Below are 57,325 nucleotides of genomic sequence, written 5' to 3'. Positions count from 1 at the left end.
ACACCGTAAATGCTGCTCGTGCCCCTAGTTCCACCACTTTCTGCAACTGTAGAGGGTCAAGGAGAGATGTTTTTGGGAGTAAAGAAATTGCAGCACATGATTGCCTTCATTAATCAAGGCATTTGGTTTATGTGTTCGAAAGTTATATTACAGCATATTAACTCCCATTAGGCTGCAGTTTGGAACATATTCTGGTCATCTCGCTATAAGAATGATATAGCTATGGATGCTGCCTGGAGTAGAGGTTATGCACTATGAGAAGTTGTACAAGCTCGCATTGTTTACCTTGGGCCAATGGAGCCTCTGGGTAGATCATAAGAGACAGAGATGCAGGACTCAGTTATTATCTTCCCTCACCAACACTCTCCCACTCTGTCCTGACAGCACTGATCATAGATCTCTAATACCAGAGAGCATGCATTTAAGATAAGAGTAGAGGAAAGTGCAATGGAGGTGCGCGGGGGAATTGTTTTTACACAGAGAGGTGGGTGCCTGTATTACACTAATGTGGTGCTGGTGTAAACAGATATGACCAAGGCATTTCAGAGGCTCTTATATATAATAAAAATAAGAACATAAGAAATAGGAGCAAGAGTAGGCCATCCGAACCACCAAGCCTGCCCCGCCATTTAATAAGATTATGGCTGATCTGTCCGTAAACTCACCTCTATCTACCTGCCTTTTCCCCATAACCCTTAATACCCCTACTATGTAAAAATCTATCGAACCGTATCTTAAATATACGCACACGAATGTGGGAGGGGTAGAAGATGGCGACGCGACGCAGCGCGCACGGCCACTCGGAAATGATATCGTATTTGTGAAGTCGGATGCCGTGCACAATCCTGATTTGATGGGGACAGCCGTGAGAAGCAGGGAGCAACATCTGGAGAAACTTCCGAAATGCCCGCTTCGTTGCCGCTGCTACTGTGCAAGCGAGAATCTCCGGTGGGGAAGGCCCCAAATCCTCGGCTTTGCCTATTGCCTGCTGCCGGGGCCGGGGCCGGGGTCGAGGCCTCGGCAGAGATAGTGCTCGGTGCTCGGTGTCGGAGGGCTGATCGGAGGCTCGAAGTTTTCGGACGGACTCAAGATTCGACTGTGGTCGGGGTGCTTTCAGGGTGCTGCATCGTCAAGTTTGCGGCGCTGGAAACTCATGGCAGGAAGAGAGTTTTTCTTCCTACTACCGTCTGCGTGAGATAATGGGACTTTCGAGAGACTTTGAGATTTTTTTTACCGTACCTGTGGTCTGTTCTTCTATCAAATTACGGTATGTTTTGCACTGTTGTAACTATATTTTATAATTCTCTGGTTTTTACCAGTTTTTTAGTTTTGGTTTGTTTTGTGTTTCTGTGATATCATTCTGGAGGAACAAATTGTATCATTTCTTAATTCATGTATTACTAAGTGTCAATAAAAGAGGACTGCGCGTCCTCATGATCTAATCTAATGTGCAAACAATGGAAGAATATGAGCTATGTGCAAACATAATTAATAATTAGTTCGGCAAAAATTCGCTGGCCAAAGGCTTTGTTCCTATATTATGCTACACTATGCTCTATGAGAGGCTGAATACGATATTATTTTTCCCCTGGAAGGTTGGCGGCTAAAGTTAATTGAAACATATAAAATCATCGGGGTAGTACATAAGACGGACGATCACAGTTTTCTTTTCGCCAGGTACCAGAGCATGAAACCAAAGGGTGTAGATTAGGGTGAGCAGGGGGGAAAATGGTGATAAGGTATGTTTTTACGCTGATGGCTGTAGATATATGGAACCGAGAGTCGCATGGAAATGAAGAAGGGAAAATTTAAATATTTGAAAAGCATTCCGTTGAGTAAATAGGTAGAAGGGATAAGGGATATATGCCAAACGCGGGAAAATGGGACTAGCTAATATCGGCATTTTGTTTTGCACAAATTATCAAAGACAGCACTGATCTGATGTCGGTATTAAGATAGAATTGGATATTTTGTACCAAAAGACACTTTATTTGTTAAACTGGTAGTATCAAAGGAGGACCGTGCTCTGAGAGTCATAAAGAATTACAGCACAGAAACGGGGTCAAGCCTCTCTGGTCCATGCTGAAACCATTTAAACTGCCCATTGCCATCGATCTGTACCGGCACCATAGCCCCCGATACTCCTATCATCCATGTATCTGTCCAAACGTCTCTTAAACGTTGAAATCGATCTCAAATGCACTGCTTATGCTCGTAGTTCATTCCACATCCTCATGACCCTCTGCGTGAAGACGGTTCCTCTTTCATGGTCTGGTGCGTAAAGTCCGCATTCCGATACATGGTCCGGTCCGTGGACTCAGGACTCCGGGTCTTCCATCTGTCCCTCGTTTGACTGAGTTAATCATAGGCACCTGATTACCATCTTGGGGCTTGGAATATAAGTGGCCTTGGGGACAAGTGTGAGCTGCTGTTTTGTCTCGTCAGTCCCCCTTGGAGCAACCTGCTGATGGAAGGCTAGTGAAACCATTTGTGATCTCTAGGCCTGGTTGGAGGACCTCCGCTACATGGAGCCTCGTTGCCACTCGTCGGAGCAGTCATCGCGGTTTGCATTTGGCCGTTTCTGTAGCCACCCAAGGTTGCTTGCTGCCCCGGGACTCAGAGCCACCCCGGAATGAGCTCCTTTCCTGTTCGTGCCTCCGTTGGGTAAGCAGGCCGTTTGCCGTTACCCTGCAGTTGGGTCCGTCCCTCCCTGTCCTTGCCTCCGTGGGGTGGAGTTCCGCGACCTGCCCAGGAGTTCCGCGTCCCTCCTAGGAGTTCCCCCAAGAACCCAAGCTTCGAAGATCCCAAACCAAGCTCCAAGAACACAAGCCTGAAGTCCCCAGCCTGCAGCCAAGCTCAAGGCCCAAGGCCCCAGCCTGCAGCCAAGCTCAAGACCCAAGGCACCAGCCTCAAGCCCCAAGTGCAAAGACTCCAGCCTGTCTCCAAGCTCAGGCCTCTAGACCCCAGCCACATCCTGTCCTGAAGCCATGTCATGTCCTTGCCTGGTTCCCGGGTCCGAGCCCAAGGCAAGATCCAGGTTCTGGGTCCTTGTCCAGTCTCGGGCTCGGAGTCGAAGCCTTGTCTCCTAGTCCATGGATTCTAGTCCTGGTCCCGCTTTCCCTAGCCCAAGCCTGCCTTCTTGTCCCTGCACCCTGCCTTTATCCATTCTGAGAGGTATCCCTCTACAACCATTCTCTGACATCTAACTTCTCCCGGAAAATCACTGTCTATTCCAATTTACTACCTCATTCTGAATGCCTAGCGACAGAACCTTCTTGACCAGCCTCCCATCTGGACCATTGTCAAATCGCTTACTGAAGTCCATATAGACAACATCCACTGCCCTGGAACCATCCACGTTCCTGGTAGCTTCTCCAAATATTATATATGATTGGTTAGACATGACCTACTACACTTGAAGCCATGCTGACTATCCTTAAACAGTCCATGTTTATTCACATACTTGTGCACCTCGTACCTTGGAATACCTTTAAATAGCTTTCCCACAACTGATGTCAGAGTCAAGAGCCTATAATTTCTTCTTTTATCTTTAGAGCATTTTTTAAACGGCAGAACAACATTGGCTATCCTCCATTCCGCTGGAACCTCCCCTGTCGCTAAGGTTACTTAAATATCTCGGCTAGGGTGCGGCAATTTCTACACTTGCCTCCTGTAGGGAATGAGGAAACACCTTGTCAGGCCCTGAGGATTTATCCACCCTGGTTTGCTTCAGAGTGGCAAGCACCCCTTCGTCTGTAGTCTGTCCAGGATCCATGAAGTTGATGCCGCTTTGCCTCACCTCTGTAGACTCCGTGTTCTTCAGCTGAGTAAATACAGATGCAATGAAGTTATTTACCAACTCCACCATCTATTTTGGCTCCACAAATGGATTGCCATTCTGGGCAGAGGACCCATTTTCCCCTTTACAGTCATTTTGCTCTTAACGTATCTATAGATTCCCTTGATATTCTACTTTACCTCTTTGGCCAGAACAACTTCCATGCCTTCTTTTAGCTTTCCTGATTTCTTATATTGCCAGTACTCCATAAGCATTTCATTTACACCTGCTTACTAATACCTGCTATGCACCTATTTTATTCTCTTAAATATGGCCTCAATACCCCTTGAAATCCAAGGTTCCCTACACTGGTTATCTTTACCTTTTCTTCTGGCAAGCACATACAACTTTTGTACTATCACAATTTGGTTTTTGAATACCTCCCACTTTGGAAGTACGCCTTTGCCAGAAAGCAGCGTGTCCCAATCAACACTTCCCATATCCTTCTGATACCATCAAAATTGACCTTTCATCTCAGCCAGGGAACCAGACCGATCATTGAGCATATTCACTTTTATATTATTGGCATTGTCGTCACTGGATGCAAAGTGTTCCCCTGCACAATCTTTTGTCACCTGCGCTGTCAACCTGATGGCATGAACATCAATTCTCAAACTTCTAATAATGCATCCCACCACCCCCCGTCACTTTTTCCCATCCTCCTTTTCATCCCTCACCTCATCTCCTTGCCCACCCATCGCCTCTCTCTGGTGGTCCTTCCACCCCACCTTTTTCCTTTCTTCCATCTCCTGCTGTCTCTTTTAACAATCAACTTGCCAACTCTTTACTTCATCTCTCCCCCTCCAAATTTCATCTATCACCTGGGCTTCCTCTCTCCCCTCCCCCTCGCCCCCCACCCACCTGTCAAATCACTTCTCAGCTTTTTTTTCTCAGTCCTGCCAAAGGGTTTCAGCCTGAAACGTCGAATGTACTTTTTTTTCCCCAAAGATGCTGCCTGGCCTGCTGAGTTCCTGCAGAATTTTGTGTGTGATACCATAATAACCTGATGTTTCTCGCAGAACTCTGCGATCTCTTAATAATTTTTTCCTCTAATTTTGTCGGGCTGTTGGATGGTCTGTAACATAGCCCTGCTAACGTGGATATACCTTTTTTTATTTCTCAGTTCCTCTCTATTGAGTTCTCCAGTCTGTCCCGATGGAGCACTGTCGTGGCATTTTCCCTGACTAGTACTGCCACGCCTCCCGCCTCCCCTTTTAATCACTCTAACTCTGTCACGCTTAAAACAACCGAACGCCGGAATACTGAGCTACCAGTCCTGCCCTTCCCGCAACGAAGTCTTACTAATGGCTACAACGTCATGACTCCAGGTGTTTCCCTGGGCTCATCCCCCTTTTCTACGATATTCCTTGGCATTGAAGTATCCCCAGCTTACCCCTCTAGTTCAGGAGCAAAGCGGCCCTTTTGTACAGATCCCATCTTCCAGGGATGAGAGCCCAATGATCCAAAATTCTTATGTCCGCCTCCTTCTCCAACTGCTTAGTCACGTATTAAACTGTATATTTCTTAGTTCCTTACTATTAGAAGTTCCGCTTACATCAATGCTGCGGAGCTGGAGTTTGGTTGAGAGTTTCCAGTTCCTTGGTGTGAGCAGCATGAATAGTTTATCTGGGTCCAACCATGTATACGTTATGTTTCAATATATCGTAGCAGTCCCTCTATTTCGTCAGGAGAACGAGAGAATTCAGCGTATCGCCGGTCATCCTTGCCAATATTCATTAATGCATCATAGCAAGCTTCCCATCTAGATAGACTACATTTAGTATAAACTGTTCAGCACCGCATCGCAAGAAATTGCAAAGAAATGTGAACACCAGTCGGCACTGCACGGAAACCAACCTCCCCTCCACTGGCTCCCTCCACACTTCTTACTGAATTATTAAAATGAAAGATCAGATAGAAGATTGGAAAAAGGCCTGAAAGCACGTAACATCAGGCTTAAGGACAGTTTCTTTCTCTCTTTTATTCGCTTGCACAACGGAATGCTTGTACAATTACATGAACTGACTTCAGAAACTTATCTCATCATGGCTTTGTACTTTGTCTCTCTGTCTGCACCGTAAGTGTGACATGATATTCGGCATCCTGTTATTGTTTTTATTTGTTTGTACTACATCGATGTATGGATGAGGTGAAGTGCATGTCAAATACTTCAACAGTAACTTATTCCATGTAGTTATCGAGTAAGTCCCAGCACGGACACTTTAGCAGAATGTGTCCATGCCAGCCCAACTACATCCAATTTCCGCTCTTCGGCCCATATCACTCTCATGCCCCGTCCCTTTAGTTATCTGCGGGAGTGCTTCATAAAAGCTACTATTGTACAAACCTTAACCGTTTCCTATCTCCCCTCAGTGCACATGCTCATGACCATCTGCGTCCAAAAGAATGCTCCGGGTACCCCTCTCAGCCTAAACCGATGTTCAGTGGCCACTTAATTCGGTACCACCTGTATCTACTGAAGTGGGCGAGTGCAGGTTCCTGACCTTCTGCTGTTGCAGCCCATCCTCTTCAAGGTTCGACGTGTCATGTTTCAGAGATGTTCTTCTGCACTCCACACTTATAACGCGTGGTTAATTCCTTTCTTGTTACTTGAACCTGTTTGGTCATTCTCACCTGACCTCGTCGGAGTAGTCTGAGGCAGAGTAGTAAGTCTTTTGCTCAACAGGGCTTCGGAGAGAAAAGGCGAATGAAAGCTGAGTTCATTCCTTATTTCCATCTTAAATCTTGAGCGTATAGGGGGTATTCCACAGAGCCAGTGTTCTGCTCTGGGTGTCAAATGCGGAATTTCCAGGAGACTGCCAGCCTCCCCGATGGCCACATCTCCACCAGGTGCATTGGGCTGCGACATCTTAGCGACCGTTTTAGGAAAGTAGAGCTGCAGTTGAATGACCTTCGATCTGTAAGAAAAAGTGGAGCTGTGATTGACAGGAGCTACAAGGACCCCAAGGCTAGAGGAGTCAGATAAATAGGTGACTGTCAAGAGATGCAAGGGAGAACGACAGATAATGGAGAGCACACCTGTGGCCATCCCCCTCAAAAATAAGTACAACATACTGTTGCGTTGAAGGAACGACCTACCTGGGGGTAGCAACAGCGGCTGTGCTTCTGGCACTGAGTCTGGCCCAATAGTTCAATGGTAGGGAACTGAAGCGGATAGCAGCAGTTTTAAGGGACTTTATAGCCGAGGGTGCTCATAGACGATTCTGTGAACGCGAAAAGGCAACACAGATGGTAGTTTTCCTCCCCCGTGTCAGGGTCCGCGATGTTTCTGAACCCCTCCACAATATACTGAAAAGGGATGGTGATCAGCCAGAAGACGTGGTGCACATTGGTACCAATGACATAGGTAGAGAAGCGAGGAAGTCCTGAAAAACGAATGCAGGAAGTTCGGAAGGAAGCTGAGAAGCAGGACCTCAAGGGTAGTAATCTCGGGATTGCTGCCTGTGCCATGCCACTGTGAAGACAGGAATGTAATGAGGTGGCAGATAAATGTGCGGCTGAAGAAATGGAGCAGCGGGCAGGGATTCGGATTTCTGGAGAATTGGGACCTCTTCTGGAACAGACGGTACCTGTACAAAAGGGACAGGTTGCACCTGAATACCAGGGGAATCAATATTCTTGCGGGCACGTTTACAAGATCTGTTGGAGTGGTTTAAAATAATATGGCAGTGGGGTCGAAAGAAGTATAATAGAGCAAGGATGAGTCAACAGGTTTACAAGTAGATAATGGACGTAATATGAATGAAAGGAAGGAAAGACAATTATTCTGTACAAATGTAGACAAAGCAAAAGTTAAATTTTACAACAGAGGCAAAATTCAGAAGGGCAAAGAATGCAGGACTGAAGGCATTGTATTTAAATGCGCGTAGCATTCCGACTGAGGTGGACGAACTTTTGGTGCAATTTATGATTGGTCGGTATGACATTGTGGGAATCACAAAATCGTGGCTAAAAGAAGGCCATCATTAAGAGTTCAACATCAAAGGATATACTTTGTATCGAAAGGACAGGTAGGAAAGTATAGGCGGTGGTGTGGCTCTGCTGGTAAGAGATGAAATTACATCTTCAGGAAGAGGTGACATGTGGTCAGAGAATATTGAATCTTTGCGGCTGGATTTAAGAAACAGCAAGGGTAAAAACATAAACACGATGAAATCTGCAGATGCTGGAATTTCAAGCAACACACATAAAAGTTGCTGATGAACGCAGCAGGCCGGGCAGCATCTCTGATCTCAGGACTGACGAAGGGTCTCGGGCCGAAACCTCAACTGTACCTCTCCTAGAGATGCTGCCTGGCCTGCTGCGTTCGCCAGCAACTTTTATGTGCGTTGGATAAAAAACATGATGAGTTTCATAAATAGGCTTCCAAATAGTAGCCAAGTTGCGAGGTTGAGATGGCAAAGGGAGATGAAAGAGGCATATAATAAGGGTAAACACATAATTGTAATACGCGATTTCATTATGCAAGGACATTCGGAAAAGCAGATTGGTGTTGGATCGCAAGAGATGGAATTAGTTGAATGCTTACGAGATGGCTTTTTAAACCAGCTTGTGCTTGAGCCTACTGGAGGAAAGGGAATCTCAGATTCGGTGTTGTGTAATAACCCACGTCTTATTCGGGAGCTTATTGTAAAGGAATCCTTCGGAGGATTGAATTCATACTGCAATTTGAGAGGGAGGGTATAAATCTCTGTATCGCAATGGAACAAAGGAAATTACAGAGGCATGAGAGAGGAGCTTGCCCAGCTGGATTGGAGGGGGATGGTGATGAGGATGACGGCAGAGTAAACATGGCTGAAGTTTCTGGGAATTGTTCACAAGGTGCAGGATAGATATATCCCACAGAAGAAGTTGTTCTCAAATTACAGAGATAGACGACCGCGGCTGACAAGAAGAGTTAAGCACTGCAGAAAGGCCAAGGAAAAGGCATGAAAGGTAGCAAAAGTGAGTGCGAAGTTGGATAATTGGGAAGTTTTAAAATTCCCACAACAGACAATTTTAAAAGCTATAAAAAGGGTAAAGATAGAATATGTGGCAAACTAGCCAATAATATAAAGCAAGATAGCAGATGTTTTTTTTCAGTTATATAAAGAGTAAAGGGAGGTGAGGGATGATTTTGGACCATTGGAAAATGATGCTGGTGAGGTAGTAATGGGGGACAAAGGCATGGCAGATGAACTTAACAGGTATTTGGCATGTGTCTTCACTGTGGAAGACACTAGCAGTGTGCCAGATGTCCTTGAGCGTCATGGAGCATGGTTAAGTGCCATTGTTTGTTACAATGGGGTGTTCGGGAGCGGACCCAAGTGCAGGACACAGACACGGAGGTAACATTAACAGAAGTTTATTTTATAAGTAGTTGCCAGGAAGGCCGGAGAGCGAGAATTAAATGCTTACCTGGATGTAAACGTTGGACAACAAACCGGAGGAACCTGGACTTGGTCACGGAGCATGGACTAGGACGCGCAACCTGGACTTGGACTCTGACGCAGAACCTGGACTTGGACACGGAAGGGAAACCTAGACTTGGACTCAGACGGGGAGCCTGGACTTGGGCTCATACGAGGAACCTGGACTTGGACTCAGACGCGGAACCTGGACTTGGGCTTGGACGTGGGACATAGACTTGGACCCGGACACAGAACTTGGACTTGGACTTTGACACGGAACTCGGACTTGGACTTGGACACGGATGCGGAACCTGAACTTGGACTCGGACTCGGACGCGGAGCCTGGATTCGGACTTGACTTGGTCATGGAGCCTGGACACGAACTTGGACACAGGACACCAAAAGCAAGCAAAGACAGACAATTAGTATCTTGTCTCGGAGTAGCGGCAAACGGCCTGCAATACTCAGCTGGACACGAGACGACAAAACCAAACAACGACAGACAATTCGTATCTTGACACTGAGTAGCACATGAAGCGGCAAACGGCCGGCAATCACTTAGCTGAACACGAAGAGACAGAATTCCTGAAGCAACCCTAGGCACCGAAGCCACTTAGAATCCACCATTCTCGGCGGCCCGGATCACGCATTGCCTCACTGGCTGAGGAGTCCATTCTCGGCGGCCCCGGAACGTGCATTGCCGCACAGGCTCCGGCGTGACGGTCCAGCACCGAGTAGATGTAAGCCGTTTCGGATGAGGATCAGGTGCCCTAATGAAGGAGCCCCGTAGAACATGGCGAAAAGGAAATTAAGTGAAATGAGGAGTCAACGGATCGGGAAATGATATCGCTATTACAAAGGAAAAAGTGCTATGCAATCTCCTATATCTTAAGGTGGATAAGTTACCTGGACCAGATGGACTATCAATAGTTATTCTGTGGAATGCTCTACCGCAGACTGCAGTGGAGGCCAGGTCCGTGCGTATATATTTAAGAAGGAAACTGATCGTTTACTGATCGATCAGGACATCAAAGGATATGGCGAGAAGGTAGTTTTATGACATCCGGGATCGGTAATAATGGATGGCGGAGCAGACGTGATGGGCTGAGTGGTCCAATTCTACTACTATGTCTTATGGTTTTATTGCCTCTCTCATGAACACGGCGTATTTGTTCAGAGAATTTTCGTTTACTGGCGTTATTTTCTTCCCTTGTGTCTTTCGCACCATTCTCTGTAAACTCAAGAGACCTAGGGAATCAGCAGATTCTGTGATACTCATACCATCCGGTCTGGCACGAACAATCATTCTACGATAATAGTCAGTTAGGTCACATTACTTCCTCATTCTGTTGTCAGGTCTGAGCAACAACTCAAAATCTTCACCACCTCTGCATTCTCTTTTGCATTGAGTTGCTGCCACTTGACTCGATAGTTAGATAGTCGCATTGACGAGTAGGTGAACAGGTGTACTTAATAAAGAGGTCTCTTCAAGTTGCTCTTCTCCGCTCTTACCTGATCATTCCGCACAAACGCTACACTGTTTGTGCAGCCTGATGCCTGGGTCGGATCTGGATTTATATAGTGAGCTTCCGTAACCAGTACATGCGGTCTTGTGCATTATAAACATCCCAGGGCGCCGAACATATAGCGGATTGAAAAGGAAGCAAATCCGCATCCCAGTTGCTAGATAACTGCCACTCCCGAGAACAGCAAAGACTCCTCCAGTGGCCTGCGTGATAGAGTTCTACCCATCCAGAGCACACAGATGTTCCCCAGGCAAGTCACAACTTGACACCATCTGAAATACAAAGAGTGTTAAACGGGGCACAAAAGAACCTGCAGATGCTGGAAACCGGAGCTGAGGATGAGCCAGCAGGTTTACAAGTAGATAATTGATGCAAGGTGCATTGAGACTTTTTACCGTGCCCATGGTCTGTTCTTTATCAAATTATGGTATTGCTTTGCACTGTTGTAACTATATGTTATAATTATGTGGTTTTTGTCAGTTTTTCAATCGGTTTGCCAAGTGATTCGGTGATATCATTCTGGAGAAACATTGTATCATTTCTTAATGCATGCATTACTAAATGATAGTAAAAGAGGACTGCGTGTCCTCATAATCCAATCTAATAAGGAACAAGCCGATGGTTGGGTACAAATGCAGACAGAACAAACAGTTAAATTATACCACTGATGCAAAATTCAAACGGACAAAGAATTTAGGATTGAAGGTGTGGCATTTAAATGCACGTAGCATTCTGAATAAAGTGGACGAACTCGTGGCGCAATTAGAGATTGGTCGGTATGACGTTGTGAGCATCACTCAGTCGTGGCTCATGAAGGCCATAGTTGGGAGATTAATATCAAAGGATATACTTTGTATCGGACGGACAGGCAGGAAGGTATGGGCAGTGGAGTGGCTCTATTGGTAAGGCATGAAATTACATCTTTAATAAAGAGCTGACATAGGGTCAGAAAATGCTAACTCTATGTGGGTGGAGTTAAGAAGCTGCAAGGGCAAAAAGACCATTATGACACAATTGTAATGGGGGACTTCATTATGCAAGGGGATTGAGAAAATCAATTTGGTGTCAGCTTGCATGAGAAGGAATTTGCTGAAAGCCTGCGAGATGGTTTTTTGGAGCAGCTTGTGCTTGAGCCTACTGGGGAAAGGCTATCTTCGATTTCGTGTTGTGTAATAACCCAGATTTTATTGGGGAGATTAATGGAAAGCAGGCCTTAGCAAACAGTGATCATAATATGCTTGAATTCATACTGCAACTTGAGAAGGAGAAGCATGAGTCACATGTATCAGTATCGCAATCAAATTGATACAAGAATCTCTCTTTGTAATAATGATCAGTGAGTTACTTGTATTTACTGACAAGTAACTTTTATCGTTTCAACTAAAACGCACGTAGGTTCACAAGCTAATCATCTGTGTGCACCCTACTGATGCTCCGTGAACAGTCAATGAAGAAAAAAGGTATTACCATGGCCAGGCCTTCCTCGTGGTTCTGGTCTCCACGTGTCCGTGGGGTCTTCTTTATCTCTGGCTGCTGGAGAACTGTCGCCGCTGCGTATTTGGAGCTCCTGACTCGTATAGTGTTCCTCATCAATTGAACTGGTGGACCTCCATCCCATTGGTTCAAGGTCACCTGACCTACCTGGGTCACGTTCTTACTGGCCATTGAACAGGGCCACAACCAACATTGTTTCGGGTTCTGCACACCCTAGCCTTCTGAATTTGTGTTTTTCAACTCTGACCGATCGAAACCAGTTAAATGAGGCAACGCAGACAGAGTATAACGAGAATGCAGATTGCTTCCTTGGTACGTCTGGCATTTTACATAATAAGTAGCTGCTCCTCGGAGAATGGTCTCAGATTTAGCAGGTCAATGCCTGAAGCTTCTTGTGTTCAAATTCAAATGCTCTGACTGGATTATCCAAGAGCAAGAATCAGTTCAGAGTCAAAGGCAACTAGTTTGACTGTTTCCCCAGTCGTTGATTCATCATATCAAATCAGTTGCATACTGTAGTTTCTTCTGGACGACAGAATAAAGGGAATTACAGAGACATGTGGTGGATTGCAGAAGTATACTGACGGGGATGATGACAGAACTCAGATAGCTGACGTTTCTTGGAACAGTTCACTAGGCAGCAGGATAGATGTGGCGCACAGAAGCAGTTGTTCTCAAATGGCAGGGGTAGGTAACCGTCGCTGACAAGCGAAGTTCAGGACTGCTTGAAAGCCAACGAAAGGGAAAAAGTGAGTGGGAAGATGGATAATTGGGAAGCTATTAAAATCCAACAAAGGGCAACTGAAAAGCTATAAGAAGGGAAAAGATTAAGTGTGAGGGCAATCCACCTAATGATATAAAGCTGGATACTGAAAGTGTTTTCCGTTATATAAAGAGCAAAAGGGGTTGAGGGTTGATTTTGGACCACTTCTTTGGGACACACCTCTGTTTTCGTGAATGTTTTGATAAGAAACAGAATTTCAGGATGTATATTGTATACATGTCTCTGACATTAAATTTACCTATTTAATCTACTTATTTGAACAACAAATGGCAGAGGAGCCCAATGGATACTTAGCATCTGTCTTCACTGTAGAAGACACTAGCAGTGTGCCAGAGGTCCATGAGTGTCACGGCAAAGGGTGAGCGCCATTTTTACTACAAAAGAAAGCGTGTCAGGCAAATTCAAAGGTCTTAAGGTGGATAGGTCGCCTGGACCAGAAGGACTACACCTCGGAGTCCTTGGAGAGATTGTTGAAGAGATAACAGAAGTATTAATCGGCATAATTCAAGAATCACTTGATTCTGGCATGGTCCCTGACAACTGGAAGATTACAAATGTTACGTCACTCTTTCCGAAGGGAGGAAAGCAAAAGAATGGAAATTATAGGCCAGTTCGTCTCACTTCAGTGTTTGGGAAAGTGTGGAAGTTTATTATTAAGGGTGAGGTTTGCAGTGCTTGAAGATTAATGATAAGAATATCCCAGATCATGGTTTCTGTGAAGGGAATTCTTGCCTGACAAATCTGTTAGAATTCTTCAAGGAAGAAACGAGCAGAGTGGACAAAGGAGAAGCAGTGCATGCCATTTACTTGGATCTTCAGAAGGCATTTGATAAGGTGCCACACATGAGGCTACTTAACAAGATAAAATCCTATGGCGTTACAGGCAAGATACTGGCATGGATAGAGGAATGGCTGTAAGGTAGCAGATAGAGAGTGGATATAAAAGGCGCCTTTTCTGGTTGGCTAGTGACTATTGGTCTTCCTCAGGGGTCAGTATTAGGATACCTGTTTTTCACATTGTTTGTCAATGAATTGTCGGCTTTATGGCAAAGTTTGCGCATGATGCAAAGAGGCTTAGGCTGAGACCGAGGAACCAAACGCTATTTATCCGGGTGAAACACAGAAACAGACTGGAAAGATCGGATACGTGCGGATTCGAAGAGGCGGGGCCCGAGCCTGAGCAGTTATCGAACCGGCAGGGTCCGAGTCCGAGAGCGCGGAAAGGCCCGAGGTATGGTAAATTTAAACTCCGGGCCACAATGAAAAGGTCACTGTTCTGGGACCGGATTTGTAAAACTGGCCACTGTTCAGTCCGCTGCTTCGGGAGGTTTCCTCGTCTCTCTGCTGAACTGAGCCTGCGACTAACAGGCTCCTAGATCGGCTATACTGATAACTGGCTTCGTGGTTTTGGAATCACTTTCCTGAATTTCATTTCTGAGTGTTATTTGCTTACTTTTATTGTTTTCTGCACATTGGGTATCTGACGGTCTTTTTTATGGGTTCCATTGGGATTCCTTGTATTGAGGCTGCCTGTAAGAAGAATTTCATGGGATGTATCTAGTAGGTTAGACCACACTTGGAGTATTGTGTCCAGTTGTGGTCGCCTCACAATAGGAAGGATGTGGAAGCATTGGAAAGGGTACAGAGGACATTTACCAGGATGCTGCCAGGTTTAGAAAGTATGCATTGTGATCAGAGATTAAGGAAGCTAGGGCTTTATTCTTTGGAGAGAAGGAGGATGAGAGGAGACATGATAGAGGTGTACAAGATAATAACAGGAATAGATAGAGTGGATAGTCAGGGCCTCTTCCCCAGGGCACTACTGCTCAATACAGGAGGACATGGCTTTAAGGTAAGGGGTGGGAAGTTCAAGGGGGATATTAGAGCAAGGTTTTTTACTCAGAGAGTGGTTGGTGCGCGGAATGCACTGCCTGAGTCAGTGGTGGAGGCAGATACACTAGTGAAATTTAAGAGACTACTAGACAGGTATATGGAGGAATTTAAGGTGGGGTGTTATATGGGAAGCAGGGTTTGAGGGTAGGCACAACATTGTGGGTCGAAGGGCCTGTACTGTGCTGTACTATTCTATGTTCTATGTATGAATACTTTGATAATAAATATGCTTTCAAAATTGAACTTTGGAATAATCGGTCCTGGCCGAGACGTATAAATGAAAACCTCCACTCAAAAACAACGCCGACTTACGATGGCACAATAGCGCATACGGTCGAGCTTTTGCAGCACATTTCTTGTTGGACGTCACTTTAAGATGATGAATGTGGAGGGTTTCTTTAGACAGAGGGAGTTCTTGTCACAGACGGCAGTGGAGGCCAAGTTATAGGTTCTTCATTGCTCCATAAGACCCTATGGCATAGTAGCAGAATCAGGCTATTCAGACCATTCAGTCTGCTCCGCCATTCCATCATGGCTGATCCCAGATCCCAATTAACCCCATACACCTGTCTTCTGGTCATTACCTTTGATACCCTGACCGATCAGGAAACAATCAACTTCTGCCTTAAATATACGCACGGACTTGGCCTCCACCGTAGTCTGTGGCAGAGCATTCCGCAGATTAAGTACTCTCTAGCTAAAGAAATTCCTTCTTACCTCTCTTCTAAAGAGTCACACCTCAATTTTGAGGCTCTGACCTCTAGTTCTGGATACCCTGTAGACAGAAAACATCCTCTCCACGTCCACCCTATCTAGTTCTGTCAACATTCTGGGGTTTCAATAAGATGCCCACGCATTATTTTAAATTCCAGTAATAAAGGCCCAAAACTGACAAAGATACGGGGCCCAAAAAATGTTGACAATACACCAAGTGCGGTCTGACTAGTGTCTTATAAAGGCTCAGAGTTATCTCCTTGCTCTTATATTCTATTCCTATTGTAATGAATGCCAACATTGAATTTGTCTTCTTTACCACAGATTTAAACTGTAAATTAACCTTCTTGGGACCTTACACGAGGACTCTTAAGTCCTTCTGTGCCTGTAATGTATGAACCGTTTCCCCCAATTCGGTAATACTCCGCACTATTATTCATTTTACCAAGCTGCATTATCATATACTTTCCAGCACTATATTCCGTCTGCCACTTTTTCCCTTTCTTCCAATTTATCTAAATCCTGAAGCAATCGTATTGCTTCCTGAGCACTACTTACCCCTCCACCTGTCTTCCTATCATCTGCAGACTTTGCCACAAAGCTATCTATTCCATTATCTTTACTTTACTTTACTTTCTTTACTTTATTGTCGCCAAACAATTGGTTTTAGAGCGTACGATCATCACAGCGATATTTGATTCTGCGCTTCTCGCTCCCTGGAGTACAAATCGATAGTAAATATTAAAAATTTAAATTATAAATCATAAATAGAAAATAGAAAAAGGAAAGTAAGGTAGTGCGAAAGAAACCCAGAGGCAGGTCCGGATATTTGGAGGTTACAGCCCAGATCCGGGTCAGGATCCGTTCTGCAGTCTTATCACAGTTGGGAAGAAGCTGTTCCCAAATCTGGCAGTACGAGTCTTCAAGCTCCTGAGCCTTCTCCCGGAGGGAAGAGGGACGAAAAGTGTGTTGGCTTGGTGGGTCGCGTCCTTGATTATCCTGGCAGCACTGCTCCGACAGTGTGCAGTGTAAAGTGATCATTGACAAACAATGTGAATAGCAGCGGTCCCAATACTAACCCCTGAGGAACACCACTAGAAAAGGCAGACAACCAGAAAAGGTCCCTTTTATTCTCTGCTTCCTGCCTGTCACCCATTCCGCTCTCCATGCCAGCATCTTTCCTGTAATGCCATAGGAGTTCATCTTGTTATCTAGTCAAGGCTTAAAGGTTCTAGGGATAAGACTGGACAATAGGGTTGAGAGGAATATAAAGTATCGCATTGCGGAGCAGACTCGATGTGCTGAATGGCTTATTTCATCTCCCGTGTCCAATGGTCCCCGTGAGTATTCCAGCTTTCTGCCACACCCCAAAGGCGTGCGGGTTGATGGTTTAACTATTCGGTGCAAATTATTCTTCCGGTAGGTAAGAGGTTAAATCGAGAGAGAGCTTATTGGATTGGGGTGTGCGAATGGGGGGGAGGGGGGGATGACACCGAGCACTTATGAGTATGAGCAGGGACAAGTGCGAGAAAAAGCGAAGAAGGAAGAACGGATAGCGGAAATGTGTAAAATGGACGAGTAACAGGGGGCAGAAAGGCCGGGAACGGGGCAGGGAGAAGGGGAGACAGGAAAGAGAGCCTGGAGATGGTGCAGAGCCATGTGACAAGATGAGGATGTAGGGGAGAAAAGGGACAAAAGGAATAGAGTGAATGGGGACGAGATCAAAGGGATTGTAGACAGAGCGGTGAGAGATAGGAGGCGTTGTAAGAGACAGGCGGAAAGACGGAAGTCGCGTTTAAAAAGCCAATATATTATCCAACCTGTATGTAGCAATTGGTCTTATTTTTTTATTTATTTGCTTACTTGCTTATGCATTTATTTACTTATTGAGATACCTCACGGAAAAGGCAGTACAGTAATACTTGGGAGAATTCCAGTGCTACTCAGCAAGAAGCCGGCAACTACTTCAATATTTTGCATACAGTCAGTCCTACACAGCAGAACTATTGGCAGAAGCCCAGGCAATTGCGGAAACTTGATAGCAGGGAGAGTCGGGAGGGGAATCGGATTGAGAAGGGTAATAAATAAGCCAGTAATGAGCGCCGGACCTGACTCGACAGGCTGAATGCCCTAATTCTGTTCCAATGTCTTATGGAGTGACGCTAAGAGGGAGTCGCTGACGGAGAAGTCAAAATACACGCGAATAACTCCGTGTGCCTTCATGAATTGTACAAGGCACGTTCAGGTCATGTGTGCACATTTATGAAAAAATTCCAATGATAGGTCTATTCCAATGTTCTCGTCGGCACTTCATGCAGCAGTAATTTTTTCAATTTTCTTTCTCCGAAACTTCATAAGACCATAAAACACAGGAGCAGAAATCGGCCAATCGAGTTTACTGAATCATTCCAGAATGGCTATCGTATTTTCTTTTTCAACCTCATTCCCCTCCCTTCTCCTTATAACCGTTACTGCCCCAACTAAAAGCCTGTCAACGTCCGCCTTATATATACCCTCTAAGTCCCTGTAGCAATGAATTTCAGGGGTTCATACAGTACAGAAACAAATCCTTCATCCAAATGCACCTGTGCTAAATATCAGTCGATTGGATTCAAATCGAGTCACTCATATACGCTACATAATTTTATTCCTCCGGATTTCAGTCAACCGTGCGCGTCCCCGGAGTCTGCACCTTGCCCTCACACAGCACTCTCGTCTTTGGGATTAGGGGTAAAACCGCCACAGCCATGTGAAGTCTACGCAGTAAAACGGAAAACGTTCAAAACCACACACAGCTTGGAAACAGGCAGCAGCCTGTCACATGTCCTTGCAGATCAGTTGCCTTCCTTACTTGGTAGCATCTTCCCATTCGTTAGCATTTTATCCATATCCTTCTCGAAACATGAGCAACTACAAATGTCCTTAAAACGAACCAATTCTACCCGGCAGACAACACCCCCCCGTCACGTCTTCCATCTTCTTTGTTCACTTCTATCACTTACTCTGGCGGCCATCTGCCGATACACAACTCCCTCTGTGTGGGGAAAAAAAACTTCCCCTTGTGTTCTTTAAATCTTTCAACCCTCTGCGTAACAGAGTCTCCCTCACCATGGGTAAATGATTGTGACAATACACCTTTTCCATGCCCTTCATGATTCTATAAGCCTCAACCTCCTTCACACAGTCAGAATTGACGCTGCCGAGCCATCTTAGATAGGTCCACGTTATTTATGATACTCATGATTTTAAAAATCTCCATAAGGTCGTCCCACACCGTCTTTCGCTCCAGAAAGGAAGTCCCAACCTTTCCAGTCTCCTCATAAGTCAATCCTCCAGTCGCAGTAACGTCTACGTGAATCTTTAATTCACCCTTCCAAGCTTAATCACGTTCTTCCTGCAAGTCGGCGAACATATCATCACCCACCACCCCTGATGTTGTCTCACCAATGCCCCCTGCAGCTGCAACATGTTGTCACAGCTCGTATGCTCAATGAAACGCCTAATGCAGAAAAACAGGCCATATCTATGTGTGATTCCACTGGGCATTTATACCAAGAATCCGTACCTGCAGCACCAGGAGTCGGGACTGGTTGCTGAAGTTATCAGGCAGCTATCGATTCGCTACGCGACTATGAGAGTATTTGGTTTGAGAATTGCCCCACTATCCACAAGGCAATTTAGTTCAATCAGGCTGTAACTGCAACGACGATGATAAGTCAGATTAAAAACACTCTATCAAATAGTAGTGATTACTACGATTGTTTTAATTATTTCAAATTGTAATACGTGTTTTGATATATTTCCAGGTCATTCTTTTCTTCAGATTACAGACGTCAGAAGTTCGGTTGTCTTGACAGATGGCAAAACTCGGTGAGTCGCGCTACGCCAAGGATTTCGTGGGTGGAGCTTTTTCTGGCATGTGTTAGTGGTCACGCAAGTTCCAGGAAAATGGTCAACGACCTGGTCCGAAAGGATATGATCACCGCTTCATTCTGAAAGGAATTGTATGATATTGGAGTATGTAAGTAGCGTCCGCAGGTCGTATGATGCACCAACAAATCCAAGATAAGCGAATTGACAAAAGCTTACGATATTCATGTATCCTTTCTGAAAACTATAATTTAGCTTTGGAGTTATTAACTACGTTTTAATGTTCCACTAAATTTTTACAAATACATTCTGTGTGTGTGTGTGTGTGTGTGTGTGTGTGTGTGTGTGTGTGTGTGTGTGTGTGTGTGTGTGTTTCTGTCTCTGTGCATGCCTGCATGAGTTTCAAGTTGCGTGTTTTATTTATATTTGTGAGTATGCCTGTATGTCTGCATATATAATTGTTTGATTCTGTGCATATGCGTGAATGTGTGTGTGTGTGTGTGTGTGTGTGTGTGTGTGTGTGTGTGTGTGTGTGTCTGTGTGTGTGAGAGAGAGAGGGAGAGAGGGAGAGAGAGAGAGCGCTGGGAAAGAATGTTGCAATTCACTGACACAACAATTTTATGTGTAATACCTTTACCTTAGAACCATGTTTTACTTTATTAATACAGTTATGTTGTTGTGTATTTTGTTTACTGCAGATATTCTCAAAATGCAATGTGTACCTTTCATTGCATTATTCAATCATAATTGAGTTGATTGATAAGTTAGGCTTGTTGAAATGGCGACCAGCATTTGTCTTGTTAACATTTGGCAAATAAGATACCCTGGAACATTCTAGAGGGATCGGGGCATTTTTGGATAGACCTGGAGGAAGAAAACCAGAGACGAAAGAGTGGAGATGGAGGAAAAAACGTAAGTGAAGAGCCGGGTGAAACGCTCGCACAATCCATTTGAAAGGATAGATACTGCTGTCGGAAAATCGTCATGCAGATAATGGTCTCACGTTTAATGTACAAATAACTTTTAGTTAGCGCGCGATCCAGGAGAATGCTCGTCTCTTTACCCTTGGACTTGGGGGGAATATTTACTTTTTCTCTTGGACTGTGCTTTCAGACAGAATTGTTCGGTACCATGAGTAAATAAAGTGAAGTAAACCGGATTGAGAATAAAACAATGAGCTCTAACAATTAGTACACACAGTGTGTAATGGGCCCTTTTCTTTCTCCTGTTTATTATAGTTTAAATATTTTGTCGATACACTTTGAGTTTAAGTTTATACTGTTGTGAGCTAAATTCTTTCATGGCAAAATGTAATTTTACATGGGTATGTCAGTGTTCATGCAAGTAACAATCCTACTTTCACTTAAAGGAACCGATTCAACCTTATCGTATCAGGGAACCGTTAAGTAAATTTACACCCATCGGGAGGCAGCTTCACTTAAGCCTGGTAGTACCTACAGTCAGGCTTTAGTATCTTCTGACTGTTGAGTGAGAGCAAAAAAAGTTGACTGCAGTTTTTGATTTCAGTTGAAAATATAGAGACAGCTGGCCTGTCTAATCTAATTTACTAACTCATCGTGAAAGCCGTGCAGGGGAACCTTCTTGATCAACTACCCATGCGGGACTTTGTCAAATGCCTTGCTAAAGACCATGTAAACAACACGCACTGCCTTACCTTCATCAATTTTCCTGGAAACGTACTTGGAAAATTCTATAGGATTTGTTGGACATGACCTACCACGCACAAAGCCATGTTAACTACCCTAATCAGTACATGTCTCTTCATATACTAAGATAGCCGGTCCCTTCGAATATACTTCAACAGTTTTCCTTTTCCTGATGTCAGGCTCACCGGCCTGTAATTTCCTGGGTAGTTTTCAGATCATTTTTTAAACCGGGGAACAAAGCTGGTTATCCGCCAATCATCTGGTACCTCGTTGTCGCTAAGAATAGTCTAAATATCTCTGCAGGGGCCCCGATATTTATGCCCTCGCCTCCTGCAGCGTCCAAGGGAACACCTTGCCGACTCTGTGGATTTATCCACCCTGATTTACCTCAGGGAGGTAAACACCTCTTCCTCTGTAACCTGTATAGGGTCCGTGAAGGCCATGCCCCATAACCTCACCTCTATAGTAGACTCTGTGTCCGTCTCCTGAGTAAAGGCAGATGTAAACAAGTCACTTAAGATCTCCCCATCTCTTTTTGGTTTTCTGCTCTTCCAGAGGACCAGTTTTGCCCCTTACAATCCTTTAACTCTGAACATATGCCTAAATTCCCTCATGATTGACCTTCTTCTTGTTTGCTACGGCAACCTTATGGCTTCTTGCAGCCTGCCTGATTTATTTCCTGTGTCCCCCTCCATTTCTTATCCAACATAAGTACCCCCTTTGTCTCAAGCACCGACATAATCACCTCCTTGTCTATAGCTGCTATACACTTCCATTTTTTATTTAACCAAGTTCTCAGTATCACTTCCATGCACCTGTTATATTTACTTTTTTCTGATAAGCACACACAAGCTTTCTACTTCAAATTTTCACTTTTTAAGGCCTCCCACCAAGTGCACGTTTGCAGCTATCAGCCTCTCGCAATCCACAATTGCAGATCGCTTCTAATACCATCAGACGTGGACTTTCCCCAGTTTAGAATCTCAATCCTCAGACCAGTCTATATTTCTGCATGTTTGTTTTCAAACTGGTGGCATTGTGATCACTAGGTGCAAAGTGTTCCGCTGCACAAACTTCTGTCAGCTGCCCTATCTCATTCCCTAATAGCAGATCAAGCATCATTCATTCTCTCGTTGGGACTGTGCGAACTGGTTAATGAAATTTTCCTGAACACATTTGACAAAGGCTGTCCCATCCAGTCCCAGTCAATTTGTGGAAAGTTAATCGAATCACAAACCAGAGAAAATCTGCAGACGCTAGATATCCAAGCATCGACATAAAATCCACACTTTCCACATAAAATGCTGGAGAAACTCAGCAGGCCAGGCAGCATCTATAGAAAAAAACTGCAGTCGGCGTTCCGAGCCGTATCCTGCCGAAGGGTCCATTGATGCTGCCTGGCTTGCTAAGTTTCTCGAGCATTTTATGTGAAAAGTTAGCATCATCTGCTATAACAACCTTATGTTTCTTGCAACATTCTGCGATCCCTCTACATGTTTGTTCGCCTATATCCCCCAGAAGGTTCGGTGGTCTGTAATACAGTCCTATTAACCTGGTCATACCATTCTAGTTACTCAGTTCCTCCCATAACGCTTCATTAGACGGGTTCTCCAATCTGTCCCGTCTGCGCACTGCCATGACATATTCCCTGTAGCACTATGTTCAACATTTTGAATCCTGACTTTGGATGTAGTCTTAACAAAATCAGTCTGCATAACCTCTCTATCTCCTGTTCTAATACTGTAGTTCCCATCTCCCTGTAACTGTAGTTGAAATCCCTCCCCTATTCCCCGCCCGTGCAGCACCAGCAAATCTTCATGCAAGATGTCAGACCCCTTCCAGTTCATGTCTCATTTGTACAGGACCCACCTTCCCTGAAAGAGAGCCCAGTTATTCAAAACTCGTCTGCCCACTCTCCCTACACCCATTCCTTAGCCACGTGTTAAACTATATAATTATCCTGTTTCTGGCCTTTCTTGCAGGTGGCACGAGTAGCAATCCTGAGATCACAACCTTGGAGGTCTATAACTTAACAACTGCCTTCCTGAACGCACTTTGCAGACGTTCGTCACTATTCCTACCTATGTCATTGGATCACGACATCTGGCTGTTCGCCCTCCCAGTTATGACTGCTGAGGGGTCGATCGGAGATGTCCTGTCCTGCCACGCGAATCTCGTTGTCCACCACAGACCCTTCTTTCTGCTCCTCTAACGAATCCCCTATCGCCATAGCTTTCTTCTTCTCTTTTTCTGACCCCTGTACCTTTCCTCTTCTAGGGTATCCACCCATCAACATCCAAAGTGGTATGGCTGTTGTTGAGGTGGTAGCCCACAGGGGTTCTCTGCACTGACTGCATCCTGTTTCTTGTTTCCTGTCTCCTGCACTTTTGGTGTAACTTCCTCTCTATGTGTCCGATCTACCACCCCTTCATCCTCCTGAGTGATCTAGTGCTTATCGTCTTCCAGCTTCAAATCCAAAAACGCGGGTTGTTAGAAGCTGCAGTTGGATGCACTTTTCGCAGCTGCAATCGTGGGCATACTGGAGGTCGCCCTGCCTTCCTACATCCTGCAAGAGGAGTACTCCCCTATCTTGCTTGGCGTCTACTTTTCTAATTGAGCAAATGTAAAGAAAGATGAATAATAATCTGTTGGTTGGTCTGCTGATTTTCTTCCAGTCTCTATCTGAAGGCTCGAAGAGCTAAAGCCTAATAATCACTCTAACTCGGATGGCGGCGGCTACGAAAATGGAGGCTCCTCTTGCCCCTGCCTTACTTTATTTTTTTTTTGCCAATCAATCACAAACGTTGATTGGCCACTGTTCAAAGCACTAAGCTGCCCGCTAAACGCTATCTTTCGACTCAATCGTCAAACCTGAGTGAGCGGCTCAATTCTATTTTCTTGTAAAGGTTTGCATTAAGTATCAAGAAAATCCGGGAGCGTTTTCTTTGGTTTATTTTCACTTTCACTAATGCGTTTTGACTAAAGAAAAATAAACTCACGCTCACAGCATTTCAAAAACTGTGTGAAGATAGGACGGTGCTCTGAACTTTGTTGAGACCCCGGCAAGAAATCACAGCGTCACGGGGAGAACGTGCAGCCATAGCCAGCAGCGGAGAATATTTTTGATTCTGGATGTACGAATCACTCGAGCAGCGGTTCTACTAGCTGCACCTAACCTGTTAGCACCAGCGTCTTCATAACATTCCTCAAGACAGTTGATGCGTTTCCTCCTTGGCTGAACCCTAATTCTGACCATAAACTACAAAGCACTTCAGCCGTGCTCTGAACAGGTCCCAAGAGTGTTGTGATAAGTCATTTCTGTACTTTTTCGATAATCAGTAAAAACGTCGCTCTCCACTAGAATACTTTAGTGGGAATTCCACGTCTTAGTGGAACGTACAACACAGAACGTGTAACAGTAGAGCGCAAGAACAGGTTCTTCGGCCCTCAATCACCATTCCCTCTAAGTTATACGGGCGCGCGGCTGTGTAGTAAAGGAAAGGAGCCCAGGACATTGCCTTTGTTGCCGGGCATCTGGAATTTTCTTTCATATAATGTGAATATGATATCGAAATTGTGCTAATATAATTCTGAAATAGCCTGTAATTAATCATGTGTTAATGAATATAATCCATAAATTTTCTATTTAATAAATGTACCAGAAACTTTACTTTGAAATATCTTAGAGTTCAATGTATTTACATTGTCAGTGTTGCGTTAAAATACTGCCACAAATTGTAACAATAAGCACAGAATGGAAATCGATATTTCATTGTTAGTAAGCCGCCAGCTCGCTGAACACTAATGCATTCCAGTCAAATTCTGCTCCTATATATTATAGTCTTATGAAACTCGGGGCTTTCGGCCCAACGGATTTATGGGGGGTGGGGGAGGGATCTACTGTATTGGACCGAAAGAAGCTGCAAAGGGTCGTAAATTCAGTCGGCTGCATCTGGGATACTCGTTTACAAAGCACCAAGGACATATTCAAGGAGCGGTGCCTTAGAAAGGCACCGTCCATTATTAAGGACCCCCAACTCCCAGGGCATGCCTTTTTCTCATTGTTGCCATCAAGTAAGAGGTACAGAAGCCTGAAAACACACTCAGCGATTCAGGAACAGCTTCTTCCTCTCTGCCATCCGATTCCTAAATGGACATTGAATCCATGAGCACTACCTCACATTTTTAATATATATTATTTCTGTTTTTGCAGGGTTTTTAATCTATTCAATATACCTATACTGTAATTTATTTACTTATTTATTTCTTTTTACTTTTTTTCATCTATATTATGTATTGCATTGAACTGCTAATGCTAAGTTAACAAATTTCACGACACGTGCCAGTGATAATAAACCTGATTCTGATGTCGTCAATCCACTTAAATCCAATTTGCCCAATTTGGGTCATTACCCCTTGACCAGAGGTTCGCGACCTTTTTAAGCCACGGGTCCCACCATTAACTGAAAAGTCCGTGGACCTGTCGTTGGGAACGCCTGCAACTGTTTCTATTCACGTACATACACAAGTATTTTTTTAATGTTATTAATGTGCCTGCCTCATCCCGGCAAGCTTGTTCCACGCGCTGATTACTCTCTGGGTGAAAGTCGTGCTCATGATGTTCCCATTAAATTCCTTCCATCTCACCCTAAAGCCATGTCTTCCGGATTCTTCAGCGCTACGAAGAAAAATGCGTATATTCTTCATATCTGTGCCCCTTGTGACGTTATGTGACTCGATAAAGTCTCCCGTGCTCAACCTCTCGCCATAACATCAGAATAAGGATCAGAATCAGAATTAGGTTTAATATCCACAGCATGTGTCACGAAATCTGTTATCTTTGCGGCAGCAGTGCAATGCAATGGATGATAAATATAGAAAAAAAGCTGAATTACAGTAATTATGTATATGTATTCCAAATACTGAAGTTATAATCAGTAGCGCAAAAACAGAAATTTTATAAAAATGTTGAAGTAGTGCTCATGGTTTTAGAAATCGGATGGCAGATGAGAAGACGCTGTTCCTGAATCCCTTAGTGTGCACTTTCAGTGTGTATGTTGAGTGTGTACCTCTTTCCTGATGGTAGGAACGAGAAGTCACATGTCCTGCATGCTAGGGATCGTTAATGACGGACGGCGCCTTTCTGAGGCACCGCTCCTTGAAGATGCCTGGATACCACGAAATACCACATGGTCCCTCCAGTCCCGGCAACATGCTCTGCAAATTATCCAGCTGAATGGACTCTTTCCCAGCGTGTCAAAAAAATGATAATAATATTCCAGATTCGGCCTTACCATCATCTTGCACATCTGTAACAAAATCGTTGGTCAGCTGTCTTTGCATTTCTTTGCGTGGCTTTGTAACAACGTTGCGCCTCAGGGCGTTTCTTGGAGACACGAAAGACTGCAGATGATGGAAATTTTGCAGCAACACACGAAGGAGCTCGAGGAACTCAAGTGTCCATTGATGGAGGCAAATGGAGAATCAACGGTGTTGGGTCTCGACCCAAACGACGACTGTGCTTTTTCCTTCATTGATGTTGTTTGACACGCTGAGGTCCTCCATTTCCTTTGCGCACTGTTTCCTTCTTAATCTCTTCATACCAATATCCGGCTCGCCTGATGAGATTAATTCTCCGGCTTGTTCTTGCTAACCTTCTTAAACGACGTCACAACATTAATGATTTTCCGGTCTTCGGGATGGCAAGGAAGCAAATTCCTCCCCAAGGGCCTCTACAATTTCCTTCAAGTCTCCCAAAAAGTCTGATGATCCACTCGGTCAGTCCCGCTATTCTATTTTCTCCGCCATTCTATCCCGATTTATTATCCTCGCAACACCATTTGCCTACTTTCTTCCATAATCTGTGACGCTCTTACTAATCAAGAACTTGTCAATCTCCGCTTTAGATGCACGCAATGACTGGGCTTCCATAATCGCCCGTGACAGTGAATTGCACAGACTTTCCATCTTCTGGCTAAAGAATCTACTCACCCGCATAGTTCTAGCTTAGTATGTGAATAATTGTCTACTATTGTGTTACTTACCATCAGCAGGTACCCAGAGTGGTTCACTGTGTGGTGACTTGAAAATTCGCCCAGGCCTTGTCACCAAATACTGGCAGGTGTAGTTTACCCCCTTCTCCACCTGGAAAATGGCGGAGGTCGAACGGTCGTGTCCGAGCAGCTTCCAAGTCTGAGTATAGTTCTCTTCCCCGGCCTTATATAAAGAGAACTCGCCTCCCAGGTACGAAATAGGAACTGAACATTTGGCAGCGGTCGGCGTAGGATGATATGACATCTCCTCCGTCAGATCACAGCGTGGCTTTGGTAGCTGATCTGGAATCAACAAAAGGTTCTGTAATTCATCTCCAAAATCATTTCCAAAATTTTGTCTCCAGGTAAAGGGTGGGTATCATGAAACATGCACAAACATACATAAATATGGTTGGGACACACTTGGAATGCAGCTGTATCAAATTTTGGTTTTGCTGCCTCATCGGAGGAGATATGTGGAAGCACTGGGGTGTGTTCAGAGAGGTTCATCGGGACTCTGCTTGCACTTGAGCGTACTTGCTACAAGTCCATAAGACAATAAAGTAAGGAATAGAATTAAGCCGTTTGGCCAACCGAATCTGCTCCGCCATCTCATCATGGCTGTTCTGTTGTCTCGTTCAACCACATTCTCCTCCTTCCCCTCTAACATTTGACGCTATTAATAATCGAAAACTATCAACCTCTTCTTTAAGTATACCCAGCGAATTAACCTCTGTAGCCGTCGGGGCGATTAATTCCATGGAATAACCACCCTCTGGCTAAGCAAACACCTACTCATCTCTGTTGGGGATTGTGTTTTCTGTTGTAGGTTTGGGAGAGTGGTGCTGACTGAAGTGCCTAAGCTCAGGAGAGGCAAAGAAACAGTAGGCAATAATGTCAAATACCAGATGGCATAGCTTTAATTTCAGACGTAGCTTGAGTAAAAGTGCGGAGCAAACATTTTACACAGGGAGTGATGCATACACGGAGTATCTTGGATTCCAGAGGAGGTGTAGGAAGCTAACCCTACAGAACCATTTAAATGGCTATGAAGTGGTGTCACGTACCCCGTGACGGGTTAACGAACCAGCGGAAAGGGAAAACACTAGTCCAGTATTGCTATTAACTAATATTATTTATTAGTAACTACGCAATAATACGTAATTTAAATGCAGATAAATCAAACAGGTTAGCAATGTTTATATATAAGTAAGTGTGGAATATATATATGAAAACCAAGCTTCTTCAAGTCTAGGGGTAAATAGATAGTCATACGATAATGAGTAAAGTTCAGTTCAGTTCGTGGTAGTGAGTTGAGTCGAGATGGAGAGAGAGAGGGAGAGATTTGATTCTTAGAGGAAATCAGACAGCTCGGAGAAAACATTGCTGTGAAAATAAACTCTGACCTTTGTGCAGAACGACGTCAAGCAGAACGAAGGGGAAGGAAAGGGGAGGAATTATTGCAATACATTGAAACACCATTTGTCCCACCCATACAATGCCTACTCTTGGTACAGCAACCTAATTAATTCCTTTGAAATTATATTTCCACCGTGACACTTCTTCTTCTAACATACTTCTTCATACACTGTGGCAGTCAATGGACTGATGACTTAGTGTGGAATACGAGTGAAAGAAAGAGCACGAGAAGTGGAAGAGGGGAGAAGAAAAGACAACACAACATGATGGGAAATTAGGAGACGAGAGACGGGGCGGGCAGAAATAGCACGGAGCAGAAGAAAGAAATAAGGAGAGGAAGGAATAAGAGAAAGAATGGAAACAAGGAGGAGGGAAGAAGAGGAATGGAGTATCAGTTTACTTTCTTTAGAGATACAACACACTCATAGGACTTCCCGGCTCAGCGAGACCGCTCCGTCCAATTACACCCTTACGACTAATTCACCTGCTCACCCGTAAGTTTTGGGAATGTGGGAGGAAACCGAACAACCCGGAAGAAACCCAGGAAGTAACGAAGAGAACATACAAGCTCCAGACAGACGTTTGCTGGAATGGAAAGGCACCAAGAGGAGAAAGACGATAACGGAGGAACAGACAGGCCAAAGTGGAGGAGAATAAGAGAGGACAGACAGACAGAGAAGCGTCAGGCCTACGTAACGCGAAGAAAATCTAAGGAAGAGGAGGAGTGCCAAAGGAGAAACCAAGAATACAGGAAGGTGGAATAACAGAGTGGGAATAAAAGAAGGAACGTTAGGAAAGTGAGCGGACGAGAGAATGCTAAAGAGCGAAGAACAGAATGGAAGGGAAGCAGACGCGAGTGGAAAGAGGAAAGGGGGGTCAAGCGTTGCGAAATTAGAAGGAACGAAGTCACCAATAGATGAAGGAGTGGGCAAAGAGAGTCGAGGGCAAATGGGAGAAAAAAGTGTGGAATGTTGGGGGAGAGGAAAGAGCCAAACAAAACGGTGGAATTGCGGGGGTGTATGTGGGAGGGAAGAGGTTTTCACGAAAATAAAGCAACGAGTAAATTGACCTGGAGACAAAAAACTACATCAACACATTTTTATATGTGAACTCGCGTCGCCAAGTTTAATTTAATGAGTACAACCTGTGCAACAGTCAGCGGGGAATCAAAACTCTCATCAAGAGCGAAAATGGATCCTCACCTGTTATGGCGATGGTCAGCGTACTACTGTACTTCGAGTGGATGAGGCGATCTTGGAGCTGGTAGCTGTAACAGCAACTGTAGTTGCTTCTTCCGACTGTAGTCTGGTTGGAGAGTGTAAACGTGGCGTGGCTGTCGGACTCAGTGAAGTTTTCCACTGCATGGTAACTGTCTCTGACAACGGAGTGCAAGCCAATTTCACTAGCAAACCAGCTAAACGGAGTGAAGCAATCCAGTACAATATCGCTGCCAATCAGATACGGAATGTTCTTCCCATGGAGTGACAGGACAGGCGGTGGCGGTCGAACTGAAACAATATATTGGAAAGCTGATATTTATATTGTGTGATAGAAGTTTGAGGAGCTTTGCCATGCTCCGCCTTCGGTAAAATAATGGATGATGTCGAGCCGCAGCTAAGCCAAGCACTAACTACCCGAGTACCTCTGCTGAGCTGGCAGCATCTGTGATAGGAATGTGCAGTCAACAATCAACGCTCTAAGCCTTCCTCTCTACCAGATGGAGTAGATCGGAGATGGCTAGTATAAGGATTCAAGGGGAAGGGAAGGCAAGCGATGGATACATCTAGGAGGTGCGCCGTTAGACAGGTGGAGTGAGTGAGTGCGATGACATTAGATATAACAGGTGGAACACTAAAGCATAGCCAATGATGGGATCTGAGAAAGTGGAGCATGGAACCGAATAAGGTTGGTATATGTGCTGATGGGAGCAATAGGGGAAGTGACCCAGTGAAACGTGTGTGTGGTATTTGGGTAGATCGTGGCATGGAAAGAAAAATAGGGAACTCTGTGGGGACAGGTCGGACTGGGCAAGCCAGGAAAAGTAAAACCTGACAGTGCGGGGGAGGTTACCTAAACATGGACCAGTTGATTCACTGAATTCCCAAAGTGTTACCCTTCTCTACAGCGCATATACCCAGCGACTGAGTCCTCGAAGACCTCGGAGGAAGAGAATTAAAACAATCACCGGCTACCTGGCCGAAGAACTTCCTTCCGATCAGAGCTCTGAATAACGAACATCTTATTCTGGAAGGGTGCCCCGCCAAATTAAACTTCCTATCTAGGTAGGTCGTACCCATATATATTTACCCTTCCAATACTGCGACAAATCTGCCTTTCTCCAAGTTCAAATCTGCGGACAAATGGAACTGATTAGGACAACGGGTACAGAGGTCAACAGATGGAATACAGGGCAGGGACGTGTATGGTCCTGCTTTGAGAAGCAATAAAGCTGCAGACCATTTTCTAAACGGTAATCAAATTCAGAAATCAGCACGGGGAGTTGGGATGTCATGTCCAGGACTCCCTAAAAGTTATTTTGTACGTTGAATCTTGGTAAGTAAGGCAAATGCAATAATACCATTCATTTCGATACGACTAGAATAGAAAAGCAAGGACATAATTTTGAGGCTTTAGAAGACATTACCAAGACCCACTTTTGAACCCCATATCTAAGAAGAGATATGCTATCATGGGAAAGGATTCAGAAGAGGTTCACGAGAATGATCCCTGAAAGAAACTGTTAATATATGAGGAGTCTTCGGTGCCTTTACTTGTTGGACCTTAGAAGAATGAAGAGAGAACCGGTTGAAATCTACTAAATATTGAAAGATCGAGATAGAATAGAAGTGGAACAGAATGTGTTCTCCAGTCCTACCCCGCGCGGTTAGCTAGTACTCACCAGTGATCTGAACGTATAAACTCTGACTGTCCGTCGAGTTCCACATATTCCCATCTCGCTGGACCTCATAGAGACACGTGTACGCCCCTGCATCTGATAGACTTGCGTTAAGAATGGTGAAAGTTGCTTTATGCTCAGTTCTTCGAGTGGGCCAAGATGATAAGGAAAATGGTTTGCCAACCTTTCCCAAGTAGAACCGGCTTCCGGCGTAGTAATGCCTAGCTGTGCATTCAATGCTTATATTCTGCCTTTCAATAAATGTTGCAAAACGCCTTCGTAGGTCAATAGTAGGCTGTTCTGGTTTCACTGTGTAAAGATAATAAAAATAGACATCATTTGTAATACCTACGACGGTTTGAATCGATTACAATAATATTACTAACGTACTAGTATTATCAGTGGCTGAAAGAGAAACACAGAACGTTCTAGTTTAGTCCAGGAGTTCCCAACCTGAGGTTCACGGATCCCCTGCAATGGTATTGGCCTCTGGCATATAAAAAAAAAGGTTAGGAACACCAGACGTATGCAGTGTCTATGGAGGAAGAAGTAAACTCAGATTTTAAAGTCTAAAATAAAATTGGAGAATTCTTGAAATATTAGGGACGACAGCCTATGACTGTGGACAGAGAACCAATGTTTCATGTTATACCGAGAGAATTATAGAGTTATATAGCACAAAAGCAGGATCTATGATACATGCCGACCAGGGTATCCCATCCACGTTAGCGCTATTTGAGAGCGTGCGGCCATTGAGATTCGTATCAGTTCATTTGCCTGACTGACTGTCATTTAATAAGGGTTATTGTACCTGACTCAGCGACTTCTGCTGGCAACTCAGTGCTCATCGATGCTCCGCGAACAAACCATTAGACTTCAAGTGCATTTTAAATCTTTCCTACAAATTTGCATGGTGACAGGAATCGGAGACCGGTGGTAGAAGATTGCTTATCCCACTGGAAGTATAACTTCCGACATTGCCGATGAGCCATAATACAATTTGCCACGTCCGTGAATGATACGGATTATAATATACAAGCCAAGATAATTTTGCAGGTGACATTAGATAATTGACAGTGGAGATTATTATCAGTGTGTACGGAGTGATATTGATCAGCTGAAGAAGGGACCGAGGATTCATAAGAGTATAAGCTATTGTATCCTGTGAAGACTAATCCCCAAGGTTTTCTAACATTCATACTCTTTTACATTATCTGCAAGTGGTGTTTCCAGATACCTTTGCTGCCACAGACACAGATGGTCTCAAAGTCTTTGGGTTCAGAGATCTCAGCCACCAGGAATTAATTTTGTGAGGATTGACTCTTGAGTACACAAATATCTGAAATATTGACTCATGAACTGTCTCTGCTTATGTTTGATGTGTTACATGATAAAAATCTGTCTGGTCTGCCAGATTCCCTAAACTCAATCACAATGGTCCAAATAACTTAACCAGTTTTGGTTGGTCTCTTTCAGGCCAATTAACACAACACCATTGTCTTACGCTCATTATGCCTATGCCACAATGTTTCAACACCATCGGTGCCGGAGATAGTGTGACGGCAGCATCAATCCTGGCGTCGCTGCTGCCCTCAAGTGTCCGCCCGGCGGAATTCAAGCTGTATTACGTTCGGCTGCAGACTGCTGCAACATTCATGGATTCGGAGACTTGAGGAATATTTTTGTGTGACTGTACTTTACTGTTATCTTACAAGAACTACTTTATATGTTTCTTGTGTAGTTTATGACTGTTGAGACTGCGTTCTGCACCTTGGCCCCGGTGTAATGCTATTTCGTTGGGCTGTATTCATGGGCCCTAATTCCAAAAAAAAGAAAGATACCGACGGAAGTAATATCCGGTCCCCCAAACAGGAGTACGGATGTGGAGATAGAAAATGCATGCCAAAAGAGCAATGTTACAATAGCCATGGTATATGTCAATATGCAGGTAGACTGGGAATATCAGGTTGACGCTGGGTAATTGATTTCTAAAATGAGATTGGCTTTTTACAGTAGCTCCTGTTTGAGCCCACTAGGGTCTCAACTTTCTGGACTGGCTGTTGTACAATCAACCGGAAATGATCAGAGAGTTTAAGATTTAAAAAATAACCTTTAGATCAAGTAATCATAACATGATCGAATTCACCATGAAATTTGAGAAGGAGAAGCTAAAGTCAGATATATCAGTATTACAGTCGAGTGGAGGGGATTGCAGAGGCATGAGAGAGGAGATGGCTAGAATTAATTGGAAAACATTACTGGTAGGGATGACGGCAGAGCTGTGATTGCAGGAATTTCTGGAAGCAAATTAGAAGGTATAGGATATACACATCCCAAAGAGGAAGAAGTATTCTTGAAGAAAGATGGCACAACCGTGACTAACAACGCCAACAGAAAAAACAAAGACAGGGCATCTAATAGTTGAAAAAATAGTGGGACGTTAGAGGCTCGGAAATTCTTTTTAACCCAACAGAGGGCAACTAAAAAGTTCATTAAGATGGTAAAGAAGGAATACGAAGGTAAGCTAGCCAATAATATTGAACAGGATGCCAGAGGTTCATTCAGATACATAAAGTGTAAAAGAAAGGCGAAAGTCGGTATCGGACTGCTGGGAAACGATGCTGGAGAGGTAGTAATGGGGTATCAGGAAATGGGGGATGAACTGATGAAGTGCATTGCATCAGTCTTCACTGTAGAAGACAATAGCAGTACGGTCTAAGTTCCAGGTGTCAGGAGTCATGAAGTGTGTGAAATTACCATTACTAGAGAGAAGGTTCTTGAGAGACTAACAGGTCTGAAGGCAGATAAATCATCAGGACATGATGATGTACACCACTAGGTTCTGAAAGAAGCAGCAGAAGAGATTGGGGAGGCATTAGTAATGTTCTTTCAAGAAGAACTAGATTCTGGAATGGTTCCTGAAGACGGGAAATTTGCAATTGTCTCTCCACTCTTCAAGAAGGAAGAGAGGCAGAAGAAAGGAAACTATAGGCCAGTTAGCCTGGCGTCACGGGTTGCAAAAATGTTAAAGTCGATTATTAAGGACGAGGTCTCAGGGTATGTGGAGGCACATGATAAAATAGGCCGTAGTCAGCATGGTTTCTTCAAAAGAAAATCTTGCCTGACAAATCTATCTTCGAAGAGATAACAAGCAGGGTAGAAAAAAAGAAGAAACGGTTGATGTTGTTTACTTGGATTTCCAGAAAGACTTTGACAAGGTCCCACACATGAGGCTGCTTAACAAGCTATAAGCCTATGGTTTTACATGATAGACTCTCGCATGGATAAGGCAGTGGCATATTCGCAGGAGGGCAGGAACGGGAATAAGGAGGGTCTCTTTGGATTGACTGCTCGTGACTCGTGGTGTTCCGCAGAGGTCTGTGTTGCGACCGATTCTTTTTACGTTAGATGTCAATAATTTGGATGGTGGAACTTATGGCATTGTTTCAAAGTTTGCAGATGATTTAACGATAGGTTGGAGGGGAAGGTAGTTTTCAGGAAGTAGAGAGGCTACAGAAGAACTTAGTTTAGGAGAATGGTCAAAGAAGTGCCCATTGGATACAGTGTCAGGAAGTGTACGGTCATGCACTTTGGTAGAAGAAATAAAAGGATTGATTATTTTTAAATGGAGAGAAAATACAAAAAAAACTGAGGCGCAAAGGGACTTTGGAGTCCTGGTGCAAGACTCCCCAAAAGTGAGCTTGCAGGTTGTGTCTATGCTGAGGAAGGCAAATGCGATGAAATGACATTCATTTAAAGAGGACCAGAATTTAAAAGCAAGGATGTAATGTTGAGACTTTTTTTACATCACTGCTAAGTGAGCAGCTTCGGACTCCTTATCTCAGAATGAATGTGCTGAAACTGGAAAGGGAACACTCGATTGTTCAAAAGACCTATTACTGCTCCTATATCTTCAGGTCATGGGTATTCGTCTATCGTCGAATAACAACTAAACTTCAACTTGATTACAAGACCATGGGCAAGGGTATTGGTTAGCTCTGTCAGCAACACTTCTGATCCTTCGGAAAGGTCATGCTGCAGTACTAGAAAGCTGGGATATCAATAAGCCTCCAGGACCCTGGACAGCGAATCTCCATCATACGGTCAGCAACAAAATATTTCAGTCAACGTTTTACTTCGCCGCCAGTTTCACGTCACTAATTTATCCACTTACTTTTGCAGGTGACGGCGGCATACTGCCGAGGCGAGCATCGGATACGAGAGACTTCTGAAGGGTGGGAGCACTGCCACAGAGACCTTTCACTGCCCTGACAGTTAACTCCAGTCAGAATTGGTAACTTTTTTATTTTCTTCCTTCTCCATGCGTCACTTGGATGATGAGAGAAACCGCAGTTCAGCTGCTTGCAGGCAACTTCCGCGTTTGCTGCACTCCAGCTCTCGGCACACATTGGTCTCCAGGCCTGATTGTAATACACTTCAACTACTCCACTGCACGAGCCGTTACCCTTGCTTAATCGCAGCCGGGTGCCTGGAATCAAGATCACACAATAAACACTTGCATGAGTGCATTTATTCAGCAAATAATGTACTTTCGTCAGCAAGAATGCATGACAGATTGGTGAGCAAGAATGTATGACAGATTGGTGATGCGCCTTGCCATTACTCTGCTTCTCTTGAACAGAAGTTGTTCAGTCTGTGAGCCGTTGACGAAGTGCATTGACAAAGCGAATGCAATGGAATTTCGTTCCAACAATAGTCAATGTGCTGTATCAGATCGATTGCAAGAATGTAACGAGTGTGCAGATGACCGATCAATCAGTGGTTAGTCGGTTAAGCGGCCTACGTGCGGGCGCGGGCGTTCGAGTGCCTATGTCTTTTCCTCTAGGCGGGCTTGGTTTGTCGCTCCGGCACTTTGAGTTGCCCAGCGTGTATCGTTACTGGACTGGTGGGATGGGAAGACCCTGCATCCCTTTCATATCGGTGGGGGCGGGGGGCTTAGAAACGAGCTCTTTTCTAAGTCCCCCGAGATACGAAGACCCGTCTTTTTCCCATAATTTACATTCGTAATCTCAAAATACTTATTCTTCTGGTAACCAACCCCTTCTGTCTCTTGTTTTTTTCCTAAATCCTGCTGGTCTCATCATCTCATCCTGTCCTGTTTCCCAGGATCTCGATCTGCCCGTCACCCACATGTTCCTTCCTACATTTCCAGCCTCGTAAAAAGACTGATCGAGTTGTGTGGTATTGACTTGTACGTGTACAGTAGGCAATGAATGGCATGGATCATTTGTCAGTGAAGTAAAATAAAACTTGGATTTCAAGATAATAGCGGAAAGAGTGAAGGGCCATTTGCCCAAAGCATTATAGAGGTAAACATCTGAAATGTCAGAGTGGCAGAGGTCCTCAACGAACTTAAGTGTACAATAAACGTGAAAATGCTGCAAGGATTCTAAAGGTCAGGAAGCATCTGTGGAAGAGAGGTAGAATTAAGCGTGCAGATCAGGACTGGGAAAGAGAAGTGACTAAATTTGCAGAGAAGGTAGCTGGCGAGGTGGCAGTTGGTAGTTGGTAAGTTGCCTTTGTTAATACCGTGCATGTACCAAGATACGGAGAGAGAAAAATTGTACTGCATACCATCTATACAGACGGCTTGCAAAACAATATACGCGAAATATAATGCATGATAAAACATAGGTACACCGAGGTGGTGCAAGGGAACACCGTAACAAAGTGCAGAATATAATGTTAAAGTTGCAGACAGAGTGCAGGTTGAGAGTAAGGTGCGAGGAAGGCGAGGAGGCTGATTGTGAAGGCTACGAGAGAACTTAAGGAAGTTTGTCTTTATCGTAAAAGTGGTCCACTCAAGACTCTTCTAACACGGGTTAGAATTTGCCCTCGAGCCCTCTCGTGCGCGTTTTGAAGTGTTTGCATCCTCTGCCTGATGGGAGGGGGGAAAGGAGAGCATCACTGGATGGCAGGAGACTGATTACGTTGGCTGCTTTCCCAATGCAGTCGTAAGTATAGACCAGCGTCCATGGTTTTCGTGATGGACTGAGTTGTATTCGCAAATCACTTGCGGGTTGGGCAGTGCAAATGCTGTATCAAGCTGTGATGTATCGGGGTAAGATGCATTCCAATGTTCCTCTCAAAAATGCGATGATGGTCAACGGAACCGTGGACAATTTCCTTCGGCTTCTGAGGATGCAGACGCACCAGGGTGCTCTCTTGACAATAGCGTCTACGTGGTTGGACCAGTACAGGCGTTTGGTGGTGGACAAGACAAAGGAGATACTGTGATAAGGTGAGAGTAGGTCAAATGAATAAATGTACAATTGGTGGATACCTAGTGTGTGTTGATTGCCACGAGTAAGGGGATGCGGGTAATGCTTCGCAGATCACGTGACATAAATGGTTAAAATGGGAAAGCAATCACAGATGAATTATCCACAGAATCAGCCAATTCTGATGTAGACAGAAAGAATGCGGGTGTTCTTAAATGGGAGAATTGGATCTTCACCATACAACGCTGCAAAGTACCCAAGCTAGCAAAAGATCAGTATGCTGGATCGTCCTGTTATAACAGTATATGGCAGTATAGTCAGATTGAATAAGACTTGGAGATTTCTGCTCCTTTTTCGCCCTGATCTGCATGAGGTATTTGTTGCTTTTATCGTTCAGTGCCTTACTGTCGACATGATCGTGACACGCTGCGGAGGATTGAAGGTCGAATGCGCTTAACGCTATGAATCTCACCCTGTGTTTTTATTCCAATGGGATCGCTCCGTTCTGAGTTGTATCTGTTACACATCCATTCAATTTCGTAGCCACACGTGTAGTTCCCGCTGTTCGTTTCATTCAGATTGTCGATGTCGAACCCGGCGGAAGTACGTGTTTGCCGAACATCCTGAAATGCAATTGGTTCTGCCGAGCCATCCTTGTACAAGTGAAAGGTTATTCCTCTGTAGCCTCCCGTTCTCCTGCATGTTACTCGAATCTGCTTCTGAAGCGTTGAGGGGTCCTGACGGTCGACGGCTAATCGTGGCTTGGGCGGTCTATCTGTCAATGGAATAGCCCAGTAAGCATTTTCTTTGCTGACACAATCATTCGAAATATTCGGCGGCGTTACAGGGAGAACACGCATCGTTTTTACGAAGGATAAATTGCCATTCTTACATTCAAACCGCACTATAACCCTCGCCAACTCCCTGAGCACTGTAAATCCAAACACTATCCTAATCCTGATACTATTTGTCATATTACATGTAACATATATCATATAACATATAATATATGTTATATGATATGTATGTATGTGTAACGCTCCAGCTGAGATTTTTTACTGCTAATACTCTAGGGCACTTCATTTCGTAGCTTTCAGTAGAAACAATGTGCTCTGATGATAGTGTTTGGTTTTCAGTTAAAGATAAGAAGCTATGACGTTCAACTTAGGAATACTGTGTCAGTCATTCACGATAGTGGAATGGGAGAGCGTTCTGGAGAAAGCTGGGTGGAGAGGATTTGCATCGGGCACAGGTGGGGTCGTGGGCTTCTGGCGGGAGATGGAGAGAGTAGGAGTTCGGGACAGACGAACGTACGATTGGATCCAAAGGGACGGTACGATTCGGAGAAGTCCAAGGTGGGAAGTCCTACCGGTCATCAACGATGAGAAGTCGGAGTCGTGAGTAAGGGATACACCCAGATTTTGGAATATATGAGCGCCAACATGTTTACATTTAGAATGGTTTAATTATAATAGGCCCTTTTATTTATTTTTTCCCTCAATAACTGTTTGATTAAGGAGTTATTAAGAGGGAAAAAAATTAAGTTAGTAAGTTTCTTTATAATTGAGGCCGCTGTAAGATCAGTTATTTATTGCCGACGGATAATTGTATATGGGCAGTACTGACACAGCATTCGTTCAGATCGGGGTACCGTTAGTCGAAACATCGGAGGTTTCCAGAATTGGTGGGACGCAAATCATACCTAACCTAGACTTATATTGTTTGAGAAAGGTGGCTTTCTCACCACTACAATGCACTGCAATGCATTAGCAGGGCCGACTAAAGAGCCAAGTCTCTCTACAATTCCGGAGAGAGAGGAAGTGTGGTTCATATGCTATATATATAAATTGGATATAACGTATCATTATATATATGTATACATTATGTATCTATTGATAATATATTCTATGTGTGTGTGTATATAATAGGAGACATCCATCTCTGTGTCCCTGTCTCCGTTAGTCGAGGCATCCACTACTCACTCGCCCTCTTCTCTGTAGCCGCTTCAACTGAACTGGAAGATTGCCTTGCTTTCCTAAATGACTATTACGGTAAACATAAGGATGACTGGGGAATGTGCTTAGAGTCCAGTTACTCGGCGATGACACAGGTGGACAGGAAAGGCCGAGAAGGCTACTTTGGCTGGGCGTGTCGGCCAATCTCAGAAGCAACCAAAGGAGGAAAGTCGAGAAGAAAATTAAGAATAAATAGGCAACAGATACAGGCAGAGAAATCAAGTCACGTGAAATTTTATCCTATCAGGGACATCCCCTTCCGTAACTCCCTGCACTTATTAAATCCCATGATCGTGTCTGATAAATAATCAATGAGTGATTTGGAACAGTTACAGAGTAATTAATTCTGTTACTTTTCTATCACAGATCTATCTGACGTGTTCCTCGTGTATTTTTTTTTTACTTTGTACTTTACATTTCCAGTCTTTGCATTTTTAAAAGACCTTCTTTACTTATGGAGGAAGTAAATGTTTAGAGTGCTGGTTACTGTAAACAATGTTTTGTAGATATTGGAGCATCATTCCCGACAACGGAGTCAGCTAGCTAGTTGCACTGTTAGGTGCAACGTTTGCCCTGGTCTGTCCTCTTACTTACTTAATTGTCTTATCGTTTTTATATTCTACCCTCTTTCATAGAACATGAAATCAAGGATATAATGATAGGGCTTGATAAGGCATTAGTCAAGTCGTACTGGAATATTGTGAGGAGTATTCAATGCCGTAACTAAGAAAGGACGTGCTGGCATTGAAAAGGATGCAGACGAATCTGACGAGAATTACCATGGGACTGAAACGGTAAACGTACACGGAAAGTTTCGTGGTTCCGAGCCTGTATTTTTTGGAGTATAGAAGAATGAGAGGGATCTCATTGAAACCTTTCGAATATTGAAAGGCCTGGATAGAGTGGACGTGGGGACGATGTTTGCTATAGTGGGGAAGTCTAAGACTAGGGGCCACAGAATCAGAATAGAGAGACGTTTCTTTAGAGCTGAAGAGGAAATTCTTTAGCCAAATGGTGTTTAATCTGTGGGATTCACTGCCACAGACGGCTGTGGAGGCTAAGTCATTTGCAGTATTTAAAGTGAAGGTTAACGTGTTCTTGATAGTAAGGGCATCAAAGGTTACGGGGAGAAGGCAAGAGTATGCTGTCAAGAGGGAAAATAAATCAGCGGAGCAACTCGATGTGCCGAATGCCTTAATCCTGCTCCTATGTCTTATGATCTCACAGGTCTTACCTGTAATGGTTAACTGCAGTGCGTCACTCCATGTCGAATTGACAATTCGTCTTCTCATTCGACCCTGGTACATACAGGTGAAGTTGAGACGAGCGCCCACGGTCAGATTCTCCAGGGTCGCTGACGCACCGCTGACTGAGAACCTGGATCCGATTATTTCTACAATGTGGTCGTGGCGCATTTCAATGTAAACTTGTGTTGTGGGGATGTTTCTTGGGACGATACACTCGACCTGCACTCTGTCTCCCACGAAAAAACTGTCACGTTGTGGATTCACTGTGATCGTAGGTTCGGGGTATTTACCTAACGAAATGACAGGTTACAATAATATTCCCCATCATATTCCGTTCATTCCAGCATGAGTTAGTTCGCTGTCTGCGTTTTGAAAGACAGACTATAGGTCTCAACTCTTTCCGCGCAGGGTGCCGTGCACGTTGGAATGAAATTGTTGTTGCATCGGAAATTCCTCACAATACCCACCACACATATTCTATTGACTTAATTACTTGATATTTCCCCGACATTAATAGCACTGGTCAACAATGATTTCACTTCCTGACTATGTTTTGGGGGTATCTTTTGGATTTTGGGCTGATGAACTTAAAAGTCACCATGAAATGATCCTATCACGCACCATAGTTTTTAAATCCACTATATTTTTTTCTTTCAATTCATAATTCGGGTCAGAATAACTGACGCCAAGATTACGGAAGGCATTTTTGGTGGTCCACATATCAAACAGGTCGTCAATGACAGAGAATTCGTAGAACTTCTAGTGTGACCGGAGAAAATCGCATGGAAGGCATTCATGGGTGTTGTTGAAAATTCCCTTGGCAGCTACAGAGCACCAAACAACGTGCAGCTGGTTGACAACAGGCTTCAAGCATACAAATCCATGAAGTGCAACATGTCACTAAAAATACATTTTTTGCATTCCTATTTGACTTATTTCCTGCAAATCTTGGTGTTGTCCGTGACGAGCATGGTGAAAGATTATACCAGGACATTGCCCTATTGGTATCAGAACAACTGGAATCCATCAAGCTGGCTGATTATGGTTGGACACTTAACTGAGAGCCTCCAACACTGCGGACAAAAGAAAATCATCAATAAGACATATTTAGCTTCGTTGATGTGTTGCGAAGTGTCGACACCGTTCTGTAGTTAAAAGGGTTATATTCAATAAAAGTTAATTTCTTGTTTCTCCAGACCCCTACGACCAGTGGTCCCCAACCACCGGGCCGCGCACCCACACATTGCCACGATGAATGCAGCGGTACAGCGGTAGCCAGAACGCACCCAGCACATCTTTAAGAAAAAAGCCGAAGTAAACCAGGTAATTAATTAGGTGTCGGCCGGCACGTAAATGTCGGCCCAGATCAGAGGTGATTGCCGATGATTTATTTAATTTAGTTCATTCTTCCCTCTACCAGTAAAATGTTCCTTATGCCACTGGCTGCAAAACAAGCCCACAGCATGCTCGATCCACCCCCGTGCTTAACAGTTGGAGAGGTGTTCTTTTCATGAAATTCTGCATCCCGTTTTCTCCAAACATACCTTTGCTCATTGCAGCCAAAAAGTTCCATTTTAACTTCATCATTCCACAGGACTTGTTTCCGAAATGCATCAGGCTTGTTTAGATGTTCCTTTGCAAACTTCTGACGGTGAATTTTGCGGTGAGGACATAGGAAAGATTTTCTTCTGATGAGTCTTCCATGAAGGTCATATTTGTGCAGGTGTCACTGCACAGTAGAACAGTGCATCACCACTCCAGCGTCTGCTAAATCTTCCTGAAGGTCCTTTGCAGTCAAACAGGGGTTTTGATTTGCCTTTCTAGCAATCCTACAAACAGTTCTCTCGGAAAGTTTTCTTGGTCTTCTAGACCTCAACTTGTCATCCACTGTTCCTATTAACTGCCATTTCTTAATTACATTACGAACTGAGGAAAAAGTAACCTGAAAACGCATTGCTATCTTTTTATAGCCTTCTCCTATTTTGTGGGCATCATTTATTTTAATTTTCAGAGTGCTAGGCAGCTGCTTAGAGGAGCTCATGGCTGTTGATTGTTGGGACAAGGATTGAGGAGTCAGGGTATTTATAAAGCTTTGAAAATTGCATTACCTGGCCTTTCCTAACGATGACTTGTCATGGTCCGGTCCGTGAAGTCCGTATTCCGGTTCACGGTCTGGTCCATCGACCCTTGCTCGAGGTTTTCCTGTCTACCCTGTTTCTGTTCTTGTTGAGTTCCAATTGAGGGAGCTGATGCTAGTTGGGGCTGGCTGCATAAATACCTCCAGAGACCAGGGCGTGGCTGCTGGATTGTTCTTGTCCTTACTCCTTGTATCCCTTCCTCTGTCTTCTGTTTCCTCGCCTGAAGCCCTGCCTTGTCTTGCCGGTAACTCTCGCCTCACCTGAAGTTCTCGTCTCGTCTTGCATTGTCTGAAGCCTTGCCTTGTCTTGCCGGTAACTCTCGCCTCATCTCGCCTGCAGTCTTCTCCTGGAGCCACCCTGTATCTAGCTCCCTTCCTGTCCCTTGCCTCCGTCGGGTAAGCCAGGCCGTCTCGCCGTTACTTGCGGTTCGTTCTGTCCCTTCCTGTCCCATGCTTCCGTCGGGTGGTGAACCGCGCCCTGCTCAGGAGTACCGTGCCCTGCCCAGGTGATCCGCGCCCTGCCCAAAAGTACCGCGCCCTGCCCAGGAGAACCGCACCCTGCCCCGGAGGAGCCTGCCTTTCCTCAAGCCTGAAGACTGCAGCCTCCTGCCTAGCCTCAAGCCTGAAGACTGCAGCTTCCTGCCTAGCCTCAAGCTTGAAGACTTCAGCCTCCTGCCTAGCCTCAAGCCTGAAGACTGCAGCCTCCTGCCTAGCCTCAAGCCTGAAGACTCCAGCCTCCTGCCTAGCTTCAAGCCTGAAGACTCCACCCTCCTGCCTCCTGCCAAGCCTCGCCTCAAGTCTCTAGCCTCAAGCCTGAAGGCTCCTGCTTCCAGCCAAGCCTCGTTTCTAGCCTCTAGCCTCAAGCCTGAAAACTCCAGCATCCTGTCTAGCCTCAAGCCTGAAGACTCCAGCCTCTAGCCTCTAGCCTCTTGCCTAGCCAAGCGAAGCCAAGTCTCTAGCCTCTATCCTCTTGCCAAGCCAAGCCAAGTCTCTAGTCTCTAGCCTCAAGCTTGAAGACTCCAGACTCGTCCTGCCTGCCTGCCAAGCCTCGTCCATGCCCAGTTCTGGGGTCCGAGCCAGAGGCAAGACTCAGATACTGGGTCTTTGTCCAATCTCTGGCTCGGAGTCCAAGCCCGGGTTCCTAGCTCTCTTGTCCAGCCCTGTTCCAGGTTCCTGGTTTTCGTGTCCACGTCCTTGCCCTCAGCCTGTATCCTTGTCCTGTCCCTAGTACTTCAGTGTCTGTGTCTTGCACTTAGGTCCGTTCCCAGCCAACCCCCTTATGACATGATTGTGAACAAGACGTAACCTTAACAAGCTAATTAAGGTCTGAGACCTTGGTAAAAGTTATCTGAGAGCTCAAACCTCTTGAGGTGCTCAAACTTTTGCCTGGTGGTCCTTTCCTTTTTTTCACTCTAAAGTTGTACAAAACAAAAATAATAACCTAATCTTGCTTAAAATGTTGAAAAAAATGTTTCATCTTTAACTTTATGACTTTTGGAGATCAGTTAATCTTCTACTCACTTAAATATTCACAGTAACAGAAAGTTTGACCACGGGTGCCCAAACTTTTGCATGCCCATGTACATACATAGACAGACAGAGAGACACCAGTGTAAACACAGATATGCGGTTAGCCATTCCCTGAAAAGGCTACTTGTAAAAAGTTTAAAACTTCTGAATTGTTGAACACAGAAGATAACTGGCCTCAATGTGACAACCATGTGTAAATTTTCCATAGTTCTTTACCACATAAGGTTAGGACACTCTGATCATCAAATCTCTGCCAATGCACACACGCGCACAAACATACACACATACACAGAGATATATATAGATGCACATACATGCACACATATACACACAAGCACAAGTTCACGAAAGACATATCAGTACCTTACTAAGAGGTGCCTATTGTCAAAATCAGTAGTATTTACCTGTTACAATGACGTCAATGCTAAGACTCCTTGCTGATGTGTACGTAGTCCCAAATCGCTCTACTTGGTAGGCACAGACATAAGATCCCGTGACTTCAACACTTGCGTTAACAATACTGAACCCAACATGAGAAAAATGTTTGGTAGCCGTCTTCTTCTCTATCTCGACTTCTTCGCCAAGCTTGAACAAATAGAATGTGTTCCCGGGGAAGTAACTGGCAGCTCGGCAGTGGATTTTGATGTTTTCCCCTCTCATGAAATGGCCGGACGATCTGTCCAACAGGATAACTGGCTTCTCTGGTCTACCTATACCAGAAATAAACATCGTCGGTTTATTTGGAAAAACACTGTATGATTTTTAACACAAATGAATTGCGCAGAAGATTCACTAGAATGTTGCCGAGATTGGAGAACATTCTGTATGGGGAGAGATTGGATAAGTTGATAATTCTGTCTGTCTGTTTATCTATCTAACCATCTATCTCTATGTCTATCAACCTATCTATCTATTTATCGATCTATCTATCCAACTATCCATCCATCTACATTGCTATCTATCTAGCTGGCTAGCTAGTTATCCATCTATTTGTATGTCTCTCTAACTTTCCATTTATCTATATGTCCATCTATCTATCTATGTATCTATGTATCTACTTGCCTGAGAAATTCTCTCTCTCTCTCTCTTTCTCTCTCTCTCTCTCTCTCTTTCTCTCTCTCTCTCTCTCTCTCTCTCTCTCTGTCTCTCTGTCTCTCTCTCTCTCTATCTACCCTATTTATTCAAACAGCCAACTGTGTATTTTCCCTGCTTATTATTCCTTGAGGGTGGAAAAGTATTGGATCTCATATGTACAACCTGACTTCTCCATTAACCTCATCGTTTTGCTGACTTCTATCAATCCACGTCCCCCAGATTCTTCAGCACCAAAAAGATTAAGTGCAGCCTATGCCATTTCACAACCGAGGCTCTCCGTTACCTTCGTCGGGCATGCCGACGGATCTCTGCTGCAGCCTCTACAATGCAGTCACGTCCTTGGCAGTTTGATGAATGAACGCTTTCACTACTAACCTGAACAATTGGCAACAGCTACTCTTTGACGGTTGCAGCTGCCGAAGCGGTCGGTGGATCTCATAAAGCATTGCCAGAGGGTGGCCTCTTGACCGCTACACAAGATTTCACTTGGCAAGACCTGCCCGGTCCCTCGGCCGTAGTCCAAGTTGGTTTGTCCCGATGCCACAAATCCGCATCCTCTATGTCTACAAACCACGTTCATTTCTTTCGCTCTCCAGGCGGGGGCGCAGATCCTCCACCATTTGCCGTTATGAAACACTTCCACCCTTCCTGAGCAGCGGTTCTCCCCGTCGATGAGCCTTAATTCAATTTCGTCTGGAACGAAATATTTGACCTGGTTACAAGCACTCCTAGATTGTCCGTTACGTGTGACACCAAGATTACGCCAGGTATGAATCCTGAGAACTGTCCTTAAAACCATTATGAAAGTTCAATGCACCACGCAATGACTTGATCCGTACAAACAATATGTAAGACAACCTATTCACTGTACCTTGGGACATGTGACAATAAAAAACTAATTCCAGTTTAGCTGCAAGACCGAAATATCCGTTTTCACTAAATGCCTCTGGAATATCTGTAATATACATTACAACAGGGGAATTTATCGTAAGAAAGACTAACTTTAAGGAAGATGATAGAATATTTATTTCTAACACAGAGGGTAATGGGTACCTGGAACACACTGCAAATTGCAGATGTGCAGATAAATACGACGGAGTCAACTACGAAGCTTTAACAGAGGCAAATGAATCTTCAGAGAACGGAGGAATACGGACATATGCCGTCAGAAGGGATTAGTTTAGTTCGCCGTTAGAAAACTGTTCAATTGATTCGACACGTCTGAACAAGCAGAAATCAGAAGTGGGCATAAAATGATCGGTGGAATACAAGCGTATCAGTGCTGATACCGCCACTTTTCACTCTCTACATGGCACAGTGGGGGGCGTTGGAGGCGGACCCAAATGCGAGGCACAGACACTGAACTTCTAGGAGCAGGACTAGGCGTGACAACGAAGCAAGAGGAGAGGGGAAGAAAGGACGCTGGACATGCCACAGGCCCTAGACGAGACAAAGATACAGGGCCTGGGCTAGGACTTGACTATGATAGCGGAACCAGGACATGGAACTTGGAAGTAGGAGCCTTGGCTTGGATTCCGAGACAGAGACTAGACAAGGACCCGAAACCTGGGTCTTGCCTCGGGCTCAGACCCGGATCTAGGTGAAGACATGACGAAGCTTTGGTTCTTCGAGGCTAGGGTACTTCGAGGCTTGGGTATGGACTCCGAGCCAGAGACTGGGCAAGGACGCAGAACCTGGGACTTAAGTCGAGCTCGGACTCCAGAACCAGGCGAGGACAAGACGTGGCTACAGGACGAGGAGAGGCAACAGGATTGGACGTGAAACTCCTGGACAGGACAAGGGAACCCCAGCACAGGGCGGGGGAACCCCAGCACCGGGTTGGGCAAGGTACTCCTGGGCTGGGAGAGGCACATGGACAAGACGAGAACACAAAACCATGGCTTGAACGGGACAAGTTTCTTGGATCGTGGCTAGGACTGGTAGAGACCCCGAAGCCTTGACTTGGTCGAGGGAGAGACAGGAAAGCGGAGCCCTGTACAGGAACACAGAGCCTTGGTCAAGGGGGAGACAGTAACATGGAACCCAGAGCCGGGATCCCTCCTTGGAAACAGGAAATAGGGCCAGGACTCCTACACAGAACACAGAGACGGGACCGCTCCTTGGGTACAGGATGTAGGGCCGGGACTCGTTACACAGAATGCTGAACACGACGAGACGGTTTTGAACTCAAGGTAGCGGCAGACGGCCGGACCTACCTAGTGAAGGCGTGGACACAGAGACAGTTCAAAACAACGATAGGTATTTCCTTATCTTGCTCTGGTGATTGAACTAGACAGTGGTGCAGGCAAGGGTTACAGGCGAAGCAAGGCGAGGCAAGGCTTCAGACGAGGCAAAGCGAGGCAAGGCTTCAGACACAGGTTGCAGGGGCATGGCAAGGTCTCAGGAGGAAGGGGCAGAGAAAGGATTCAGACAGGGGGTGAATACAGGAACAATCCAGCAACTAGAGGCTGAATCCTGAAGCTATTTTTGAAGCCAGCACAAACGAGAATCAGCTGCCTCAACAGAAACTGGGGAAAACCGGAAAACCTGAAATAAAGAGCATGGACCAGACCGTGAACCAGAATGCGGATTTCACGGACCGGACCATGACACTACATGAACGCTCAGGAAGAAGGAACTGATGACATTGTGGCCAAGTTGCAGAGTGGATCAAGATAGAAGAAGGAACAAGTAGTGTCACAGAGACAGGAAGTATTGTGACAAAAGTACACATAGACTAAGATGTTAACTGTGCTGTGCTATCACCAGTGGGATCATCAGTTGATCTGCCACCTGTCTTTAGGAGAGGGAGATAAGTAAGACAATGGAGCAGCATTTGGAAATGTTAATGAAGAGACGAGAGAGTTTAACGGAAGGAGACACCAGTCTGAGTACTGTCAAGACCGGCTGCTTTGAACCCTGAACTGTTTGAAGTCTGATGGACAGGCGATACCCCAACAGGGGGGATAAAAAGGGACAGGTTCGCTAAGGCAACAGACCCCACTCACGACACCACGAAGTAACGAGACCCCGGAAGCGGTGCGCCCCCACAAGTCGGTGGGAGTTTTGGGGGGCTGGCGCGGGACCAGCCATAGACGCACAGGGTGGAAAGATACGGGCGGCAGGAACCTGGTGTGTGTCCGCCCTTGCCTGGGTGCCGGGTTCACCGCTGAAGAACGATCATGTCTGGAACGGAGGGGGCAATGTCGGTGACCTCAGAAGACATTACAAAGGGCTCGCTCGAAAGCTGACTACAAGGAATATCAAAGGTCTGTTTGGAATCCAATTTCAATATTCATTCGTTCTCTCTCTCCCTTCAACGGCACAACAGCGATTACTGCGAACTGAACTAAATTGGACTCTGTCACTTGTGATTGATCATTTTACCCCCAGAGTGCGATACAGCTTCATTGATGCTATTATCCTAGTTCTGTGTACATGAGTGTTTATTCATTGCTAACCGGTTGCATTTATATCCTTACTATTAGAGTACTGTGTTGCTTATTTCTTTAATAAAACTTTCTTAGTTCCAGTAATCCAGACTCCAACTGAGTGATCCATTTCTGCTGGTTTGGCAACCCAGTTAAGGGGTACGTAACGTAAGTGTGGTTCTCGTCCGCGATTTTGAACGCTACATTTGGGACGGGGTAAATTGATTGGGTTAAAAAAAAAGTTCCCGAAAGAAAGAAAAGGCAAACAGCAGAAATGGAGATTGAGGAATTTCTAAAGGCGCCGACCTTGGAGGCATTAGAGGATGCCAGGAAAGCGGAATTGGCAGCTGTGGCCAAACGGTTGAATCTTGTTAAGGGGAAGTCGACAATGAGGAGAGAGGAGATACACAGAGCTATCGTAGAGCACTATGTGTCTAAAGTTGTTTTTCCCCATGGGGAGCTGGAGGTGATATCTATTGGAAAACCTGGTGGAGACGCAGTACAGGTGCAGCTTGAAAAACTGAGACTCGAGCACGAGTTCTGGGTACGGTAGCTAGAACACGAAGAGAAACAGTTGGAACGACAGCGGGAAGAGAGGCAGGGGGAAAGGGAATTCGAACTGCAGAGGTTAAAGATGATGGCAGAGCAGGGGCCCATGCCGAACCAAGGTGGAGGGTTCAGGACGACCCAGGAGGTTAGGCTGGTTCCCCCATTTGACAATACCGATGTGGATCGGTACTTTCTCCATTTCGAAAATGTTGCTGCAAGTCAAGAATGGCCGAGGGATAAGTGGGCTGTTTTGCTTCAGAGTGTACTTAAAGGAAAAGCCCAACAAGCTTACTCAGCTTTGTCCGCGGAAGATGCCCAGAGGTATGAGGTGGTGAAAGAGGTCATCCTCAGGATTTATGAGTTGGTCCCGGAGGCATACCGGCAGAGGTTCCGGAATGCGAGGAAGCAGTGAGATGCAGACATATTGTGAGCGTTGGTGCGCCTCGAAGGGGATAAATGGGGATTCTGACAAACTGCTACAGCTGATCCTGATTGAGCAGTTTAAAAGTTGTGTCCCTGAAGGTATGAGACACTACCTAGATGAGAAAGAGTCAGCCACGTTAACCGCAACTGCTAAGTTAGCGGATGAGTATGCGTTGACGCATAAAATGAAGTCTGCCCCGAGTAAAGGCTACCAGAAGGGTAGTCAGGACGGCGGGGGAGTCTGCCAGAAAAGTCAGTAAGTAAGCCGGGGATCAGTGAGAAAGATAATGTAGGCCGGGAGCAGTCTGGTAGGAAGTCTCCTGGGGTCGTCTGTTATAATTGTGGGAAAGTCGGACACTTTGCATCCAGGTGCTTTGCCCCAAAGAAGGAGACGGGAAAAGGAAAAACGGCGATTTCGACTGGCTGTATTGAGCTGGTAAGCCAACCACTAGGAGAGAAAAGGTCTGCAAAAGTTCAGGAAGGGCGCGAGAGGTTTATCTCGACCGGATTGGTGTCAGTGAAGGAGGGGTTAAACCCAGTTCCAGTACGGATCTGGAGAGACACGGGAGCGTGTCAGTCATTGATATTAAAGGGTGTGTTAGACTTTAGTTCAGAGACCGAGACTGGGAAAGTCAGGGTCATAAAAGGCGTTGGAAAAGGGACTGAGGCAGTACCCTTGCACCAGATACACCTAAAGAGTGACTTGGTCTCTGGACCAGTCACGATCGGGTTGAGGCCCGAACTACTGATGAAAAGCGTGGAAGTCTTACTCGGTAACGACCTCGCAGGGGGAATTGTGTTCTCAGCAGTGAGATTGACAGGTCAGCCTGCCAGCATTGAGGCCCCGCCCATGGACTCACAGATTCATCCCGTCTGCGCAGTGACTCGGCGTGTGTCCAGATAGACTGCCGAAGTAAATTTAGCTGAGACGTTTCTACCAGCCTTGTACCAGGAGGAGGTAGAAAGTGAAACGAAGGAGTGTAGTGAAACAGGAGGAAATGAGGGAGCTGAGGCAGACTTAGCATTAGCCAGGAAGGAATTTGTACAGGCGCAGGAGCGAGATGAGGAGGTGATGGTTTCGGCGGAGACAGCTCTCTCTGAAGCAGAATTAATAAGAGAGCCAGTAGGCTATTGTGTGGAGGAGGGAGTGCTAAGGAAGAAAGGGAGACCAAGTACCGTACCCGCAGATGAGGAATGGGGGATGGTGCCAAAAATTTATGGGGATGAGAATCTTAACCTGGCCCACAAGATACCCCTCGGTGGACATTTTGAGGGAAGGGAAACAGTCGGCGGAATCATGAAAGAGGTTTACTGGCTGCACAGGAGGAAGGATGTTATTGACTATTGCAGACGTGATTTGACACAGTTAGAGGCTATTAACATGTTAAAAGCCCACCACGATCAGGAAACAGATCTAGCTGGTGATGTCATGAAAATCAATGAGGCTAGGGTGCCACCTGATAAGGGAAGGACCCATTTTGAAAAGATAAGTGTGGTGCCTCACTATTGTGTTGACCCGTTTTGCTGATAAGGTCTCTCACCTAACCCCCGAACAAAGCGGGCCATTGATAAAGCCAATTAACCGGCACGCGCACGTAGGTCTAGATGTCCCGAGGCGATACAAAGAGCTGGGACATGGGGATGTTGTCACATCAGGTCAGCCTAGTGAGCAACACCCCTATAGAATGATTAATTCAGTGACAAACGGGCTAAAGAACACAGAAGTGTATATTGGCGATGTAGTGGTCTGGAGTGACACGTGGGAAAAGCGCATTGTGGCACTGTTTAAACGGCTGTCTGAAGCCAGCCTGACAGTGAACCTCGCAAAAAGTAATTTCGGCTGCGTGAAGGTCACTTATATGGGATTTGTGGTAAGACAGGGGCAGCTGGCTCCTATGCAAGCTAAGGTGCGGGCTATCGCTGAAGTCCCCACCCCGACAGACAAGAGAGCCCTGAGAAGGTTCTTGGAGATGGTGAGGTACTACCGGAAGTTTTGCAGAAAAAAAGGCAACTTTGCGGATAGTACCCACCCTCAGACTAAGCCCTTGCCAAAGAATGCTAAATTGGTATGGGACGACCCTTGTCATCTGTGTCCGGGGCGAAAACCACTGAGAAGTTACACTGATCACAATTCATTAGTGTTTTCGGCCACTATGAAGTCTGCTAAGTTGGAGCCTGGTTTGAGAGGATTATTAAAATAACACATATAAAAGGAACAGAAAATGTGATTGCTGACTGTCTGTCAGGTGTTGACAACTTAAAATTCTCTGTATTAGCCAAATAGCTGATGAAGATGTATATTTGTGTGTATCTAATAATGTATTCATGTTTATAATTTTTACCCCGTTAAAATCCTTAAAGGGGAGGGGTGTGACAAAAGTACACATAGACTAAGATGTTAACTGTCCTGTGCTATCACCAATGGGATCATCAGTTGATCTGCCACCTGTCTTTAGGAGAGAGAGATAAGTAAGGCAATGGAGCAGCGTTTGGAAATGTTAATGAAGAGACGAGAGAGTTTAACGGAAGGAGACACCGGTCTGAGTATTGTCAAGACCGGCTGCTTTGAACCCTGAACTGTTTGAAGTCTGATGGACAGGCGATACCCCAACAGGGGGGATAAAAAGGGACAGGTTCACTAAGGCAACCGACACCACTCACGACACCACGAGGTAACGAGATCCTGGAAGCGGTGCGCCCCTACAAGTCGGTGGGAGTTTTGGAGGGGTGGTCGCGGGTCCAGCCATAGACGCACAGGGTGGAAAGACACGGTCGGCGGGAACCTGGTGTGTGTGTCCGCCCTTGCCTGGGTGCGGGTTCACCGCAGAGGAGCGATCGTATCTGGAACAGAGGGGTCACAGTCGGTGACCTCAGAAGACATTACAAAGGGCTCGCTCGAAAGCTGACTGCGAGGAATATCAAAGGTCTGTTTGGAATCCGATTTGAATATTCATTCGTTCTCTCCTTCCCTTCAACGATACAACAGCGATTACTGCGAACTGAACTAAACTGAACTCTGTCACTTGTGATTGATCATTTTACCCCTAGACTGCGATACAGCTTGATTGATGCTATTATCCTAGTTCTGTGTACATGTGTGTGTATTCATTGCTAACCTGTTGCATTTATATCCTTACTATTAGAGTATTGTGTTGCTTATTTCTTTAATAAAACTTTCTTAGTTCCAGTAATCCAGACTCCAACTGAGTGATCCATTTCTGCTGGTTTGGCAACCGAGTTACGGGGTACGTAAGAGTATGTAGGACATAAAACGATTGAGAGAGTCATCAAAGAAGTGGCAGTGAGAGTGCAGCACTGAGAAATATGGGGTTATACACTTTGATATGAAGAATAAAGTTCAAATGAGATGTTAAGATAAGGTATTTAACTCGGAGTGTGCGAGGTACCTGGAATACGCTGCCAAGCGTGGTGCAGTAGGCAGTTACGAAAGAACTTTCAAGGGGTTCTTGGATAGGCACCTGTACTGTATATGTAGAGAATCAAGGGATATGAACTTAAATAGGCATCAGGAAATAGTATATCAGCTGACATTGGCTTTCTTCGTTCGGCACAAGGTGGAGGACTGGCGACGTACTTCCAGCTCTTTGCTGTTCTGTGATTTATTTCATCTCCCATTCTTCGGTCCACTTCTCCAGTTCATTTACAGCCTGTTGTAAATGCGGAAGACCTCCTCCGCTGACCACTATAAGGTGTTACCCACAAATTTACTAATCGTGACCATTCCACCTCTGTCATCATCTCAACTACCATCAAAGAACCTCAGAGCGTCAGCATTGGCCAAATCCATCACCAACCATCACCATTTCCGATCATTGTCATCCTGCCGCTCCGACTATCACCTACTATCAGAACTGCTTAACGCAGAACTCTCACTCAATCCTAGAGTTCTTGAACGCTCCGGAATATGCCCTCTCTATCTCTCTCTCTCTCTCTCTCGCTCTCTCTCTCTCCCCCCACTCCCTCTCTCTCTCCTCCTCCCCCCCCACTCTATTTCTTTTTCTCTCGCTCATTCTCTCACAAGGCGTGATGTTTCTCTCTTAGTTGCTCCTCAGAAAAATCCCTTTCCTGACAAAAAGGCTCCTTCTGAAATCGTCTTAATCAATCTCATGTACATTCGTTCATATGACATCCTTCGCGAGTTCCTGGTTGTATAACTCACCTGTTATATTTAGCTTCAGCTTGTTGCTGCGGGGCGAACTGTACAGGCGTCCGTCTACGCCAACTTGCTGCTGGCACGTGTAATATCCCTCGTTGGTTTTATTCGCTTTGGAGACGCTAAAGCTGACCCTGTTCGATCTTTTCTTGTCCTGCCGCGAATCAATAGCCCCTTCACGGCCTTCTTTGTACAGGTAGAACACTCCCCCAGCGAAGTCATTTGTGGCCAAGCATGAGATACTGATATTTACCTTAAACGTACCAGCTGACTGCATGATCTCCAGTCGAGGCGCTGATAACTGATCTACATCAAGATATGGGTTATTTTCTATCGTTAATCAGTACAACAATTCGCAAGGGCAGTTTTAAAACAGTTTATATTATTATGAAAAAAAAACACAAAGCTATCGCCTCATCCTCTAACAAATCATGAAGTACCTTTTGTAAATGGTGTGAGGTGTGTATATGCATAGAACAAAGAAATACGAAGTCCTGGAACTCCCTCGCTAACAGACTTCTGAATATCCCCATACCTCAAGGAATGTGGCAATTCACAAAGGTGGCTCATCATCACCGTCTGAAGGACCAAAATATGCTCTCAATCAACGAACCCCAAATCCTCGAATGAATAACATGAAGGAAATGTATACACTAGAAGAGGGGTGTTTCCCCAGTTGAACAGTCTGGATAAACGGAAGGGGCACAGTCACAGAATAAGTAGCCAGATGAAGTGGCCAGGGCGGGTACAATTGCAACCTTTCGAAAGGTACATGAAGGGGAAGGATTTGGAAGATTATGGGACGAGCCCTGGCAACTGGTACTTAAATGAAAGAAACCGTAGTCAGTATGGATCACTGGGCCGAAAATCCTACTTCCGTACAGGATTACTCTGTGACTCTATAATGCTCCGACTGAGGGAGGTGAATCTTTGGAGTTGGTTCCCTCAGTTAAATGCTAAGGCTCTGGCAGTGGAGGTGGATCGACGTTTAGCTATCGGAGGAATCGGTAAAATGAGATCATGGCAGGGAAGTGACACTGAGATTGGAACGCCGTCCAAGTATCCTCCCATGTCGGCACAGGAGCAGTCCCTACGACTATCAATTTCAGCACATACCAATTCACTCTAACTCTAAATCAATCCCAATTTCTGTTCCAGTCCACACCGGCCAGTGTATACCCAACCTCATTTTCTGTTCGAGTCCCTACCCAAAACCATATACCTATTAACTCTAAATTCTACACCAACACACTTCCTTTTGAATCCTCGCCGACGACCACGTACCCGCTTACTGTAACTCTGCGCCAATCCTATTTTAGCTTGACTCTGCGCCGATCACCATTATCTATTTACTGTAACTCGACACGAATCCCATGTTTTGTTCTCCCATTCGTTCTCTTTCCTGCAGTAAGTACTGTACACTTCCAAACAGTAAAGACCCAGAGAGATATTGTTCAAACATAGCAAATGGGACTTGGCCAGACATACTTCTTGGTCGGACGGGACGAGTTGAGCCGGTTGGTCTGTTTCATTGCTATGACATCGTTACTTACGGAGTTACTTACGGGGAATAACCTCTCACTCTCCCTCCTCCTCTCTCTCTCTTCCTCTCTCTCCCCCTCTCTCTCTCATTCTCTCTCTCTCTCTCTCTCTCTCTCTCTCTCTCTCTCTCTCTCTCTCTCTCTCTCTCTCTCTCTCTCTCTCAGTCTCTCTCTATCTACACCACTTACTTTCTGTTTCTCCCTTACCTGTGACGATTATCTCCAGAGCGTCGCTGGGAGTCGAGTTGAAGAAACGCCCCGAGACGCGAACCTGGTAGGCACAGGTGTAATAAAACCTGCCTACCTTCGTTCCCACGGGTGCCAGGAACGACATTGACATCCCTGCTGTTTTCGTGCGGGTATAAAGCACTTTTTCCTCGCCCTTGCGGTAAACGAAGAACCCAGTTGTAAAGGTCAAATAAGGAGCGATGCACTTGAGAATGGTCGACGCTCCTGCAAGAAAGTTTTGTTGGGGTATGTCCTGCGTGATAATCGGTTTCGCTAGAGAACCTGTCAGAAGGGAGGAAAATAAATAAATCACAATTTGCTATGTATACATACCAACATCAGCTATGTTGCCAGAATAGGTTAAAAAAAAGCTTGGGATATCAACGTAAACACAAAAGATTTGCAAATGCTGAAAATCCGGAGCAACACAGACAAAACTGTGGAGGAACTTAGCAGGTCAGACAGCAACTAGGGAGAGAGCGCCACGGTAGCGTAGCGGTGAAAGCGACGCTATTACATAACGGGACGTCGTACAGCCGATTCCAGCGTTTCCAGACAATATCTCTGAATAAAAAAGCAACTGGAAAGAAATATTAAAATAATAAACAAGAGATTGTAAAAGAAAATAAAATTTCGGACCGACACTCCGGTGAACAGGTATCTGGAATGTCCTTAAGAATCTAGAACTGATACAGCGAGTCAGGCATCATTTGAAGAGAGAGGGATATGTCAATGCATTTACGTCGGCTGTAGGGCAGCTGACTTGAATAGATGCTGCCTAACCTGAGTTGTTCCGGACTATCCTGCTTCCTTACAAACGCCACCAGGTGCACTCCATTCCACGAATATAAAAGCAAGGATGTTCAGGCCTGCTCCCGCTGACAGCTCCTAGACTGTACATGCAGACATTTCCCATTCTCTGCCCAGCGACTAGCTTTCACCTGCCGCTCTTTCCAGGCCAAGTATCTGGGTGAATTTAACACAGAGATTGTAGATTCCTGATTGCAAAGGGTACAGAAAGATTTTTAATCAGGCATGATTGAATGGCAGGGCGAAATGGCCTAATTCTACACCCACTGTGCTCTTGTATAATGTAATAGCCTGTAGTTTTATCAAGGTTGGAGATCAAACTATTTCGACGAGATAGGCAACTATCCGGGGTGTCCAGG

General features: G+C 45.1%; 1 protein-coding gene across 1 annotated transcript; it reads right to left on the bottom strand.

Annotated features, from left to right (window-relative positions):
• Window positions 1–19,418: 19,418 nt before the first annotated feature.
• LOC140189909 (scavenger receptor cysteine-rich type 1 protein M130-like) lies at window positions 19,419–56,268 on the bottom strand. Its single transcript, XM_072246254.1, has 11 exons — window positions 56,136–56,268; window positions 54,394–54,693; window positions 46,186–46,503; window positions 45,120–45,425; window positions 41,036–41,194; window positions 38,259–38,561; window positions 35,719–36,033; window positions 31,548–31,853; window positions 29,851–30,156; window positions 27,242–27,532; window positions 19,419–19,652 (listed from the first exon to the last, which is right to left on the bottom strand). The coding sequence occupies exons 1-11, from the start codon at window positions 56,266–56,268 to the stop codon at window positions 19,648–19,650; spliced, it is 2,742 nt and encodes a 913-aa protein (XP_072102355.1). The 3' UTR covers window positions 19,419–19,647.
• Between the last annotated feature and the right edge of the window lie 1,057 nt (window positions 56,269–57,325).

Source organism: Mobula birostris, chromosome 29 (genome assembly GCF_030028105.1).
Source record: "Mobula birostris isolate sMobBir1 chromosome 29, sMobBir1.hap1, whole genome shotgun sequence".
NCBI lineage: Eukaryota > Metazoa > Chordata > Chondrichthyes > Myliobatiformes > Myliobatidae > Mobula > Mobula birostris.
This window is presented reverse-complemented; position numbering and strand designations above follow the sequence as displayed.

Bases quoted from the DNA above. Each gene is read 5' to 3' on its own strand.
- LOC140189909 (XM_072246254.1), bottom strand. From the start codon at position 56,268: ATGTCAATGTCGTTCCTGGCACCCGTGGGAACGAAGGTAGGCAGGTTT. The intron at 31,854-35,718 runs GTAAGTGGATAA...ATCTTTACACAG, and splicing joins TGCCGCCGTCACCTGCAAAA to TGAAACCAGAACAGCCTACT. The intron at 27,533-29,850 runs GTGAGGATCCAT...TGTTGATTCCAG, and splicing joins GCTGACCATCGCCATAACAG to ATCAGCTACCAAAGCCACGC.